We start from the raw sequence: 72,089 nt of genomic DNA, 5'->3' as shown, positions 1-72,089 counted from the left end.
GTTTACAAGGAGGTGTTTTCCAAATATTGGACAGTTGGTGAGAAACGAGTAGGTTGGAACTGTACTGAGTCGTATTATACTACAAGAAGGTAGTGCAGAGCCTGAAACACAGTAAATGAAGTATTTTTTTTTCATTTTTTGTACACTTTAATTACCCTCCACTATTTGTAGAGCACAAGAAAATTTATCTTTTTCTGCCGTAAACAGGCCGATTCAACATCTGCGTGGTTCCTGCACTCCGATGCCTGAGCGTCTCTTCCATCACTTGTGGAGAGAATCACTCTGCTGTCCGAACAAAGGTACCAGTCTCAGCTCTCTTTTTGGAACCAGTCATGAACCAGAACCAGTTGATTATATGACCGTGTGATGTTGACATTCACAGGAGGGAAAAGTTTATACATTCGGAGAGGGAGCTCACGGTCAGCTGGGTCACAGCTCTTCTGCTGATGAAGTGATGCCCAAACTTGTGACTGGGATTGATGGATGTGCCTCACAGGTGGCATGTGGCAGGTAAACACGTGGCTTCTATAACGCTGTCTTTGATATCAGTGACACAGGTTATAGCATCTTTATGGTGCATACATACAACTTCATGTATGTTATTTTCGCGGGAAGCACGAAATCCAAAGAAATACAGCTGGAATAGGTGCAGATTGTGGAAGATCTTGAAAGCTTTCTGTGCGGGAGCTGCTCCATAGGGGTCACAACTCAATAAAAAGGGACGAAAAATGAGCATAAATAGGTCCTTTTGAGAAATTGAAGTTTATTGGTTTTGATACAGTGTACTTGCATATATTGTTGATATATTAATAAAAAAGGGTGTCAAAATAATGTTGACAATGATATGAAAATTGGTTTGACTATTATTCTCCAGCAAAATGTGTTATCGTGACAAGCCTCCTTGCAGATTTTGAAACAGAAAAGCGGCGAGGTTGAAGTGGATGGTCGGTATAAAAAAAATATATAGAATTGTCTACAAAATTCTTAATTCTCTAGTTTTGGGATCTTCTGGCCAACTGTGGGCCTTTGGAAATGGGGTTAAAGGTCAAATTGGGAATGGAAAACCAGAAGGTTGTCAGACCCCCACACTGGTACAACTTCCATGGAACTCGGACACACACAAAGGTCTGTTTGTTAGAATATATACTCTAATATGGAAATGTAGTCTTTATAATATTTCATATCTCTGGATACTAATTATTTTGTTTTCGAAACAGACTTGAAAATAGCAGCTGGTTGGAACACAAGCTTTGCTTTCTCTTCACCGCAGGTAATGTGTGTTCTTCTTTGCCATACTGTATATCTGTATAATATTTTGTCTTTATTGTAACATGTACTAAATTACAGTTTTTTTTCTTTGAGGGCGGGAAGCAACGTCAAATAACCGGAAGGCTTGATGAGGCAAAACTACGAAAATGGCTGGCATTAAAAAAAAGCAGGCCTGAGCCCGAGAGGTCCCATTTTGTATACCAGTAATAAAAAAATACATCAGTATTATGACGACAATAACTGAAGTTTTGCATGTCTTTTCCTGTCTTTATACTACAGTGAAATCATTGAGATGTTTTTGACGAGTTCAAGCTTGGTTGCAAGTTTTACAAAAGCGACGTGAGTACTTTTTGTGGAGACTTTTCTTGAGCAAAAATGGAATTTAGTCACATCAATAACATGAGTCTTTTTAAATTTTGTTTGTCAGCGGGCTTTCACTGGCAGCAGATGCCTTAAATGTGGACCTTGATGCTGCAAGCCAAACTTTCTCTCAGATGTTGGCAGTACCGTGGATCCAAAAAAAGGTTCTGAAATACTGTTTTTTTATGTTATTTACAGTATGTTTTTTTTGTTTATGTTGTGGCATCACTGTTTTGACATGTTGGCTAAATAGTGTATAGTATATGGCTAAATGCGTATCAAAGTAAAAGCCTTTTTTCCCCCTTTTTGTTAAGAACTATGTTAGAATGTTCATTACTAAAGAACAAAAAAAAGTAGAAGCAAACGTATACAGCCCAAGAACACAATTTTCCATATGGCAAATATCAATATAAGACTGGATAATATGTTTGCTTCATGCAATTTTTGTCTCATTAAATAATCTTTTTTTAAAAAAACTCAACACAACATAGATGCATAAAAAAGTAATAAGCTAAACTTATTAACTTAGTAAACAGTCCATCACTCAAATTTAATTCTCTTTAAGCAAATAATGTGCTCAAGAACGGTCTTTTGTTTACAGAACTAGGGATGCGCCCATATGTATACTGTAGTGCAGTCACTGGTGGTATACTACGTCTGTAGCCACAGCTGCCGTGTAGTAGTCTAATGGAAATGTGACTACCAACCATTCATACACCAGTGTGGGCAAGCACTGGTGGCAAGGTGGTTGAAGTGTCTTGGATGGAGGAAGTAAGGATCGAACCACCAACCTTCCGATTTCTGGACGACCTGCTCTATTTTCTGCCCACCTCACTTCTAAATACTCATTCATAAAAACACACACACCTACAAACCCTCTTTTACACACACTTGATCACACTTTTCTTTGTATTTCAACACGCAACTTTTATTCTGTCATCATGACAAATAGCAATTCAAGTACAATTGCTAATAAATGCTAATAATAACACTAATGAATTCCCTTTCATAGCTAATTCCCAAATAGCTGTCTTCAGATTGTAACCCAAATTTTAGCTAATAAAATTGTAATAAGGCGGCACGGCAGTCGAGTGGTTAGCGCGCAGACCTCACAGCTAGGAGACCAGGGTTCAATTCCACCCTCGGCCATCTCTGTGTGGAGTTTGCATGTTCTCCCCGGTTTTTCTCCGGGTACTCCGGTTTCCTCCCACATTCCAAAAACATGCTAGGTTAATTGGCGACTCCAAATTGTCCATAGGTATGAATGTGAGTGTGAATGGTTGTTTGTCTATATGGCGACCAGTCCAGGGTGTACCCCGCCTCTCGCCCAAAGACAGCTGGGATAGGCTCCAGCACCCCCGCGACCCTCATGAGGAAAAGCGGTAGAAAATGAATGAATGATGTTTTCTAATAAAACAAATCAGGCGAGAGGAGGCTCACATCTAAAAAAAAAACACTGTATAAATGACAATAAAAAAAACACTCGCAGTGCTTCTCTGTTTTCTCTAGTATTTCAGACTCCGTTGAAAACTGAAGTCACAACAACAGTAGATACTTCTTATCAAGAGAGCCATCTGCCAGGGTTTTGAAGCTAAACTTCCATCCAAAAAAAACCTTTTCTTTCTCCCTTTCTGCTCAGTATTTGTTCCTGCTTACGGTTCCTCAGCAACTCTTTTCCAATCTCTCTTTTCCACGCAGGTGGATTTGAGCGCCTTGATGGAAATACTCCTTGTGTCGAGAGCTTCCCTCAAATCTCCAGAGATTGTTGTGGTTCTGCTTTCTTGCCCTCTTTTCCAAGATGTTTCACAGGTTCTGGCCCTGGTCTTACCTTTGGCTGTGGCCATCACCGACATGAGCGAGAAGTGTCAGACAACACTGAGTAAGCTTAAAATGTTTCATAGGACAAAAACACAGAAACTAAAACTACGGTGCAATTTTTTTTTTTTTTTTTTTACTCCAGAAAGTTGGTGGGCCTCCCTGTCTGCCACCATGCTGTTGAAGCACATCCTGGTATTCAAAAATGCTTTGGATTTTGTGACCAAAAATCTTCTCCTCGAAACACATGTGACAGGCGTCAAAGCCACGATGGAGGTCATCAAGCTCCTCTTCAAAGTCAGTGTTTTGTTTTCATTTCACTTCATTTTACCAGTATGACCAAAAAACAGGCTGCACGGCGGACGGGTGGTTAGCACGCAGGCCACACAGCTAGGAGACCCGAGTTTAAATTCCACCCTCGGCCATCTCTGTGTGGAGTTTGCATGTTCTCCCCGTGCATGCGTGGGTTTTCTCCGGGTACTCCGGTTTCCTCCCACATTCCAAAAACATGCTAGGTTAATTGACGACTCCAAATTGTCCATAGGTATGAATGTGAATGTGAATGGTTGTTTGTCTATATGTGCCCTGTGATTGGCTGGCCACCAGTCCAGGGTGTACCCCACCTCTCGACCCTCGTGAGGATAAGTGGTAGAAAATGAATGAATGAATGACCAAAATAAATATTCTACATATACGTCTTTACTGTTTTATTGTTATTTTGGCATGTATATCAGACATATATTCAATATCATTACTGAGTGAAAAATGAATACATTTTTTTATAGGCAAACAAAAGAGGGAAGTCCTACAAAGTCCCGCTGAGCACCTTTTATGTCAGTGATATCACATATCGGGAGCTTGTGGAACATGCCATTCTTTGGTTGGCATTTAATAACCAAGAGGTAATATTATACACCATATGTGTACAAGCCTGTTTACTGTTTAACTACTAATCTTTTCTTGAAGGATGATTCCAACACGCCTGCCATCTTCTGTCTGTACCCCTTCCTGCTCAGTTTGCATTGCAAGCGGATGGTCTTTAACGTCATCGCCATGCTGACGGTATCGTGTATGCATACACCACATATGATAGTTATTAATAGCCCATTACAGGATTTTTTTCCCCTCAACATATATCCCTCAGAAAATGCAACGTGTCCCAGTGGTTGGATTGAGGCCATTTGTGGCTGAGGAGCAAGACTCGTCATCAGTCTTCCTGCTTTTTCTGAGACCGAGTAACCTGCTTGAGGACACCTTCAGACAGCTCAATGCAGCAGACCACAGCGTCTTCAGAAGGCAGCTCCAGGTAATATGTGGGACTGTTCTCATAGTCTGTTAGTTTGCATCTGCTCACCGAAGTGACGAAAGTGATGGTCACATGGTTGACACCCACCAATAGACACTCCTCGGAGTTCCTTAACAAGTTCATTCATTCATTCATTCATTTTCTACCGCTTTTCCTCACGAGGGTCACGGGGGGATGCTGGAGCCTATCCCAGCTGTCTTTGGGCGGGGTACACCCTGGACTGGTGGCCAGCCAATCACAGGGCACATATAGACAAACAACCATTCACACTCACATTCATACCTATGGACAATTTGGAGTCGCCAATTAACCTAGCATGTTTTTGGAATGTGGGAGGAAACCGGAGTAACCGGAGAAAACATGCAAACCCCACACAGAGATGGCCGAGGGGGGAATTGAACCCTGGTCTCCGAGCTGTGCACGCTAACCACTCGTCCGCCGTGCAGCCCACTTAACAAGTTATGTACATTATGCTGAGAGTGCACTGGGCCGGCGCCAGTTGGTGCCAAAGATAATGTGATTGGCTGGTGGAGACGAATTATGTTCGCCCGGCATGTTACCATGTTGCCGTTATTTGGCGCCACAGCAAGCCACTACGCGCCAATCACTTAACCTTTGGCGCGAACTGGCTCCCACTGGCTCCGGCCAAGTAGACTCCTAGCATCATTGGCGCAACTTGGCTCGCGCCATTACATTCCAGTGGATTCCAATAGGCGGATTGTTTGCGCCATTTGGTTCCACTTGGTGGACACTTCACACTGATTGCTTGATGCAAGTGGCGCAAAATTTTCTTGCTGCCAAATAAAATTTTTGCCGCCGTTACGGGCCACCACGAGCCAGTTGGGAGGCAGTTTGAGCCACTTGGCACCTTATTGGCGACACTAGGAGCCACAGCAAATTGCATTGGTGCAAACTGGCACCAACTGGCACCGGCCTAGTGGACTCTTAGCATGAAGGAACATCACATGTTGGTTCAGTGCTTGGTCCTCTCCTCTTCATCCACCTCATACCACCTCCATCAACTCCAATATCCACTCCAAACCTAACACAACTCAACAGTGGCAAAAACCACAAAATCCACTGAAGACCAGCGTTGTCCGCAACCTCGACATCCTCCTCGACCCTGCTCTCGCATTTGAACCCCACGTGAAACATAACCCGTCATCTTAAGAACAAAGCTCATTTACCACATCCACACCATCCAAAATCCTCAACAGACTACAATATATTCAGGACTCTGCTGCCCGTGTCCTTCAAAACCTTCATTCATTTCAAAGCCCTTCTGACGACCTTCAAAGCTCTCCACAATGTGACCCCTCCATCCGTCACGGCCCCTTCTTTCTAGGTGCACTTTGTGGACGACAGAGAGGTGATGCACGTAAACACGATGGACCTCTTCTTCCACGTTTTTGATGAGCTGATGGCTCCACAATCCAACTTGTTCATATACAACGAGAGTCACACGCTGGCCTGGTTCCCCCCGAAGGTAAGAAACGCTCACCGGATTTCATATTAGACTCTTTCTAATCTGGCGGTGTCGCATTAACAGCCCAAGGTATCAGAGAGGACCTACTTCCTGTTTGGGGTTCTGTGTGGTCTGGCCTTGTATAACCACGTCATGGTCTACCTACCATTCCCACTCATTGTCTTCAAGAAGATGCTTGGTGTCAAGGCGTCGTTGGACGACTTGAAGGAGTTTGAACCCGCAGTTGGAGAGTAAGATTGTGTACAATCGCACACATCTCGAAAAACGAAAAATGACAATTTTTTGACTTGGGTCTTCAGGAGTTTGCGTTGCATCCTGGAGGACTACAGCGCTGATGTCCTCCATGACATGGCCACTACTTTCACTGTATGCTCAATCACATCAGAGCAGTCACAGCAGTCGCAACTTACTCTGTTGCTACACCGCAACGTCATTCTGATTGTAGTTTTTTTTGTGTACAGGTAACTTGGGCAGGTGATGAAGTTGAGCTTGATTCGAGTGACCCCGCAAAACTTGTTACAGGTTCCAACAAGTATGTAACAAAGTATTATGCTATGGACAAATTCTCTTTTGTTGCAGTTTTAGGGGTTCTGTATTGTGCCTTCACAGTTAAGCCCCAAATGAATCATGTTGAGTGAAAAGTGAATTTGTATTTAAAACAGGGATTAGTCAGACATGACACAAGAAAGTGGAAAAATATTTTTTTCATATTTGATTTTTGGTACTCATAGTCCTGATTTTACTTGGCATTTTTTGCACATTTTGTACCATTATTACATTATATAATAATTATTATATTGCATAATTATTCACATTTTTTTGTTGTTGTTTTTAAAAATATATATATTATTTTCAGTCCGGTATGGCATTTTTGTTTCCCAGGAAAGAGTTTGTGGCGGCCTTTGTCGACTACGTCTTCAACAAATCAGTGAAGGATGTGTTTGAGGTGTTCAAGAGAGGCTTCCTCAAGGTGTGTGATGCTGACGTGGTGGCGTTCTTCCAGCCGGAGGAACTGCAAGCGGTGATGGTGGGAAATGAAAACTACGACTGGGATGTCTTCAAGCAGGTGAAACAAAATTTAAAAAATTGCAAATGTAGATAAAATACAGTTATCGACATCTTAAGAGCGTTTTTCATCAATGGGAAGTTTGAAGCAAAAATGACTTGATATTTAAAATTATATATTTATATACTAAATTTTTTCTTTAATATTTAAACTTTACAAATGACATTTCCTATATTTTTCTTTATTGATGACTTTATTGCCATTATATATTGACTTTATTTTCTGAATATTGTAACTTTTGTCTGCAACCTAATGTTCTAAAAATAAAATAAAAAAATAAAAATTAAAAATTATAATAAAAAAAAAAAAAAAGAAACTTTGTTTTTTCCTTTGTTGGATTCATGTCGTATCACAACTTAAAACAAGTATTTTTCTATATTTCTATATTTTTATTATTTTAACTTTAAGATACTAAAATGTTATTTTTGTCATATTATTCTCGTATTTTATTCTCCTGGTATTATTTTTACTTCAATTGACTTAGTTTTCTGTTTTTGGTAATATTTGTTCTCATAATTATGACTTTATTGCCATTATATATGGGCTTTATTTTCTGAATATTGTAACTTTTGTCTGCAACCTAATGTTCTAAAAAAAAAAAAAAAAAATTTTAATTAAATAATTAAAAATAATAATTTTAAAAAATTAAATGTTATTTTTTCTTTTGTTGGATTCATGTCGTATCACAACTTTAAACAAGTATTTTTCTATAATATTTTAACTTTATGCTACTCATATGTTATTTTTGTCATATTATTCTCATAGTATTTTATTCTCCTGGTATTATTTTTACTTAAATTGACTTAGTTTTCTGTTTTTGCTATTGTTTTCTTTTTCCAAACAGAACACAGTCTACGAAGGAGAGTACCACGCAGAACATCTCAACATTGTCACCTTCTGGGAGGTGTTTGACAAACTAACAGTGGAAGAAAAGAAGAAATTCCTTTGTAAGTGTTTTGCTCAATTCTCAGCCTTCACAAGCGAGAGCTTTTCATTCTTTTGTCATCTTTTGTCATCAGTGTTCCTCACAGGCTCTGATCGTGTGCCTACTGATGGTATGGCCAGCATCAAAATGAGAGTTGCTATGTTGCCCAACTCCACCGACCGCCATTTCCCAGAAGCCACCACCTGCCACCACCTTCTGCTCCTTCCCATGTACCAGCGATACCCAGCTGAGAGGACAATGTATACCATGCTCCTTTATGCCATAAATTACAATCGTGGTTTCAGCAAGACTTTTAACACTGAAGGCTGAGTGATGGTTACTTTAGTTGGAGCCACTTTGTGTTCACACTAGTAGTTTTATCAACATGTTACATCACTAACTCATATAGTCCACATCAAAATACTCCGTCTGCCGGGTTGAATGAGCATTATATTCTGCAATGTATCTTAGATTTCCTAAAAAGCTTCTAAAAGATACCGCTAAAGAGCACACTGATTTTGTCTTACATAAATGACATTTAGGGTTGCTTTTTGCTATCATTTTAACATCGTTGCATGTCTTCACTAAATAACCGCTGCTTCTTCCTACTTCGTGACTTTGGTGTAGTACAATTTATGCTCAAAATAAACCAAAAGCATTACCACGTCGTCGCTCTGTGTAGTATTCATATTAATGTCGAGTGAACGGAACAGCAACAGAGTTTACACCTTGTTTTGGTGCACACCAGGGCTCAACCTGGAACCCACTCCCATTTTCCAATGGATATTCAGATGCTGATTCCAATGTTAGGGAATAATATATCTATAGGCCAATTAAATTTGTACATTTTTCAATAAAAAAAGGCATTAAATATAGTTCCTAACACAGACAACATTTTACTACTTTAAAATACTTTATTATCAGAAATTGTGTGAAACAAGCAGCATATGAAGAATTTGAACATAAATCAAATATATGACGTAAACAATGGGAGATCAAATGAAATAATTAGGACACTGACTTCGACATGCCCCGGCAGTACCAGTTGTTCTTATTAGTCCCAGTCCAAGTGTTGGGCTAGGCTGTTTTTTTTTTTTTTTTTTTTAATTAAACTTAATCTATTCTCTAATGGCTATAATCCGCTGATTAATCAGTCGAGCCCTATCATTAATATCTGAGAAAAACACAATTCATCTGCATTTTATTAGCACAAAACCAGCGTAAACAAGATGATCTGTTGGTACCTGCCGATATGCAATAAAGGATAATTCCACATTACATTTAAAACAGTTAACAGCCATCTCCCCTTATTCAAATCCAACCAAGCACACTTTTTAAATTAGACTACTTCATCATTTCCTTTATTCCATCTGACTTTCAATATGAAAAGAAACAAATACAGTTACAATGTTTTTTTTGTTCTTTTGTTAAAATGATATCAAAACGACATCGCCACTTGATGGTGAGGTCCAACTCGACTTTCATAACCGGGCAGCCAGGCATGAAAACATGATGCAAAGCACACAAATGTCACAATGTGAGCGCACGACCGCACTAACAACCATAAAACATTTTAGTCCGGATGAAACACTTTCAGAGCAGACTTTTCTTATCAGTACAGTCCATCGCTTCCCGTGAAAGTGTGCGTGCTCTCTTGTTGGCTCACAAGAATCACTTAGAAGACGTTAGACCGTAGCAGTTCCTAACAGACATACATATTTAAATATTGCTAAAAAAATAATTAAGTAATTACACAGTGTAGAAAAACAACTCTGCCAAATGTTTTAAGTATAAGAATGCTGTACATGTTGTACAAACAACATGGGGCTGTGCTGAGGGAGGAAAAGGCGTAACAAACACGTTATTGTGGCTGCTCCAAGCAAGGATGGAGCACGACCTTGTGCGCTGACCTTGATAGAGTGTGTTCATCCTAGGGCAGCTTCTGTGTGGGCCTCCGCCTCCCGCAGCTGTGTGTTTACCTGATGAGGTGGTAGGTCAGCCAGTACATGAAAACGGGCTGGGCCGCCGCTATCGACATCGTGAGGTACATCCTCAGCTGGTTCCTGGCTCCTCTCACCAGCCTCCCTTCTGCTGCTGCCTCTGAGAGCAGCTTCAGACGCAGAGTGCGGATCTGAACACGGTACAGACATCAAATACTTTTGTCTCTTTTTAAAAAAATTATTTATGTCCTGATTTTTTTAACACTCACCATAAATACAAAGATGGCAGCACAGCACCACAGTAAAGACAAGTAGTATGCAGGCCTCCCAAACATCAGTCCTGCAACTACGCCGACAATCATCCTGAGAAAATGACACACACGAAATACACAAGTACCTCGGTTAACACATTTTCTAAAATTTCAGCTAATTATTTTTATTATTATTATATTTTTATTTTTGGGTGTCTGTCAGAGATTAATTTGTTTTACATTATTTGGCACCACTGTACCATTTTACTATTATAACATTTTTAACAGTCAATTTTGCATGAAGTCTTTATGCTGGTCATTTTAATCATGCAGTTTTTTTGAAAATTTGCATCATTTCCAATGAAAAAAAACGGACTTGGAGGTCAACCAGTGCAATATTAAAGCTTCCACTGCATAACTAAAAATGCTTTCATAACTAAACTAAATTGATGATATACGCATGACCCAATGCTGTTGCTGCCAATACTCATATAAACCAGTGTGACCATTACCCGACGTATTTGTATCCAGAGAAGGCGAGCAGATCGATGGTTGTGAGGTCGGTGTTGATGGTTACGAGGTAGAGCGACAGGAGGACTGCCAGAACTTCCATGATGAGCCAGACCAGTGCTGAGCTCGCCTGTACTCCCAGCAACTCGGGAGAAAACCTGCAGGACCACGAAAGAATAAGTGATGTGTTTATGAATTAATATACAGTATGCTTGATGATTTATGATTTTTGTGAATTGTGGAATTCCATCAATCCTAACTGTGTGGGACAACTTCAAGTGATACAGATTTCACCAGCAGAGGGTGCAATTCATCAGAAATGTGACCCCTGAAAGGCCATCCATGCATTTTCTATGCCGCTTATCCTCATTAGGGTGGCGGCGGGGGTGTGCTGGAGCCTATCCCAGCTGACTTCAAGCAAGAGGCAGGGTCAAATGAAGGTACAGTACACACACGATAATTCATACAACAACACCTTTAACATAAAAAGCGGTAAAGATCCATAAGCTGTGTGAACTTCTACCTGTTCTGTGTGCCAAGGGCCAGTCCAGCCACCAGCACGTACGTGATGAAGCCCATGGTAGGAATGTAGAGATCGGGAGCATTGACGTCAAAGCGTGGCGCCACGGGTGTGTCCTGTTGGTAGCTCACCTCCCAGTTCTACCAAATATGGATTACACACACATGTCAGAAGGTAACCAAAATGTAAACATAGTGGCCGTAATTAATCGGAATCTGTCTATAGTGTACCATTCGCCACAAAGACTGTGTCACCAACATGTGGGCACTGAATGAGGTCATAAAAGCAACCAAAAGTATGTAAGGAGTTGATCTAATAATAGAATACTTTAAATTTAGCCCACCGACCTCATGCATGTAGGGGAAAACGAGAAGACCCAGCTTCTTTCCCACGTACACGGTGTCCACTGCAAAGTAGTATTTCAGCTTGGAAATGGGGATGAATCGGTCCAGCTAGAGCACACAAGCACACACTGGTTTCCCCACTGGTGTACTTTATTTTACACCAGTGAAACATCTGCGAGTGCATCTTACATTCTTGTCCATGATTTCCTTCCCCTGGGATGCCAGTGAGCTGCCGTAAGCCATGGCGAGGTTCGACATGGGGTCTGTCAAGATGGCCTGACCCGAAAAACCTGCGTCATGAGGTGCGCTTTGTTGGTTCCTGTCGACAAAAAAAACATATATTTAGCTTTGGGCTGACAGACGTCACGCATAAGCTGATACATGCGGGATGTGTAGAGTTGCAATAATTAATCAATTATGCGATTAATAAGCAACCGGAAAAGAGTGATCAACACTTTTGCCTCTTTTCTGATATGCTGCGAATCAAAACCCTAACTGTTTGTGTTTAGTTCATAATGACTTGGTTCATCTAGTGCAGGGGTCTCAAACTCGCGACCTGGCCCGCGAGACGCTAGTTTGAGGCCCCCACCTTGATACCAAAGTTTAATGTTGAAATTACAGCTTAAAGCTGTGTGCACACCGGACACAATTAACATGATTTTGCCCCGGCCCATACTGTTACCCTACCCTGTTACCCCGCCCTGTTTTGCTTTGGATTAGCAATCAAGCTAAAGGCTTATGACGCCAGGTACAAATAAATGCAGGAAATGATTTGGAATAAAACGGAAAATACACGTCAAGATAAAGCATCTCATCAAACATGTTGTTAAAGTTACGACGCTGCTCCCAGATGGAACTGAGTACGATGCTAACTTGCTAATTGGGTCAAATTATTACGTTTCATTAATGTTCATGTTAAAGGTTAAATAACTGTTAATACTGTACATTTGAATCTGAAAAAAATTATTTCTCTACCAACTGTATGTGGTTTCTTACGTTTTTCTTATTTGCTGTTTTATTATTATTTTACTTATTTATTACTGATTGATTGATTTATTGTATTTATTCTTAATTTGTTTATTTATTTTTTTTAATCTTTTTTTGTGTATAGAAAAATAAAAATTAAGATATTTGAGAACAGTGGAATGTTTGATCAGATATTTTGGTGTGGAAAACCGGAACTAAAGTACTGAAAAAGTGTAGGGTATAGCAGAAGCAAAAGCATTGAAGATAGTTTTTTTTATAGATTTTTTTCCAGTTTTTAATAAATTCGTTTTGGGTTTTTTTTGAAAACCTGATGCGTCCCGGCTTCACCCAGAACCCCAGGTCCCCAGGTAAATTGAGTTTGAGACCCCTGGTCAAGTGCAAGAATGGAAAGTCAAAACCTTACGACTTGATAGATTCAATACATTCAAGGTGAGGTGAGCCTCACCTGAAGGGTGTCGTCTGTGATCCAGATCGGCTCGTGTCCTCAAACAACTGACTGCCATCAAACCCATCAGTGGAGCTGTTTCGTAGACGCACATTAGGCTCTGGATGAAGACAAAGTGCAAGGTAAGTTCACACAGTTGTACCATTCAGATGAGTTCATCATCATATGATCACCCTCATCACAAGTACTGATTACGTCATTCTGAGAAACCACAGTTTCAAAATGGCCATAAACCACATTAAATAATTTGAGATTAATCAATTACCTAATTTCTGTGTCAGGGAACAAGCAAAACTACTTGGCACAGCCTCTGTCAACGTTGGATTTTAGTCTACAGCATTATTTCACTAAGAATGACGACAAAGTGAATGCTGTGAATAGAGAATATATTAGCAAGTTAGCCGCGCTATCTACCCCTTTTATTTGTAAAGCACACTCAAGCTGCCATTTCTCAAATGGTGTGTTATTTACTAGAATTCCACGACCATGTTTGCATGATTCTGGTGAATTGCTACTCATGCTAGCATCTCCATTCAATCTGGTGTTCACTGAAAAGCAAGCAGCTAGCAAAACATTAATTGAGTGCCACTGCGAGACCAATGCAACGTTTTGAGCAATAAAAGCACATAGGTTACTTACGTTGTCTGAAACCTTTTTGAGATGCTGTATAATCCATTTAGTTGGTTGCTACTATTAGCTCACTGTGCAGCAGCCGCAAGTTATTGGAAGAAACAGCGACTGTACTACTAGGAAGCAAGGACGCTAAATGAAGACTACTGCAGACCATTGGACAGAATGTAGAACGCCCGGAACAGAAAGTCCGCCATGATGGTGAGCAAGAGGTGTGGGGTGAGCCGAGGGTCATCTAAAGTTACGCTCTGTGCGAATGAATGTTATTTATTGAACAATTAACATACAAAATAGTACATATATTGTATGGATAATTGAGTATTTACACAATGCAACATTTATTTCAGTAATGGTATTGTCAATACATTTGATATAGCCTAAATTATCTTCATGTTTCATTCATTAATTCATTCATTAATTCAGCTAATAACCCGGAAATGTTGTGTGGATACACAATATACACACCATATTTACTACAGCCAGGATTATGAATAGGTCTTTGGGAAACATGACATATGACAAATCTGGTATTTTGGACCCTCTATTATGCAACAGTGTGCCGGTTACATGTTCACAGTGCCTTGTTTTTGGATTGTGCTCACCATCATGGCAGCCAAACCGGCGCAAGGCATACTACGGAAGTAGATAGTAAATATTCAATTTAGAGTCCTTGCTGGAATGTTCTTCGAGTCAAACTCTTGAAAGTTACATCTTAAATCCGTGTGATGCTGTCCTCTGGTGGATATGTTTAGTATTATTAGTATGATTTTAAGTGCGTATAATTCTGCCCTCTAGTGGATATCTTTGGTATTAATCGTACTAGATATGGCTACTTTTATCGCTTTAAAGGCAATACAGTTGTCAAAATACTGTTGACAAATGAATACACAATAAAAGTATTTTTTTAAAGGACAAAACAATTGTATATGTATCCCCTCAAGTGGCTACACATACAATTCCAAGTCAAGTCAAAGTCAGTCCTATAATTTTAGTTACATGTATGTGTTCAACTTGTTATAGCATATGTTGAAAAATATTAGGGGTTATGTCCAATTATTGTATTGACCCAAATATAAGACCATATTGTTTCCCTTTGACGTGGGTTTGTAAAACACATGTCACTTTATAATCAGGGTGTTGAGGTTTATATGAGCCAACCATCAGCAAAGCAGAGAGCATTTTAAACATATTTAATTTTATGTAATTTCAGCATGTTTTTTGTTCCAAGTTTTGCATTTCACAGAGGTGGTGCAATCGTGCGCTTGAAATCAATGGTAATTGTTTCATTATATATTTTTACTATATATTGTACTTTTTAATAATTCAAAAATGTGATAGTTTTGCAAGGCAAACTTTCAAAAATGTCAAGAAAATAATGCTTTGTCAATTGTTTTCCTGTGTTCTACACGCCATCCGGTAGGTGGTGCTAGTACAAGCAAATGCTGCCAAGTGGAAATACGTGAAGAAGAAAGTCGATGTAAACAAGGAAGTAGCCAAATGTCTTCCGCACTTGTTACAATGCAGGTTGAATCTGAACGCACTGTTCAAATGTTTCCAACATCGATGACCATGTCTGAAGACAAGAACGCTAGAAGCACTTCCAAACACAAACCGCCAAACTCCCTCCGAAGAACATATAGAGCAGATTATTGGCCTCATGAGTGAGCCCAAAGCCGAAGCCTTCGCCGATCACGACGTGCCACGCAGTGCCGAACTTCTTGTCCATGGCGTCTTTCACCAGCTGCGCTGCGCTCTCGTTGTTGTCGGGGAACTTTTCGAAGGCCGTCATGCACAGCGAAATGGCCTCTATCTTCATGTGCTTGGGCATGTCCGTGTGTCTGACGATAGGGAAGGTGTAAGCTAGCTTCTTTCTGCCCTCTGTGTTTGCTTCGCCTTCCTCTGCCATCCTTACTGTTGGGAAGACTCGATGTTAGTTAGCCAAATTAACATGGTGCCTCATCACACATAACGACGTGGGCCAGTTGCGTGTGTTTGTTTACATCCTCAGCTCAGATCTCCTTTGTAGCCATTATTTCGTCTTATTCAACAGATTGTTGTCTATAACGAATTGTTGACGTTTCTGTTTGAATCACATATGCCCAGTGAAACAAAATTAATGACTCATAATTGGTGGATATTCTTTATGACGTCATAATCAAACATGTACAGTCTGCTTTGAAACAATATTGTTTTCAATTTCAAGTTAATTAAAGGATGTTACATTTTTATTATTTCTGTGCTGCTCGATTGCATTGTTTCATTAATTAGCAATATTTTAAAATTACTTGGGTTACTTCCAATTGTTTTTCACACCTCAAGTCTCTGCTTTTCTTTAGATTGCCTACCAATATTAATGAAGGTGAGAAACACTAACTCATGGCAAAACACGAAGGTGGTGTCTGTGTTGAGCTTGCTGCAGTGAAAAGTAAAAACCTTAAATGTTTATGTCTTGTGTCTGTCACTGGGACATCATGTGGACTGGTGCATGTCTCCACTGTCATCATCCATCCAGTGGGTGTGCATGGATGATCTCATGCAACCCTTTTCAAAGAATATACTATTTCTCAATTATGTCAAGACAAAATACGACCAGCATAAACTTTGTAAAGAAGACAAATATAATAGTTCAAAACTGCTAAAGATAATCATGATCAGGATGGAGCTGCAGGACAGCCGGTACAGTATGGGGTACCACCACAATGGCCTTCAAAATGTCTCCTTTGGCTTTTTACTGTGTTTATTTTCCAAAAATATACCATTAAAATCAGATATATTTGTGGTTAAGCAAATGCCTCCATTGTTTCTGTGTATTGTTACATGGTGACTTTTTTTTCTCAGTGCAGACAGCTGGGCTCTGTTTTCCTCCGGGAAAAATGACCTCTTTGAAATTGAATGTAGTGTGCGTTTAAAAAAAAAAAAAAAATGTCACATTGCTTCCAAGCAAATCCTGCATCACGTGTGCATGTGGGCTCATTTTTCTGTTCTGACTTCAAACATTTACAAAAGGCCATAGCAGGGACTATTTGAAGAGAGTTTTGTCATGCGTTAGTAATTGTTCTAAAGGCCACGTTGTCAACTGGGGGTCTTCGGTTCACAGCTTGGTGTGATGCTGCAGACGTATGAGCGGTTATTTTTTTCTTTCAAATGCACTTTTAATTTAAAAACAGACAGGACCTGTGTGTGTGAGTGACAGGAGGAAAAGCTTGGTCGTTTGCATGCTGCAAAGTTGCAATCTCTCTTATTAAAATTAGGTAAAAAGGACATAAAATGCTTAATTTTTTTACATTTGTCAGTGCTTGTTCTTCTTGTCCTTGTAACAAAGTCCATCGTGACCAATTCCTCCAGTGGCGTTGCTCTATGACGTGTCTTTGAATAAGTCGCCAACAGTGGTTTTGCCCCTAGTGATGATGACTCGATTTTTTTTCTTTCAATCCCCAATTTGCCTTCTTTCTTGGGTGTTCTGTATGACCCCAATTAAGTTATTCATGTCATTATATCAAAGTGTGTGTATATGAGAGAAAAAGCTCAGATTACTGTCTACAGAATCCATCTTGACTTGAAGTAAACTCTTTTATACGTTTCATCTTTCAATGATTCAATTGACAGTCTTAACATGTGCTTTACTGTTGTGTAGTTGCAAAACATCTAAAGTTGAATTGAAAGGCAGTAAGGCATTTTCTACCACTTATGCTGGAGTCATAAATAATCATATATAGTGTTCTGGACACTAGGTGTTAGTAGTGTTACACTGATACGACATTACCTTTACTTGCACTACATAGTGGAAAAAAAAAGTTTTCCTCCCATTCAGTGTGGAAGTGGTATGTTTTTGGCTTTTTACTTTGCCGTTTTCCCCCGCTTGTATCACACCGTTCTTAAGTTTAGAATACATAAATCGGGCTCAGTATAGTGAGCCCCCGATTTATGTACCTTAGTAGTTTTTAGTTTTACCTCATTTAGTTACCTCAGGAGCTTTCTATGCCTTAAAGTGGCGGCTGTCTCTTGTGTCTGTTCAGAGATCCCATAGCCTGTGTGTAAGAGTTGCACAATGTGGTGTAAAGGTCACTATAGGGGTGTTATTTCATGTCTACAGGGCTCTAATAATTGTAAAATAAACAGTTTTTATGCTCTAACCACATTCATTCATTTTCTTCCACTTATCCTCACAAGGGTTGCGAGGGTGCTGGAGCCTATCCCACCTGTCTTCAGGCGAGAAGACATTCACACTCACATTCATACCTATGGACAATTTGGAGTCGCTAATTAACCTAGCATGTTTTTGGAACGTGGGACGAAAACCCACCCATGCACGGGTAGAACATGCAAACTCCACAAAGAGATGGCAGAGGGTGCAATTGAACTCCGGGTTCCTGGCTGTGAGGCCACTTGTCCGCTGTGCAGCCCTGGTTGCAAAACATCTAAAGTTGAATTGAAAGGCAGTAAGGCAGTGCTTCTCAAAAAGTGGGTTGGGCCACCGTTGGGGTGGGGGTTGGAAGTGGAATCATAGAATGGTATAGTCTTTATGTCTTAATTAGGAACACATGTATGACCATAAAGAACTTCAAACATTGCCTGTACAGTTAGAATAAAGTTTGTATGAGTATGACAGCATAACCTTGAAATAGATTGACATAACTATTTCCTGTGTGTTGACCGGTATCCTGACCACTGTATTGCAATTTCACATTATTATATAATATTGTATGTATTAAATTGTACTGTATAATTGTATAATTGTATTGTATTAAATATGACAGGAACAAAATCAGCCATGTCTGTCTGACCTGGACTACTACAATTACGTAACTCCCACATCTGGGTTTCTGATCTTTTTTGGTTATTATTTAAATCCAGCTGGCATTATTATTCTGATGACCTGACATTGTTTTGGTGTGTTTTTAGGAATGTTTCTGAAATCCCCCCCACCCCCCACTCCAACTCCCTGCTGAAGCAAATAGGCACTATAAACAAAGACAGATATAAAATTGCTGAATGACAGCAGTAGGTTCTCATAAGGAAAAAACAGTCACCATCTTTTTGAAAACCTAATTAATGTAATCAAGGCTGCTAAATCTAATAATCTGACTTGAGTTTTAATTCAGAAATTCCCAGCGCCTGTCACGATATCGGAATAGAGAGTTGAGGCAACCTCTAGTGATAACCTGAGGACACGTTGCTGTTGAACACATGAGGCACACAGGCCAATGACTCAGGACTCATGGCACGCATAATATAAGCCCCATAATGCTTTATTCATTCAGCGGTGTATGTGTGTGTGTTGGGTGGGGGTGGGGGGGTGCATGACAGATTAGACACATACAAAGTCATCACACGCATGTTGATGGAAACAATGGCAATGTTATGTAAGTATGCTGTCACATTGGGATTCATACATGAAAGTTTATTTTTTTTGGCTCTCAGGTCAGAATGTTGAAAATGTTAGTCATTTTTCCACAGTATTGTACTTTGCATTATTTTTTATCTTGTAACTCTACATTAAATTAATTTGAATTAATCAGACAGGTGAGCCTCTGGATGCCTGATGGGACACCTTTGCACGACAGGCTTGTTTTACAGTAATACAATGTTTTGGATTAAGATAATCTTTCTATCCCGACATGTATCATTTATGTTACATTGTATGGTAAGGTGCGTGTGGATGAATTCCTCACTCCACGGTGATAATCAAACACTTCTCCAGTCCGTCATTGTATTTTTTGGGTTTTGGGCAAGGTTCTGTTTGAGCCTTGAGCTGCTTTCTTTACTTCAGGTGCTAACAGGAAGTCTAATGACGCCACTTCTGTACATGCGACATTAACACAGGGTGCTTTGTCTGTTCAGCAGAGCACAGAGTTAATGAAATGGAGCTTAACAGAGCATGAAACATACACAAGGAGCATAAGAGGTTTGTGGGTGGGATGTGTGTCCTATCTGCACGCATATCTGTGCTCCTTTCACAAATAAGCTTTTGTTGGGGTGAAGCGATGACCACTAAAAACGTAAAAATAATAAGTAATTCCCTCTGCAACTTGTGTTAACTCGGAACCTTTACATTGCACTCCCATTCTATCAAATGCTGGCTGAACATCCATTATCAGAAATATGTAGTGCGCTTGAATGGCTCATCAGCATACAGGGTTGTACAGTGCGACTAATTCACTCGTAAGCGCCTAGAAATTAGACTAAAACTAAAAAGGGAACACTGGTGTGAGTGAATTTTTCAACCCTTTGTGCATTTTGCTTCTGAAATAAGTCCATACAAAGTGAGATGAGAGTGAGAATCTGTCTATAGTGTCCCAACTCTAAAAAAAAAAAAAAGCGATCCATTCAGAGTTTCTTCTGCGATAACCAAGACATATTTTTGGCAATAATGTAAAATAATAAAATTCATTCATTCATTCATTATCTACTGCTTTTCCTCACAAGGGTCGCGGGGGTGCTGGAACCTATCCCAGCTGTCTTCGGTGCAACAGATGGGGTCCACCCTGGGCTGGCTGCCAGCCAATCACAAGACACATATAGACAAACAACCATTCACACTCACAACCATTCACACTCACATTCATACCTATGGAGTCGCCAATTTAAAAATAAAAATAAAAATAAAAATAAAAATAAAAATAAAAATAAAAATAAAAATAAAAATAAAAATAAAAATAAAAATAAAAATAAAAATAAAAATAAAAATAAAAATAAAAATAAAAATAAAAATAAAAATAAAAATAAAAATAAAAATAAAAATAAAAATAAAAATAAAAATAAAAATAAAAATAAAAAATAATTAATAATAATAAAATAAATAAAATATTTTTAGTTTTTTTGTCATTGTACCAATATACAAACTGACATTTCGGGAAACCCAAGAGAAAATCCAAAATGTTTAGAATGCAAAGAATAATGTTAAATTCAATTGACAACGTATTGTGTTGTCAATTTTATTAGATAGCAGGATTACAAAACAACAATTTTGCACCCGGTGGGGTAATTATTCCTTTCGACATTGTCAATGAAAACAAGGCATTCCTAATTTTGTTAAGCAGAATTGTACTGAATGCCAATGATGATGAGGATTAGATGCAAATGTACTAAGTGTACTACTTTAGCATTATGTCCTGAATGTGACACAATGGAATTGTACTAGTGGTTGAATGATGTTAGGCGAGTATTTGTATAATAAAAGGAGGCAGATGGGGAACAGAAGGGAAGAGGACGCCATATGATTAAAGACCTCAAGCAGAAATAAACCTGACCACTTTGGGACCTACTTGTGTAGGTTGACCCAATAAAACGTGTTCTCGTACGCCTGTGAACGCGTGCATTCACACACCCACACCTTTCAAGATGTGGTGTGCTGTGTTTGGAGCATCCAAAGTGGTCTTGTGAAAGCAGGACGTCGCTCGCTGATGTCAGTGAACGTTGCTCATTGCTCGTCTGTCAGCTTGGGTGCCTCCAGCAAAGATAATTGAAGATTCAGCCACCCATGGAACACGTGCCCCCGTCCTCTCTCATCTCACCCTCTCTCTGTCTGTCACTTTTTCCCCTCCACTCGCTTTTCCTCACCCACCTGGCTCTACATACCTCGCACCTCGGACTTCTCTCACTCCTTTGTCTTTCTCTCCTCTCTGTTATTCCTGCTGCTTCTCCGTGTGTGTCGTGAATCCACTCAGCCTTATCTTGCCCCCCAGACATACTCAAGCTGGAGTATTTTCTTTTCATCACATGGCTCAATAAGTTGGAAGTTATGAAGATAAATTTCATCTCTTTGTAAATGTATTAAATGTATTAAAATGTGTTCCTATAAGATGAGACCTAATCTTTTTAAAAAATTATTTAATTAATGAATGATCGCTGCTTTGTGGTTAACTATGGCGTATATTTAGTCCAAAAATATTGAAAGATAAGTCATATATAGTGTTTTGGTCACTAGGTGTTAGTAGTGTTACACTAATAAGACATTACCTTTACTTGCACTAGATAGTGGAAAAAAAGTTTTCCTCCCATTCAGTGTGGAAGTGGTATGTTTTTCACTTTTTTTAAAAACTTTTTTAAACGTTTTTCCCCAACTTAGGTGTTTTCCCCCACTAGTTTCACACCATTGTTAAGTTTAGAATACATAAATTGCAGCTCACTTGTTACCGCAGTAGTTTTCTATGCCTTAAAGTGGCGGCTGTCTCTTGTGTCCATTCAGAGATCCCATAGCCTGTTTGTAAGAGTTGCACAATGTGGTGTAAAGGTCACTATAGGGGTGTTATTTCATGTTTACAGGGCTCTAATCATTCATTCATTCATTCATTCATTCATTTTCTACCGTTTATCCTCAACAGGGTCGCCGGGGGTGCTGGAGCCTATCCCAGCTGTCTTCACATTGTAAAATAAATAGTTTTTTATACTATTTTATTGCTTAATATTTAATCCTACTTTGGCGGCACGAGTGGTTAGCGCGCAGACCTCACAGCTAGGAGACCACGGTTCAATTCACCCTCGGCCATCTCTGTGTGGAGTTTGCATGTTCTCCCCGTGCATGCGTGGGTTTTCTCCGGGTACTCCGGTTTCCTCCCAAATTGTCACTCCAAATTGTCCATAGGTATGAATGTGAGTGTGAATGGTTGTTTGTCTATATGTGCCCTGTGATTGGCTGGCCACCAGTCCAGGGTGTACCCCGCCTCTTGCCCAAAGACAGCTGGGATAGGCTCCAGCACCCCCGTGACCCTTGTGAGGAAAAAGCGGTAGAAAATGAATGAATGAATGAATGAATAATCCTACTTCTCGGAAATTCGTTTATCTTGGGTTGAGTCTGGAACCAATTTACCGCGATAAATGACGGACGACTGTACTTTCATTTTTGAACTGGCCTATCCTCTACTCTTTGTTTCCTTTCATCTCCCTGCTTTGTGTCGTTTTCCTGCCCCGACAGATGTTTTAGTGGGAAGAGGAACAGCTGGCTGCGGATGGGCTGTTTATTCACCCCTCCTAGTTTTTTTTTATTTTTGTTCTCTTTTCTGTTCATCTTTCTTCTCGTTTGAACAGTCATACATTTAGAGCCCTAATGTGTTTTTTCTAATATTTAAATATAATCTCTGGCAAGCCAATAGGAGGAAACCTTGTTTTAAGAATAGGGGTAACTAGTAGTACAGTAAGTCATTTTAAATAAACTACATTCTCTAGTGTAGTTTAGCATTTTAGTACATTCAGTGATTAATGATGTGTGTTACTGCTGTAAATGTGTGTGTGTGTGTGTGTGTGTGCATCCATTTGTGTCCAAGTGTGTGTGTGTGTGGGATCACCGGAGGCGCTTTCTCAATCTCCTCTTAACTTCTCCTCTTAACTAGAACATTATGTAACTGTGTAAACCATCACAAGCACACACATGTAGTGCACGCGCAAGCAGCCTTCCCATCACATGCAGTGGGAGCTTTTCCACGATCACCTGTGTCGGAATCACAAGTCATTGATGTGTCATGCTGCAACGATTCCTTCATCACAGATTTTGAGGATGATGCAGTAAATATTTGCTTTTAATCTCAAATAAATCCAACAGCACTACACGCTATTCCGGGATGTGTCCAATTGGGATGAGAATTACGGCTTGAGAGATTGCAGGGGAAAAAAATGTGTGGCACCGGAACTCCTATTGGTAGTAGATTGTTTTCTGGTCAGCCATTACACTCTGAAAGACAGAGGGACACAAAGAAGCAATCAGCAAGTCTGTTACTTATAGTTACTGACCTTTTAACCTTATAAGCACTTGAATAAGATGAGTTTATCTACTTTATCTCATGCTTTGATGTTAAGTTGTCATGTTACATTGTAAGACAGAAGCAATGGATGTGATGGGCAGGTTTAAACTTTTATGTTCTAGTCATGAAACCTGCAATTATGAAAACTGAAAGAGGAAATAAATATCATATCTTGGATCACGTCACTCCATATGTCCTATCATCCTTTCATCCTTCTGCTTATTTATCTCATCTTCACCTCCATCTCATGTATACACAGCATATAATCTCATCCTAATCATCATCATCCTAATGGTATCATCACCCGCATCCAATCATCCCGTTTCCTCATCTCTGCTTCTCTTCCGGCATCCCATCATCTTCCCAACTTACATATCCTTTTATCCCATTGTGCTTCTCCCAGCTAACCCTGCCTGATCCCATAATCCTTTCATTCTAGTATTAAACATCCTATATCATCTCTACCTCATCTCTTGACCCTAAAACGTTCCAAGCAATCTCTTCATCCTCATATTTCATCTCACTCGCATCACGTGTTCATCCTCCGACTTCATTTGGTCATCCATTTCATCATTCTTTGATCCTACTCTCATCTGTTGATTCTACACACCTCATCACTCCACCTTTATCATTTTGTTCCTCATCTTCCTAACATTGTCTATTCAACCTCATGTCTCATCTTAGTTAAGGATCCTCACACCTCATCCCAATCACTATAATCCCTTCATTCTCATACTCGGTCCTAATCTCACCTGCAGCCCTATTTCATCATCAATCCATCCTCCTTCCTCATCTCCACCTCATCTATCATGTGTTTCTTAATTTCCCTTTGTTTCATCATTTCTTCAACCTCATCATCTGTTCATCCAACCTCCTCCCCACTTGATAATTTTCTATTCTGTTTTTACCTAAACCACATCATTTGTCCAATACCCTCCCAACATCTCATTGTCATCCTCATCTCTCACCTCTACTTCATTCCATGGTCTCCATGATCCTACCTCCATTTCATCATCAGCCACCATGATGCTAGCACAACCACCCTAAGCCCCCTGGTTCTATTCCCTACCTCCATCTCATTATCGATGGTTCCTCAGCTCTTCTGTACCTCTGCTTGGTCAGTTCTTCCTCATCTCATACGTCATTTCTACAACCCTCTCATCATCTGTCCTCATCCCCAACTCCAATTCCCTCATCCCTTTATTTTATCCCATCTTCACCACTTTCCCGTCATCTGTCTGTGGTGTCCACGCCTTCCTTCTCCCTTTCATCTCTTTGCTCAGTCTGGTGTGTTCTCTTTTAGCTACCACCTGGGGGGTGTATCATCTGTTGGGGTGGGCTCACACCTGAGACAAAGCCCCTCCCCTAACGCCAAATTTAAGTGTCTGCTGGTACGTCCTCTCATGTCCCCACGTGCACCCCCCCCCCCCCCCCCCCCACACACACAAACACATCAACACTTTGTCCTTAGAGAGTGGTCATCGACTGCTCTCTTTCTCTCTCATACATTCTCACACTCTCTCGCTCTCTCTCTCTAACAGCGAGCGAGGTCTCATTAAAGTGATCTTTCTCTCAGTGTGCAAGCTCTATGTCTCAGTCGGTGTAGAAGAGGAGGACAGGAGGACAGTGGAGACCTTATTTCTTACTTCACATTCAGATCTCAGTAGGTACCTCTCACTCTTCCTCTTATCCTCTTATTTTTATACTTGCATTTTTAATGCTTTTGTGGCACTTGTATATGATGGAAAATGTTAAAGTTTTGTTTGAATTAATATCCTGCAGGGAAAAATATGTTTTGTTACTGTTCATGCATTCATCTTGATAGTTTTAACAGTATCACTATAATCAACTGTGATGCATTGTAAGTTCATTAAATGTGTGTACTGTTGGTAAAGATAAAAGTGGAGTTTATACTGTAAATGTAAGTCTCTTTATGAAATAATAATGTAATGTGGTGCTGCTTAAAACTAGTATAGGAGTAAGATATACGTATTATGTCATTATCAGCATGAGCGGGCTTTTGTCACTTACATAAATTCCTTTGTGCAGTTCTTTTTATGCTGACTGCTAACATCTCAGTGAACATCCTCCCCTTGACTGTCCTCAACTGGCTGGCTGTTTTTTATGCTGACCTCTAAGGAGTGTCAAAATCATGGAATTTTACTTGGGAATATTTTTCCGATCCCTTATTCTTATTTTCTTATTATTATTTTATTTAAACATGAGATTTTGTATATTTTCATTACGCCCTAAGTTCAGCAAATATTAGTAATTACACATGAGAAATATTTGAAGCTCCTCAATTTAAAAGAGTTGTTAGATTCTGGAAAATGTTCCAAAAGAGGTTAGTTTTTATGTAACCGGAACATTACTGTGAATAAACACCTTGGCGCTCCACATCCAGCTCAGTGTTGATGCCGAATGTGTGTTTGTGTTTCCACGACTCCTTAGAGTACTTAATTATCAAATACAGTATATGCAAAAATGTGTGGGGAAAAAATTTAAGAGATTTTATTTTTATATTTAACATTTATTTTACAATTCTATCACTGTATTTAATTAATTTAATTATTAATTTATTATAGTATTTGTCTAAAATTTATATAATAATAATTTTAAATGAATAAATGTACATATATAGATAATATATAATAATATATAATATATAATAATATATATCAATATGTTTTATAAATGATCATTTATGGATATGTTTTATTAATTTCTTTATATGTTTTTTAACAGAAACAAGATTTAAAAAATACAAAAAATATAATTTTAAATCTGGACATAGGGGAACAATTTTTCCCAATTCAAATGTTTTTTCCAAGCATCATATTTTGGGATAAAAATGAGCTAACCAATCCAAGAAGGTCGGGTCAGTCCTTTAAAGCGATAGCGATGACAGACATAAGCAGCATAATCAAGCACAAGCAGCGCTTGAAAAGATTTATCAGAACTGATATCAGTTTTTCCTTGCCCCCGCCACCAACATTTTGCTCATGTGGGTTTCAGTTGGTTTTCTTCAAAGTTTGAGGATCATGGTTTTTGATAGCTAAATGTGTAGAATGAATGTTGGAAGTGTGTCAGGATGGTATAATTCTAGTTTAATGTGTTTTCTGTGATTGTTTAGTTGGAAGATTTAAAATACAACTATATCATAATCATTATAAGCACTTTCATCCACCAAAAGTCTGTGGCCAACAATAAAATAAAAAATCTTATTTTAAAGCAACAAGTGGTGCTACACTGGACTCATACTCGTATCTCATGTTTATAATGATGCTATGTCTGCGCTGCACAAACAGACATGACTCCAAGGCAGAGACGTTTTAATGAGTTGGGGAAAAAGTTGAGTGTTGTGGAGTCCAAATGATATCTGATCCTGCATTCATGTTGTGGTCTTTTTCTACTGAGTCTCTCTTAGCACATGATATATCCTCTGAGACAGTTTGAATATAAATAATAAGCAGCAAAGAGCTCTTGACATTTTCTTATAAATAATGCGGCCGTATCTTAACCACTGAAGGATCCCCCCCCCCCCCCCCGCCCCCCCACTCATCTGAGAATGAAAGAACAAGACACACGTTGATGGTTGCGTGTTTTCATTTAGGAGGGTGTGACTAATGATGCTTCTTTAATCCCTCGTATGATACAGAGGTTTTCACTTATTCCATACAATGCTTGCAATCCATATCTATGAATTGTGACAAACTGGGCATACAATGCAGGATTGAGTCGCCAATTAACCTAGCATGTTTTTGGAATGTGAGAGGAAACCGGAGTACCCGGAGAAAACCCACGCATGCACGGGGAGAACATGCAAACTCCACGCAGAGATGGCCGAGGGTGGAATTGAACCCTGGTGTCCTAGCTGTGAGCTCTAACAACTCGACCGCCGTGCCGCCCAGTGTATACATGGAAAGGAATATTCCAATCTCCTGTCTACATGCACCGCTACAATCAAACGGAATAGTCAATGGGAAAAAGCGGTAGAAAATGAATGAATGAATGAACATGCGCAGTAAAGCGTAAACACCAACATCACGTGATTCATCAAAGATGGCGGACGCGAGTGTGATTACCACAGTTGATGGAACAGTTGCTATGCTTTTTTTAAAGCAGCAACTGGAACGTGCAGTTCTTTTAAAGTTTGTATCAAAAACGAACTTTCCGCTGTAGTCCAGTGATGACTGCTGGCCGCCATTTTCAAAACCTGAGAAACGTCTGCGTGTTACGTCACAGTGTTGATGCTGAATGTGTATTTGTGTTCCCACGACTCATTAGAGTGCTTAATTATCAAATACAGAATATGCAGAAATGTTTGGGAAAAAATTCAAGAGATTTTATTTTTATGTTTAACATTTAGTTTACAATTTTAGCACTGTATTTAATTAATTGAATTATTAATTTATTATAGTATTTGTATAAAATTTATATAATAATAATAATAATAATAATAATAATAATAATAATAATAATAATAATAAATTTAAATGAATAAATATACATACATATAAATAATATATAATAATATATATAAATATTTTTTATAAAGAAATGATCATTTATGGATATGTTTTATTAATTTCTTTGTACATTTTTTAACATAATATTCCCATGCATGCGCTAAAAAGAACGCATCCTGATTGAGCGGGTACAAGATATCTCAATCAGATTGGGGAAAGGAATATTCCACCCCTATGAATCTGATTATATATTCATTTGGATTGGCACTTTTCTTTCGGAATGAGGTGTATGCAAAGGTTAGATTCTTTCCGTTTCAGCAAATAGAATTGGAATATTTGGGTCCATGTAAACGTAGCTAGTGTGAGCTTGGGGGTTCTCTACAGACCTACAGTACGTCTGAAAACCTAGCTCTAAGTCAGCATACAGAACATCACTGGCCTCTATAGCCTACATTGTATAAACTACACAATAAACACGTATAGTGACCAGTATAGAATACTACATATCACGTCTTTAAGTGCAGCTTCGGAATGCCTTGTATTTGTGTTTTTATGCTTGAAAAGGTCTCATTTAGGGTAAGACATAACAGGAATAGCACTGCTGTCACTTTTGTCACATCACTGTCAACCCAAAGAAGACGCATAGAAAGTCATACAATGAGATACAATCAAAGCAGGACTTGGACTTTGTGGTCACAAAGGGAAGAACTGGGTTGCATCACATAGAGCCAACACTTTACACATGTTTGTTGACAAACAAATCATCATTACACTCTTGTCACTGATTAATATTCATTCATTCATTCATTTTCTACCGCTTATCCTCACAAGGGTCGTGGGGGGTGCTGGAGCCTATCCCAGCTGTCTTCGGGCGAGAGGCGGGGTACACCCTGGACTGGTAACCAGCCAATCACAGGGCACATATAGACAAACAACCATTCACACTCACATTAATACCTATGAACAAATTGGAGTCGCCAATTAACCTAGCATGTTTTAGGAATGTGGGAGGAAACCGGAGAAAACCCATGCATGCAAACTCCACACAGAGATGGCCGAGGTTGGAATTGAACTCGGGTCTCCTAGCTGTGAAGCCTGCACATCAACCACTCCACCACCGCGCAGCCCACAAAATTATCTTTTCTTCAAGAAAATGGATGTATAGGATTAATTTCAAAATTCTAACAAAATGGACCTCGACCACATTGTGTTCACCTTGAAACGGTCGACTGTATTAATCCAAAGGGCAACATGCTCCAACAATTAAAGGGGGCTGTACGCACAGCAATGATCTACTGTAAAGTGAGCACCAATCTGCATCTCTGTCGATTTTATTCTCAAGAGATGAACAAAGTCTGGCTTTACATTCCTCATGCATCAACTTGAAAAAAAGGAAACCCTAGAGAGAACCAATGAGGCAGGAAATGAATCCCAGTTTTTTTTTTGTCTCAGCTGGATATGTGTGTGTCCCTTGAGGGCATGGGAGTCCACAGCAGTCATAGTGAAGAAACAAGAAGACATTGCTGCATGATGATTAATAACCAAAATCCTCCGCACACATAAACCACCTCCAGCTTTACTTTCTCGTGTTACTCCCAGCTCTTAACTGTGGAATGAGGCCTGTAAAAGAAAAGTGTTGAGTGACTCTCTCATCTTTATTTGAACAGCGCCTCTGCAAAAAGACAACAAGACAAGTGCAAGCTGTTTCGCGACACTCACGGGATCGTCAGTGACACAAACGGGCTGCTCAGCCACCATGAATAAGTCCAGCTGACTGCTTCAACTGAGTTTGACCCTTTAACTTGGGGGGTGTTTGTACAAGTTAAAGCTCGATTCCATTGTTTTTATGAAAGTCAAATCTACTTGTAATGATTTGGGTACAATGGAACAACTGAAGATGTCAATGATCAGCACTATCATTATGAATAATAAAAGCTATTACTCAACACGGCGGTCGAGTGGTTAGCGCGCAGACCTCACAGCTAGGAGACCAGGGTTCAATTACACCCTCTGCTATCTCTGTGTGGAGTTTGCATGTTCTCCCCGTGCATGCGTGGGTTTTCTCCGGGTACTCCGGTTTCCTCCCACATTCCAAAAACATGCTAGGTTAATTGGCGACTCCAAATTGTCCATAGGTATGAATGTGAGTGTGAATGGTTGTTTGTCTATATGTGCCCTGTGATTGGCTGGCCACCAGTCCAGGGTGTACCCCGCCTCTCGCCTGAAGACAGCTGGGATAGGCTCCAGCACCCCTGCGACCCTCGTGAGGATACGCGGTAGAAAATGAATTAATGAATGACCAAAAAATAAATATTCTACATATACGTCTTTACTGTTTCATTGTTATTTTGGCTGATATCAGACATATATTTGATATCACATGTTTTTATAGGCAAACAAAAGAGGGAAGTCCTACAACAGGGGTCTCAAACACGCGGCCTGCGGGCCACACTTGGACACTAGTTTGAGGCCCCCGCCTTGATATGAAAGTTTAATGTTAGTTTGATATGGATGCTGTATGGTATCATGTACCCAGAAAAAATTATTACGTTTGATTAATGTTCATGTTAAAGGTTAAATAACTGTTGATAGTTATCCTCCCTATCAGTGTGGAAGTGGTACGTTTTTGGCTATTTAAGTTTAAAGGAAATAACTTGAAGGCTACCGTTTAGGTCGCTAGCTCTCTAGTTTGCGAGTTAGCATGTGTCTCAAGACCCTGCAGTTGCGCAATATGTTGTAAATAAAAAGAGTATAAATGTGACTATAGTCGTGTTTTGTCATGTCTACAGGGTTCTAATAATGCTTTGTTCATTTTAATCTGAAAAAAATAATTTGTCTACCCACCAACTATATGTGGTTTCTAAGTTTTTATTATTTGCCGTTTTATTGTTATTATTATATTTATTTATTTATTACTGATTTGATTGATTTTCTTTATTCTTGATTTGTTTATTTATTTTTCATCTTATTTTGTGTAGAAAAATAAAAATTAAGATATTTGAGAACAGTGGAATGTTTTATCAGAGCTTTTCTTGTAGAAAATCGAAACCAAAGCAAAGTTTATTCATTTTTCTGTTTTTAATAAATGCGTATTTTTTTTTTTTTTTGGAAAACCTGATGCGGCCCAGTAACTGTAACTGATATCACACATACCCCGCCTCTCGTCTGAAGACATTTGGGATAGGCTCCAGCACCCCCGCGACCGTCGTGAGGATAAGCGGTAGAAAATGAATAATAAAAAGATGATTGTGTTTTGTCTACAGTCAAACATGGTGGTGGTATTGTCATGAACTGGGGCTGCACGAGTGCTGCCCACACTGGGGAATTTCTGTTCATTGAGAGGAAACATGAATTCTGACATGTATTGTGATATTCTGAAACTAACTATTCTTACACTAACATGCTGCTTCTTCCAATTTTTGATCCCACTTCCTCTTTGTCCCAACAGCATTTTCCAGCTGTGTGTGAGGCCTTCATGGATTCTCCATACAATGGCAATACGTCCTTGCAGACATCCACCTCCAATCTCAACGCCGGTTATTCCCGTCCCTCCGAGACGGAGGATGACGGAAAAGTGTCAAGTGACACAATTTGGCTGTGGATTGCTGTCCTGGCAACCATCGGCAACATAGTGGTGGTGGCTGTGGTTTGTGCCTGTGCCTTCTGACAAGACGGGAGGACGGAGAGAGGCTGTGACAGAAAGTTATATCATCAATATAGATATATTTTTTCTAGAATGATAACAGATAGCCTTACTTTAAAATATAGTATTTTTTTTCACAGTGAGACAAGAATGCACCGTATAATGTTTGGATGTGTAAATAAAACATTTCCATTGTGTAAATAGAAAACAGGACAACAAAAAACTGACCTGCATCTAAGCCCATATTTTAAAGATAATCTGGTAAATATTAAATTAATGTAATATTTTCCAGGCTGTTTGTTTGTTATGCAAGTCAAGCTGTTGTTGCACAAGGCCTTCCAGTAACACTGAGGTCAAACAAAGAGGTCCTGTCACTCAAACCACTCAGCACAATCATCTCCATCAGTTTATGTTGGGCCTTTAAACTCAAGTAGTGACCCCCTCTAGTGGTCAACATTGGTATTAACTGCTGACTGCTATGTAGCAAATATGAATGAGGTGTGCCAGTCAGTGATAAATGAGAAAAATGAAATGAAAAGGAAGGAAACATAATGCAAAGGTCACTGTTGATGACAATACAGTAGACAATTGGATAATAGTGTCCAAATATGACACTCCAATGCAATGCTTTTGTACATACAGTGCGTCTAGATTTGCACAGGGACTATTTGTTTTACGTGATCTTTGGTGCAGATCTCGGAGAAACCACACACTTTCATTCATAGCCCTGCTCTCGAACCCATTGATGATACCCACCACATTTATGCTGTTTATACAGTGAGCCTCCCAACATGCGTCCATTGTCCATCGCCCTTTGTCCACCCAAGCAGAAGCCGCTGTGTTCTGTACAAGCACTAATCATTAAGGACTCCACAAAGAAGAATGCATGGGCCACAGTGAACAAGACTACATCAAATCAACCAGGAAGCAAGAGGGTTCTTTAAATCCTTCTCCAAAATCCTCAACTATCAGTGCAGACTGACAACTCCAAGGACATGCCAGCAACACCACACATCCACCCAACACAGAATGTGAGTTCTCTTCTTCATAATAAACACAATTTTTATAATGCAGGTTTTAAATGATGCCTTCACTATAAATATACGCAAAGTTGTGGTATGAATTTACACACGTTTTAGTGTTTTCTTCAAAATGAAAAAAATGCTGATAATTGACTATGAATCATTTGGTTGTTTTCTGCTTATAATTTGTTTTGGTTTAAAATTATTATCAAAATTATTAAATTATTATCAACATTTTAAAAACAGTTAAAAATTGCAATAAATGTCTTGAGATGGTTCTCAGTAGAGCTTCACAATTAAAAAAATAAGAAATTGGAGTGAGACATAGTACCAATTTATTTTAAACAATCCTTTTTCTATGCCGCTTATCCTCACTAGGATATGCTGGAGTCTATCCCAGCTGACTTTGGCCGATAGTCAGGGTACAAACTGGACTGGTCGCCAGCCAAACAACCATTCACACTCACATTCATGCCTATAGACAATTTAGAATTAGCAATTAACCTAACATGTTTTTGGAATGTGGGAATTTGGGAATTTGAATCATTGACCAGTACAAACAGTATACAGGCAATACAGTACAATACAGTATAGATCATTCTCCATATGTTACACAATCTAATGTGATGGCTACTATGCAGTTCTGTACTACTACAAACTACTACCACAATAATAAAAATGGCTACATTTTGACCTTTTACTTATTTTTTTATCAGCAGATAAAATCCAGATCCAGCTTCATTCTTCTTGATGTTCTGAACAAAAGATTTGGGGTAAAGAGTGACTATAAGCATGATGTCGGTCTCAAAGTGGATTCAAGTCCTCTGAATGATTTGGGACCACGGACTTGTTGTTCTTTCAAATGACATGGATCTACGAACACTTGCTGCTTGGCAGTACTACGGGAAATAGAAATAAATAGTTTGGTTGGACTTTGTGTTTGTGAATCTCTGATTCCAGCTCTAATTTATTCATGCTGTTCACTGTGACATCCACAGTCACAAATACAGTATTTTGTGTATTTTACTTCATATGCATGCCTATCATAAGATCTGTGGCTTTTAATGGAGTCAATCATTTGTTTTAAATTCAGAGATGATTTGCCAATGTTTGTGTTTAGAGATTGTTTTTTTTTTGGATAAGATGATTCTGAATCATGTTGACTTGTTTTTCAAAGGACTTTTGTAAGAACAGACCTTTCTTATGCAACTTTCCGAATCATCTGTGAAATAGCTTCATTAAAATAATAACATTAGAAGAGATGATTGTTTGTCCCATCAGGTTTATGAACTTTCTTTTAACTAAGCACGTTTTTGCAGCCCTGTATAGCCAATGAGTGAGTCAAACACAAATCCAGGCAAGTGAGTACACTTCATGCCTGGGGCAAACCCAAACCGCTCCACAAGCTACAGGAACAAAAGCCACTCGAAAAAAAAAAAAAAAAAAACGGCAAAGAAGATGAACACTGTAGAAAGGCCATTACTTATTTCTCTGTTGAGTAACTGTAATAAATATTGTTATCATAAGCTACTTATTTAATATGAGTTTAAAGGTCTAAGTAATTGGAAAAGAAAAAGTTTTTGAACAAATAATGTTTCATAATAAGCAAGACAGAATGTGCTTCCCGATATATTTTTTTTATTCACTGCGTTCTGCATAGTGACATGAAAATCAATCATAAGTGAAACAGAAGTGAGCCCATTGTGTTAACATGTTCTGATACCGTTGATTGGGTAACATGATGACCAACACGATGACCAAATATTCTAACTAAAGGCCATACAGTAATTTCTCGCAACTTTGCGTTTCAAATTTTGCAGCTTCACTTCACCATTTTTTGACAATATATAAATTAATATCATGCTGCTTCATGGTTGAATCGGTGCACATTTAACATACTATAAGGCATTCGGAAGATGCATTCAAATATGCTGTGAATGATATGTACTGGATATGTTTACACTGGTCACTAGGTGTCAGTAATGTTACTGTAATGTCGGAATTGAATTTTACTGCAGGTAAAGGGAATCATCACACAAACATGTGTCTTATTCTTGTTTAAAATGGCTTATTTTCTATTTTTATGTATATTTCGGGTAATATGAGAAGGTAAACGTGAATATAGGGGTGTTATTTCATGTCTAATCATCTCAAAGCCTGAGCTGTCAACAGGCTCCAGGGAGTTGGGGTTTATCAATGTACTTCCGCATAACTACACTTGCTGGCATCCTGTTCAGGGTTTTTGGAGGCTTGATTACTTTGGGCTGAATGCCGAGACCCCGGACTCGTCACCAGTCAATCACAGGGCTCATGTAGAGACCACTCCACCTCGTGTGCCGCTGGGAAGAATGTCTATCAAGGTAAAATACTAGTCTAGTTTCAAGGTCAGCTGATTCAAAGTGGTGACAAACATGAAGAACATGTCTCCCCAAACACTCATTGATGACCCTGAGCAGAAATATAGACATTACAAAGATTACTCACAGATAATATGTCTGCAGTATTACTAAAAACAATGTCATAGCCTTCATTCAAGGTTGAATGGGAAAAAAAAAAGTTGGGAAAAAAAAAACAACTTTTTGCGTTTCGTGAATTGGGCTTTAGACATCATCTGTGAAATAATTTCATTAAAATAATAAGATTAGAAGAGATGATTGTTTGTCCCATCAGGTTTATGAACTTTCTTTTAACCATGCACGTTTTTGCAGCCCTGTATGAGCAATGAGTGAGTCAAACACAAATCCAGGCAAGTGAGTACACATCATCTCAGCTCAAGCTACAAAGAGCATTCTGCTGGCTTATTATACTCTATTCCTCCAGGATTCCATGAACATGAACTTAGTTGGCCTCTCAGTGCATTTCATGCATGGTCAACAGTCATTGGTCAGCTTCAAATGGCAATAATTATAGCGACACTACTGATCAATGGGCTGTACTGTAGTTGTTTCTTAAACAAATAAGACTTGGAAAGTAAACATGATTTATTGTTTTGGCTGGCCAAAAATGTAATAGTACTACTTTGTTAATGCCTGTCTGAACACTCCAGTTTCTGGGATACAATGAAATTGTGGTCATCAGTGGCGGGCGGTGGATTTGTGACCTTGGCGTTGAACACCCGAAATTTTGCAGGCTGACACTGTGAGGGCCAATATTATTTAAAAAAAAGAATAAAGAATAATACAGTATACTATATACAGTATATCTGTATGTTTCTATTCTACTTTCTTAAAATTCTGCCCCACGGCCATGTACCATATGCAGCCATTGTTACCAAAAACATGACAGTCACGGAAAACGTTTAAATAAAAAACAGATGAGACATTCATTTCTCTTCCTCAGTCAGCCATTGTGGGCGTAACCTTTCATTTGTTGAACAGTTTGGCTCTGATCAGCTAAACAGAGGACAGAAAAATGCAGATGAGGCAAATTAGTTAAAAAAAAAATCCCCTCCATTTGCCAGTAGTGTATATGTAACATGGGCTTTTGCGCATGGGACACTGGGACTACTACATTGCCATGGCAACACATAGAATCTGATGATTCCATGATTTAAAATAATCCTGCAAATTGTTTAAATGTAATTTTAATTGAAGACTGAATTAAATTACAATGAAGTAGACACTTGTGTGTGTTGCTTAATCAAACCTGCAAACATTATTTTGTCCACTTGGGGCAGCATCATTTGAATATGACATACTGTATCTCCAAGTCAATGTAAAAAATATGACATATTTCCACTCAGAACAAAAAATGCTGCAAGGTTGTAAAAAGAATAAATGCTAGTGGGTGAAATTGGATAAAAACAGAAGACTAATGCATGGAGAATCTGTTGGCCTCTACTCCTAAAACACATCAGTCCAACACACACACACACACACACACATGCATGTGAACGCGTCTGTTTGGAGAGTACAGACACAAGAGAGGAGGTCTGGGAATGCTGAGGAGGGTAGAAGCGGGGAGGGGATATGGAAAGTTGCAACTTCAGTGCAATGTAGACCACATGCTATGAGAAGGAATGCATGCGTGTTTGTAGGCGAGCAAAGGAAAAGAAGAGAGAAGGGGACAGGAGGTGGAGGAAGGACGCAAAGAGGGAGGGATTTCAAGTAGCTGCAGCGTGGCTTGCTGCATGTCTGAATGAAAGAACCTCTCTCTCTCTCTCTCCTGCTGTCTGGATGCATATGGCGTCCGTTGGCTGCAGCTAGCGAGCACATGTCCCGAGAAAACAAACCAGGACCAGTCTTTTTATTTTTAAAGATGGAAGACAACATTTGTCTGAAGTAATATTTCCTTTTTTTGCAATGGTTTGAACCTATTTTGAAAAAAGGTTGGATACCATGTGGCTGCTTATGTAAGGATTGCAAGTGTTTTGTTTTTCATTATTTGTCATTTTGTGGCATGGGAAACTCTTGTCAAGATTGAAGATCAAGGGCTGAACTTGAAAAAAAAATTGGGACCAACATCTATACATAAACTTATTGGGCAGATGCACAGCAGATATTCATAAGAAAGCTTTTTTTTAATCATTAGAACAATTTATCATGTAGAGACTCCTGGGTGTACCATTGATGCACACAATCAACTGTCAATGTATTTCACTGTAACGTTAGTGAAACATTTATATTCTCACATGAATCCAACTCACGTTACAGTTGTGTTTTTATTTGCATCTAACTTCACATACTGTAGCATTCACAAGCTATACTGACACATACATAAGTCCAGCACTAGACATTTTAACCAAGCTCAGTGCTAAAAAAAATGACCCCACCGATATGCACCCGAATCCAACTTCACAACTTCCTCGCTCGCCTTCTCCTCACCACGCTGCTGCTGCTCATCCAGGTGAGGCGGGGGTGTTGTCATCCCCAGTGTTTGGACTACAAGCCACCGTTCGAGCCCCGGCAGCCACTGCTCTTCTGCAAGAACTACTCCAAATTTGGATGCTGTGATGAAGACAAGGATTATGAGCTGTCGGTCAGGTTTTACACCATCATGGAGAACTTTGATCATTCGGGTTATGTCACCTGTGGAAATTACATCCGCAGCATTCTCTGTCAGGTAAGAAGAGTGTTTTGATTCAAGGTTCAAAATTCAGTTTAGGGAAGTGGGCTATATATTAAAGGTGCTATCACTCCTTGGCTCCAAATTACGCATTTTTTACCCCTAAAAATATAAGACAACCACCACTAACAAACACATGTTACCAATAGTGGTTTACATACACATAGACACAGTCCCAGAGAAATATCGACAGTTAGCAGTCACAGTACTTTTAACGCCTACGGTATTATTGTAACAGTCAACCTGGAATTATTTGTGTTATTTTAGTTGTAAAAGTGGTATGCAATCTTTTTTAGGTGCTTGGGTACCTTTTTTCATGAGCACTTTAAGCATCTGGAGCTCGAGTTGCATTACTGCATGCTAAAAAATGAATAAAATCTCTATATGAGACACTTAAAATGTACCTGAATAAAAGATGCGGGCTTTACAACATGAACTATGAACTATAAAATATTGAATATCAAGTGTACCGTATGTAAACATCCCTCCTTGTTGACTTGCCAGACATGTTTCGCAATCATGATCACCATACAGTGGTCATATGGTTAAAAAAACACCCCTAAGATATCACTTTTCTTCAGAACTTTTGTCGTAGAACGCTTACTTCTCTGACCCTCTCCGTCACACGGGCTACACAGAGCCCCAATCATTCTGTTTTGTGATTAAATATAATCTAATATTACTGAAAAAAATACCATCAATTCTGGACTTTAAGCAGCTATTTTCTTTCAACTTGTTTAAAAGAAGATGCAGCTAATTTGTGGCAAAAAGAACTACAGTTCCCATGATGCTAACAGTGTAGAATTTGTGAATTAGAATTGTAAAGTGGACACTAATATTACGTTTTCAAGTCTTATCCAGTGATTGTATTTTAAGTATTAAATTACTAAATCGTCTGCTTGGACTGCGGCAACTGTTAAATTCTGACCTTGAGTCCTATCCGTGATAAAGATGCTGGGAACACAGAGTGTAGGTAGGATTGCAAGGTTTATAATGTGTCTTTTTGCGTAAATATCGTGGATACATGTGGGGTACCTACAAGCGTGGCCTACATATGTATGTATGTACAACATCTTATGGTCCTGTGCCCTCAATCGTATTTTCAAGTAATTTTCTGTAGTGTCAGATCAATCATAATCCTAATCATAATGGTCATAATAATAACACGGGCTACTGTTGTGGCCACAACATGCCAAGCAAAAATACCTAAAGTCACGTCCTGAACAGATATATTGCAACATAGAGATTATTTATGCCTTAAATGGCTTATTTTTTCTGATAATATATTGGTTAATACAAGTGTAAAGGTGACTGTAGGGATGCTATTTCATATCTGGGGGGCTCTAATAATGTTAAAAATCATCGTGAGGATAAGCGGTAGAAAATGAATGAATAAACGAATAATTTCTTGATTTTTTTTCTCTAATTAGTGCATCTTTAGGCTACACAAGTGGTTAGGGCCCAAGCCACACAGCTAGGAAACCCAAGTTCGATTCCACCCTCGGCCATCTCTGTGTGGAGTTTGCATGTTCTCCCCGTGCATGTTTGGGTTTTCTCCAGGGACTCCGGTTTCTTCCCACATTCCAAAAACATGCTAGGTTAATTGGCGACTCCAAATTGTCCATAGGTATGAATGTGAGTGTGAATGGTTGTTTGTCTATATGTGCAATCTGTGATTGGCTGGCAACCAGTTCAGGGTGTACGCTGCCTCTCACCTGAAGACAGCTGGGATAAGCTCCAGCACCCCCGATAAGCGGTAGAAAATGAATGAATGAATGAATTCTGAATGAATTCTACTTTGGGGAAATCTGGAACCAATTACCGGCGATAATCCAGAAGGACTGTACTGCAAATGTGCTGATGAATAATTGATGAAAAAGCACAGTCACTTATAACATCTACCAATGTGATATTATAGAAACAAAATTTACAATATCTAAATTTGGGTTTTATGACAATGAGCTTCATGAAAAATGTCACTTGCACGCTTTATCATCACATGAAACCACTTAAGATACAGTTTGCATGTGTGACCACATCAAATCATGCTTTGAAAAACAACAAATGCAGGATGTTACCTTTCAAGTGTGTTCATTCTCACGAAGGGAGGGAATGACTACTTTAACGTCCACTTCACTGCAACCTCAATGACAGCAGACGTGGTCTGAACCAGCAGTTATTTTTCACAACAATGACTCATACTGCACCAGTCTGCTGTAATTTCCTTGCAGTGGACGAGCAAACCTATTAAACGTCTGTCCATTTATACCTCGCTACATTTAGATCTCTTTTCTGGGCTTAGTATTCCTTGTCCTTGAGGCTAGCACTCAAGCTCCCATGTCTCAGTGAAGCTTAAAACTCGCCCCACCTACCAATTGCATAATTGAGTGCAACTGATTAAGTGCAACTCAAAGTGTAACAAATGTAGTATTAATTAGAAGGTGTGTATGATAAGATCACATAGATAAACCACCCAAAATATTTTCTCACTGCTAAAGTATAGGTTTCTATCGCTGCCGTAATTACAGTCTACTCTCAAGGCAGGGTGTTTCTTGAGTGTAATGACAGCACTGCTACGCTTTTATGACTTTCAAAGCTTCAAAAAAGTCATTTCAGACTTAAATCTGACTTGCGCTTAATCTGCGTTTTTTTACTTCTCTTCAACTTTTAGCCTCATTTATTAGATCTGTGTTTGTCATTGTCATCTCCCAGGCTGATGGTTACATTTAAGACGGACGAGTGAGGTCAAGTTGGACTACTGCCTGCATACTTTCTTTTGATAAAGCCGCCTTACTGAGACTGTCTGTTCCGGCTGCACTGTGGGAGCCTCCAAGCATTGATATCAATGACAGAGTGTGAGAGAGAAATAGACCCCCCCCCCCCCCCCCTTCAAACTTAATGGACCAAACAAACATCCTCTTCCTCTGCTGGCTGCATGGGACAGGATAAATCAATTTCCTCTATGAGCAGAAAAGCAATAAAGAGATTAAATAAGATAACAAATATACAGTATTGCCAGAAAGGTAAATTGATATGAAGAAACAAGTAAAATCCTCTACTGTACTATAAATATGTTCAAAAGGTTGTTGTGAGGCAGGACCAGACTGAGGTCCTGGATAATGAGAGTTGGTTATCATAACAAGTAAAGTAAAATAAAGAAATAATACTTAATAATAAAAGACACTAGTTTTGTTATTTCCATACAGTAAGTACACTGGCTAGTCTACACATTATTTACTACTACATCTGCTGCTTTAGTAGCTTTTGGTCCTTCAAGGTCACAGTAGTATCCAGTCAAAGTGTTAACAGACAGCTTTGGTTAACAAACAGCTTTGGTTAACAGACAGCTTTGATTAACAGACAGTGTAAACAGTACTTTTTTTTGATGAAGTATGGAGATGTAAATCTGATATGTATTTACTGCAATCTGAACGGTGAGGTTACATACTGTATATCCGACCTATATGTTATCAAAAGGTATGCTTTGAGAAACTTGTAGGCAACTTACGATGTAGGCAAACGTTATTCTTGTCATCTGAAAAGTATTTTTTAAAATGTCAGTGATACGGTTGCCGTCAATGTCCCACCCATCACTCCTGGCTGAAATCATAGCAAACACGCTAAAGGGAGCACACAAGACGTGGCAAAGATTGTGACGTCGTGCTTTTGCGTTCACATTGAAAGGTCGTATTATTTTGGTGCAGTGAAAACCACATAAAAACGTATTTTAATAACAAAAATCAGAACTGGGAAGAAGAATTGGAGTGTGAACGTAACCTAAATAATACAGATGAACATTCATTCATTTTGTACGGCTTATCCTCCCTCACGAGGGTCGCGGGCGTGCCAGAGCCTATCCCAGCTGTCTTCGGGTGAGAGGCGGGGTACACCCTGGACTGGTGGCCAGCCAATCACAGGGCACATATAGACAAACAACCATTCCAAAATGGACAATTTGGAGTCGCCAATTAACCTAGCTTTTTTTTTTTTTGGAAAGTGGGAGGAAACCGGAATACCCGGAGAAAACCCACGCATGCATGGGGAGAACATGCAAACTTCACACAGAGATGGCCGAGGGTGGAATTGAACCCAGGTCTCCTAGCTGTGAGGTCTGCGCGCTAACCATACAGATGAACATGTAAGAATTAATCAAGAACAAACAATTACAGCAAACAAAGCCATATTCCAAACCAAGGAGTCGGGGAACACAAAACGAAAGTCAGACAGATCAAACAGAAACCGACCCATAAGAAAGGACAAAAAAAGGAAGCAGGAAATAAAAACAATGACTACGAAAAAAACAAAGAAAACAATGAAACTCCCAAAACTCTTCTGAGTGCGGCCTTACACTTTGAAAACCCCTGCTCTAAATAAAGGACCTATTTGTATTTTGTTATCATAATACAATCTGGCTTTTTATATGCACTGTTAAACATGACAGTGCACCAAGCCAAAAGCAGTACTTAGTCATTCCCTTTGGAGTAATGAGTCGTGGAATATGGGCTTTTGTTCTGAGAATAGATTCTGAGCTAAAAACCACATAATGGTTTGGATTTTGCGTCTTCTTGTGCCTTAAGTTCAACCTTCTGGGTGTGGCCGAGGGAGCGGTTGTGACTTAATAACCGGCTGGACCTTGTCTTGTATCCATTTATACCAGGTTGCATTTACACAAGTACACGTGCACACGCACACAAACGCATACAGGCTGTTTAACCAAAAATCTGGCTGGACTTTAGTGAGGCAGCTGCAGGGGAATAAACACACACATGGTTTATTTATTGTATATGGATTCCTAACTCAACTCCTCAGATTAGCATTAGCTTTAACAACTTTACAAGCTTTCTGCTTTTGATGAAGCACAAGACACTTTCATCACTTTATGACGCAAACAAGTTTGAAGTTTGAAAGTGAGCGATTTTTGGGACATGCTCTCTTTCGCAGTCTAGTGGAATAAAAACATCTAAAATACACATTTAGATATTTTTCTACCACAGCTGTTTGCGGTGTTCTGTTTGCATAATTTAAAATAAATAGCATAATAAAGTCATTCATTCAGTCATTGTTTTTGCAGCATGAAGCCAAGTTTTCTGTTGCAAACTGATGACATCAGTGAGTTAGGTGAAAACAGTTAAAGAGTGAGTTGCTGTAAATATACCACATGTGTGCATTTGGTGTACTTCTCACCGGGAAGTTGTCAGCTCGCTGAAGCACTGAAAATGACTACTGCTGTCAAAAGTCTGGACATGCTGCAATACATTTGTTGGGGGTTGGGCGAGTTTTCATCTTTGTTCTTCATCTTACAAAAAACAACTCTATGCGGGGAAACAAGCCTGCACAAAACAAGCCTCATGTGGATCGGTGTAGAAAACACTGATCGGCCTGATTAGTCCTTGTCTGCATGTGTGCTGGTGCTGATGTCATTGTCATCATGTCTCTTACATTAAAAACATCATTTTTTCGCGGGGGTGCTGGAGCCTATCCCAGTTGTCTTCGGGCAAGAGACGGGGTACACCCTGGACTGGTCGACAGCCAATCACAGGGCACATATAGACAAACAACCATTCACACTCACATTCATACCTATGGACAATTTGGAGTCGCCAATTAACCTAGCATAATTTTGGAATGTGGGAGGAAACCGGAGTACCCGGAGAAAACCCACCATGCATGGGGATAACATGCAAACTCCACACAGAGATGGCTGACGGGGGAATTGAACTCGGGTGTCCTAGCTGTGAGGTCTGCGCGCTAACCACTAGACCACCGTGCAGCCTCAATTTGAATTTGAATGACCTTAATCGCAACTGTCTATTCTTCTCATCTTGTAGTGTGTCTTTTCAGATTTCAGCTTCTAAGTCAGTGTAATCCGCCCAAAAGGCCTTCAGAATCAGTGGTGCTGGCGGATGTCACTTAAACTCTATTCGGAAAAGGGGGCTGTTTCTTTAACCAATCAGATTTCAGATTCGCCTCAAAGGGCCAGCTAGGTGACCAGTAATGACGTCAGCATTTTTCAAGGAGGAATTGACTTGGTGTCAGACATTCATAAAAATTCATTTTCAAAGGGGGACATTTCTGGAAAAGCTAAACATCGTAAGGCGAAGTGGGCCAACTCCAAAGCTCCCAAGCTAGTCTCAGTCTCAGACCAGTGCTTACAAGTGGTGCTGTATAATTCCCTTATGCTAGGAGTCCACTGGGCCACTGGAATGTCGGAGGAAACCGGAGCACCTGCAGAAATTTTGCAAACTCCCCACAGAGATACCTGAGGGTGGTTTGAACTCAGGTCTCCTAGCTGTGAGGCCTGTGCACTAAACACTCGTCCGCCATGCAGCCCTACAGTCAACATACATTTCATAAAATAATTAAAGTGTGTAATTAATAAAGATTTTCTAATCCTGTGCAGGTGTGTTCTCCATATGCCGCCCACCTGTATGATGCAGAAGATGCAAACACACCCATGCGAGTTTTACCCGGACTGTGTGACGACTTTTGTCATGACTACTGGCACCAGTGTAGATACACACTGAGCCTCCTCCTGGAGGACCTAGGGAACCCGGGGCAGTTTGCAAATCTGACCGCCACAATAGAAGACGATCGAAGAAGATTCTGTGAATTTCTGGAGCTAAAAGATAAACAATACTGCTACCCTAACGTCTTGACAAACACAGGTGAGTTTGTATTATATGGCTCAGGTTCAGTTGAAATCAAACATGCAATGTGGAGCCATAACGCATAATTAATGAGGATGAGCCGGTACAAGCACGCTTTCACATACCTGTAATTTAATCCCAGAAAGAACGTGGCAAAATATATGCCTGCCTGAACATCTGCTCACCAAAATGTCAAATTATGTTAACATGCAACAACGTGTGTTCCCGTGATGCCAGCAATCAGCATAATTTAGTTCTCCCTCTCCTCTTGTCATCTCCAGAACTAAATGTTAACCTGGGTTTAGTGCAAGAGGATTCTGAAGGCTGTCTGGAGTTATGTTTACAGGAGGTTGCAAATGGACTCCGCAACCCGGTGGCTATGATCCACGCAGATGACGGAACACATCGTTTCTTTGTGGCTGAGCAACTAGGCTACGTATGGGTGTATCTGGCCAACGGCTCCAGGATCGACCGTCCTTTCCTCAATCTCACACGCGCTGTATTGACATCACCTTGGGCTGGAGATGAGAGGGGATTCCTCTGCATGGCCCTGCACCCCAGGTTGGCACTGTCAGATCACACAAAGTACACTATATATATAAAACACTATATATATGTATATATGTATATATATATATATATATATATATATATATATATATATATACAGTACAAAATAATTTGGACACCCTGTCATATCCAAAGCACTGAAAACTAAAAGATCGAGCAATAACAGTCTTTTGGAAGACACGTGTAGGATTCTTTATATTAATATTCCTTATTCCCAATAGTCAGATGGAGGGGTAGGATTTAATAAGCTTTGCTTCTTCCTACTCCTTTTGGACATGTGGAACTGTGAACTGATTATGGGATGCACTCAATTGTAATCTGATGCATGTTCAAATGAAATAAAACCATTACCATTAGCAATATTTTAGTACTTAAGAGCATAGTCTACGACCTTCTAAATATATATTTTTAATATAGTAATATATATAATATATATATGTTAGAGCCCTCCAATACTACTACTACTACTAATACTACTAATAATAATAATAATAATAACAATAATAACCTTCTTATTATTATTTATCTTTCATCTTTTCCCTTCAGGGGGAAAATAATAATAATAATAATCTAATTTGTCTATATGTGCCCTGTGATTGGCTGGCGACTAGTCCAGGGTGTACCCCGCCTCTTGCCCGAAGACAGCTGGGATAGGCTCCAGCACCCCCGCGACCCCCGTGAGGATAAGCGGTAAAAAATGAATGAAAGAATGAATGAATGAATAACAACCTATTACCTTACAATGTTATACAATAATTTTCTACAAGAGAGAAATATGATCTTAAGGGGAAACTAAATTAAACAATTTAAACAATTATTTGCTAGAACAATGCTAAAAACCCACAGCATTTCAGTATATGGAAAAATTTGAACCGCAAACTGTTTAAAAGTGCATCATTTTGTCAATTGCAAAATTGTGTGTATTTAGGTTCACCGCAGTCAGAAAGGCCTACGTTTACTACTCGGTGTCTGTCAAGAAGGAGGAGAAAATACGCATCAGTGAGTTCACACTGTCAGCATATGATGACAACCAACTTGACCACTCCTCAGAGAGGTGAGAAGGGAAAAACACTCTACTGTAAGTACTGTATACAGTATATGTAATGTAAAGTATATATGGAAATCCTAAATATTCTCTTTCACTATGGTCTTCTGCAAATGTATTCTCTTTTTCTTTACTACAGAACCATCCTTGAAGTGGTACAACCCGCGTCCAATCATAATGGAGGGCAGCTTTTGTTTGGCCATGACGGATATCTGTACATCTTTATTGGAGATGGTGGTCGAGCCGGGGACCCTTTTGGAAAATTTGGTAACTCGCAGAACAAGTGAGTAGTATCCTTCCATTATTATAAATACACCATATTTTTCAGGGGCACTTGAGGGAGATACAGTATGTTATTATTTTAGTTTGAAACTGTTTATTGTGACAAATTACTAAATGCCTGTGCTTCATTCAACCAAAAAAAACATAATTATTAAAATTACCATTACTACGCTTCCTTTAAAATGTAATCCTCCTATATAAATATAATTTTAAACAACATTTAAATAAGAATTTGAGCGTTTAGATTGCGGTATTGAAAAAATGCTCAACACTTACATATAACAACAGTTCAACCCTTGGATGTTATTTAGAAGACAGGATAAGTGCTCCATACTGTGTTTTCTGTAAAAGCTGTACATATACTTTACTCAGCAAAGTAGTTTAATAAGCAGTGTTGAAGGTTCCAGAATGTCATTTAAGTTGACAAAGCCAAACCCTTTTAACTTAGCTTTGTGATCAGGATTGACTGCAGCTGATTGTTAGTCATTGGCAGCATGAAATAGTTTTTTTTTGCAGTGTTTGAGCCGAGTCATTTATCTGTAAATTACAAGAACACACATTCTTTTAAGTATCACTGAAAACATATATTCTATAATTTTAACCCGAGAAAAAAATGTTTAAAAGCAAATCAGTGTAAACAACATGTGATAAACAGCATTAAAGCCACAGCATATATGAATATGAATGTCATCATCCACTCTGAATGAGTCACTGTATCTTTTGGGTCAGTGAACAAAGTAGAGAGAATGTGTCATATACAGTTCCAAATATGTTCCATCCTTACTAATCAAATGCTACTTTGAAGTCCGGTACAATGATTTGATGTTGAGTCATAATCATAATTGATAATCATAATTTTGTATTTTTTTTTTTGTGGTGATTCCACCCAGAAAGTGCGTGTCCAGACAGCCAGAGTATAGCTGTCTCTGAGCGGTAGTGTTGACACGCAGTTTAACTGTGCTGGGAATGAGAGAGGATAAACTTTGCCAAGTCTAATATTGACACTACACATTGCGGCCTGCCACACTTTGGTATTTGTGGGAGGAGGGGCATTTTTAGAGAGGAAAGAGGTGGGTGCAGTCTACTTAATGAGCTGGTTAATTAAAGCTATGGAAAAGCGAGATGGGGGAGATGTTGAATGGAAAGAATAAAATGTTGACTGGGTGAAGTTGATGGCAAAGATGGACAAGGCAAATTGTTTTAAATCAGAGAAATGCGATGCAGAGGCAAGATGGCCGCCATCAAGCCTCATTGTATATTTCCACATTCACTCTTACACTAACGCTCTACTTTCCGTAGGTCGACTCTCCTTGGCAAAGTGCTGCGAGTGGATGTCAATAATAATGATGATGGCGCCCCTTACAGCATCCCTTCAGATAACCCATTTCTGGGAGAGAAGGAGAGCCTTCCAGGTACAGTCTTATATTTTTTGCACATATTTTCCTGTCTTTATGTAACCTTGTCGCAAATTTTCAGAATATTTTACATTTGTATTTGTAGAGATTTATGCTTACGGTGTGCGCAACATGTGGCGTTGCTCTATTGACCGTGGTGACCCGGAAACAGGCTTCGGTCGAGGCAGGATGTTTTGTGGTGATGTAGGCCAGAACAAATATGAGGAAGTCGACCTCATCTATAAAGGTGGGTTGAATTACTTTCTTTCAAAGTCTATGTGCCACCCCACTATGAATTATGGTAGATTATTGGTTCAAATGTTTTTCTGTAATACTGTTATGTAATTGTGTCAGTTTAACTATGTAAAAATTCAGTGAAATTAGTAAATAGTGGTATGTATAATAAAACTGTGTCACAGTGTCTGGTTTATTTTTAAACTCAGTTGTAAACACAAATTAAGTGTTGCATTATGAGGAAACCAAAAGTCTAGACTGTTCCATTAACACACCCAATGGCTTTATAGGAGGCAACTATGGATGGAGGGCAAAAGAAGGCTTCAACTGCTATGATCGCAAACTGTGTCGCAACTCATCTCTAGGTAGGTATCATTTTTTCAATTTATTCCTACAGTAATCATTTGACCTAAAATAAAAAGTGATGGGAATTTTGCGGCTTCACTCTATCACTGTTTTTCAAAAATATATTAATTAATACATTCTGCTGGTTTATATTGTCAATTTTTTTTATTTTTAATAGTAAAAATGGCTAATTGAACTAAAATACAAATATAAGGCATTCAGAAGACAGACACGATAATATGTAGTACTCTTACCGGCACTAGGTGTCAGTAATGTTACTGTAACATTTGGTGAGACACGCAAACACCAGACTTGATTGCCAGAACAATAACGTTTAATGAAAATCCTTCATAAAAACATGAGCCACTGTTGTGGCCGTAACCCATGACAAGCTAAAACTCAACTCTGAACCCCCGACGTTGCTTCTTGCCCGCCACTATGGAACATGTTTATAGTAACACACACAAGCAGAAGTCGTATTTACATCTTAAGTGGCTTAATTTCTGTTATTATAGCTACTATGTTGGGTAATACGAGTGTACAAGTGATTATAGGGGTGTTGTCTTATATCTAGAGAGCTTTAATGAGAGCCGGATTGTTCATCACTACCGTAGAATTCACAATCTAGAGCTTTGTAAATAGGATTTTTACCATTGTTAGAGCCCTGTTGTCATGAAAGATCACCCCAATAGTCACCTGTACACCCCTAATTTGTTTACACACATTGCTCAACTGTAATGCAGGGTATGGAATCACTGCAGGGACACAGGACAACATTTATTTTATTTATTCTAAACTTGAGAAAGTATTTCAAATAGCGTGGGGAAGAAGGACAAAGAAGCCAAAAACTTACCACATCCACACGGAACGGGAGGAGAATTATTTTTCACTCAATCATGTTGGACATACCGTGGTTGACTACATGGCAGTGTGGAGGTAATCTAAACTAATGTCAGATCTAATCAATATAACTTTATTGACACTTGTGTTATTTAGATGACATCTTGCCTATCTTTGCCTACCCACACAAGTTGGGCAAGTCAGTGACGGGTGGATACATCTACAGAGGTTGCCAGATGCCCAACCTCAATGGACTCTACATCTTCGGGGATTTCATGAGTGGGTGTGTGCTTCTGCCTTAATCCACAGTGAAATATAAAAATATATCTGCATTCTGACAAGCCACATGACAAATCTGTGTTGTTGCATGACTGAATGACTTTCTAGGCGTTTGATGTCTTTGAAGGAGAATGTGGCCACAGGTGAATGGCTGTATAATGAGATCTGTATGGGAAGAGACCAAACCTGCAGATTCCCCAAACTCATCAACAGCTACTATAAATATATCATCTCTTTTGCAGAAGATGAAGCAGGTAAGGGCATTTTTTTCTGACATAATGAGGGTGTGCACATATTAATTTCTGGTTATTTGATGACTTTGGCATGTACACGTCAGAAAAAGTTATTTTTCTGCCCTTTAATACAAAAGCAGGCTGCACAACGGCCTCATTCCAAAAACATGCTAGGTTAATTGGCGACTCCAAATTGTCCATAGGTATGAATGTGAGTGTGAATGGTTGTGTTTCTATATGTGCCCTGTGATTGGCTGGCGACCGGACCAGTACCCTGCCTCTCGCCCAGAGACAGCTGGGATAAGCTCCAGCACCCCCTGCATTATTGAATAAAGTATCAAACAACATAAAGCCACCAACACGTATATAAATATGTTTTCTATAAGAGGCTCTCTAGTGAGGATAGGTGGATGTTTTTTTTTCTCCTCATCTTTTAATGTCCGTCTTTTAATGTGTCCTATCCTCAAAGGTGAATTGTATTTTCTTGCCACGGGTGCCCCAAGTGCAACAGCCAGAGCGGGAGTCATATATAAGATAGTGGATCCCTCCAGGTAACCACTCTAACACACATTCAGTGATGTCAATGTATTTGTTATGGAAATACTGTAGCTGATTTTAACATATCAACACAGCATATCTACCTGTTTTTGACACATACACCATGTATGTTTATTACAAAATTCATTTGAACATGCATCAGATTACAATTGAGTGCATCCCATAATCAGTTCACAGTTCCACATGTCCAAAAGGAGTAGGAAGAAGCAAAGCTTATTAAATCCTACCCCTCCATCTGGTACTTTTACAATCAGTAACTGTTACATTTGTTCACTTCTTGCTTTCCTAATATAGTTTAAGTTTTTTTTTTTTTTTTTTGTCCCGTACCGAAGTACAAGGTGATATGACCATCCAATGACATAATGGGTACCATAGTAAGTGTCAATATAGTGATATATATAGCACATCATGACTGGTTCAAGACTCTTCATCCTTGTATTTAGCAAACATGAACTGCTTGTATTGTTTCTTGAATTTGCTCATCGTTGTGCATTGTTTAATGTGGTATATAAAACACGAGTGTCTCCATCTCTCTGAAAGGCGAGCTGCACCAGGTAAATGTGGCATCAAACCCTCACCAGTGAAGATAAAGGGAAAACTTATACACTTCCACCCAAAAGAAGGTAAGCTAAGTGTACACTCAAAAATTCTCATACACTCTTTCCTTTTTGTTTCATACGGTTTGCTTAATTGTGCCGCAGTATGCATTTGATTGTGTTTGTCATTGTAAAGGGTCAGAAAATATCCAACACAATCTACAGTATCCCTTTTTGTTGGGATGCTAGTCCATATTTGCTCTTTTTTTTATTTCGGCAGAATTTGTAATCAACAAGAAACCGACCACCACGCCTGTTCCAACCACAACCACAAGGAAACCCCCTCCAACCAGAAAAACAGCCCGAAAAACTACAGCATCCACTCCAACAAGAAAAGCATTGCCCCCGCCACCAACATCTACAAAGATTAGAAAACCGCCAACACAGACACCGACACCAGCAATAAAAACCCCATCAACAACCGCCCGGACAACCTTGGCTGCCACCATGGTCAAAGCCACACCCACTGGTAGGCTTTCTGGTACACCCGACTCCCAAAACAAGTCTGCTGTTAGGACTAACATCCAGCCCACCAGTCCAGGCGTGCACCTCTGTGTCACACCAGCCGTTTCCGTCTGTTCCACTCTAACTTTACTCTACATGTCATTAACACGTTACTAGCTATTTAACATTGTCTCAAAAGATCTCCTTGCTTATGGCTGACGGCATCTTTTCAGTTGGTTTTCCTGATGATAAGATGTGATTATTATGGTTGGGCTCTAATATGCTTTTTGTTGCTTTTGAAAGTCCGTTGTTGTCTGTCTGGCTAACAAATAACTGGAAGGTTATAAAACTGATGCTATGCCATTACGTCTGTCTACAGGCTTGGTCTAGTCTAAGTATGTAGATCTACTTCAGTCATTCAAAATCATAGATAATTGATGGATATATATGAAAATACAGATTTTTTTCATTTTAAACAGTTTGACTTGCACACAACTCAATAAGTCAATACTTTATTAGTATGCAACATGAATATGCAATTTTGATTGTGTTCCTATTATGTTCTCATGATAAAGTCAGGTTTGTCTTTAAAGATGTTGCTGTAATTCAATTCAGTTGCAGTGTAATTGATGAATTAATTAATTTATTGATTATTAACAGTGTGCTATTCTTCTGCTGGTACAAGAGATTGAAGCATGCTAGAACATTTTGTCCTTTTTGTGTTGAGATTTTCATTAGTTTAATTTAAACCGGTCATATTGGTATTATTTATCTGGAATGAATTGAATAAATTAAGTTTGATCAGCCCCAGTTTGGACATTGATCTGTGTGTGTTTACAAATTCTACATGTCGTTCGACGCTATTGTAACTTGGAAGTGATGTCATCATTTTTTTTTAAAAACTATGTGTATTCAAGTAAAGAGGGTGATTCTGTCTCTCCCTCAGGTTATCGCTCAGCTGTCCACACTGCAGCCTTCTCTGGGATTCAAACCCCAACCACAACTTCAACAAGGAAACACGTGAGACCCCACCCTACCCCCACTCCCCGACCTTTAATATTACCACAGCCGCATGCTAATTATCCTGAGCATCAAAGATTTACAACACCACGGCCGCCGTATTGGCCAACAACCTTGAAGCCCCAGAGGCCCCCAATAAGCACCACTCAAAAAAGCCAACAGGAAAAGCTTATACTTGTAGATAAGACACACAACACAGAGGAAGGGGAGGGCAACCAAGTGAATAAGAGGCCCAGAGTAGGAGGCAGAGGTTATGGGTACAAGAGAGTAAGGATAGGAGGTAGAAGAGCACGTGCTGGCTCGGTCCGACTGGTAAGCACAGACGGTTTATCAGACAGAGGCAGAGTGGAGATCTTCATCCGTGGGGAGTGGGGGACTGTCTGCGATGACCTTTTCACCACCAAGGCCGGTACCGTAGTGTGTCGGCAGCTCGGCTTCAGAACAGCACTGGCGGTGATGAAGAGGGCCGGGCTGGGACAGGCAGATCGCAGTGTCAGGATCTTCTTGGATGACGTGGAATGCGAGGGTGGGGAAAGTTCCCTGCTGGAGTGCAAGAGATCCAGAGTTGGAAAGCACAACTGCTCACACTCAGAGGATGTGGGGGTGATCTGTGGATAGAAATGTTGGAAGATGTGAGACAACATCAGAATTAAGAAGGAATTTCACTTATCATGGTCGGGTATAGTAGATCAAATTAACTGTGATAAACGAGGGATTACGGTCCATAATACCATAAAAGTAGTGTACTTTAGTGTAAGTATAGCAGTATAAATGTACTCCTAACTGAAGATTAGTCAACACACAGCTATTATTGTCAAATAGCTGGCAACACAAGTGAGAATGAAGATTTGTGTCTTGTCTATCATCAAGTAATTTCGACATGACTTGTGTACTTATAATAATAATACTTATTATAATAATAATAGCGGTGTGTTGACTTATTTTCAGAAGGCAGGAAACATATATCTCAGTATTGATCCAAATACTATAAAAAAACATATTTTCAGAAGGCAGGAAACATATATCTCAGTATTGATCAAAATACTATAAAAAATTTTAGACTCTTCCCCAAAAAGTTCTTATATTCAGGTGAGTACAGGATATTTGTACAGGAATATCTACCCAATGTTGATGTTAGTTTACAGTATTATGATATTAGATGATATCACAGTGGCTATTTCTATTTTTATACTATCAAATTTCAGCAGGAGTATCTTCTGAACCTTTTTTGATAATGTTCATATTGTACTGAATGTAAAATACAACGTAAGAAAAACGAAAATGCTGGACATTGTGTATCTTGAATGTAATTTGCACACTGATTTAGGACACAGAGTGTTTGTGCGATTAATAAAGATATCAACTAATCTGGTTTTGTTCCCTCTTTAATTTGTTGTACCAAATACATTCTCAGTAATTTCCTAGAATTAAATAAATTCCATTAAGTATACATTGCTCAGGGGCATTTATGACTTGGAAAAACATTGCAGTTCCAGACAGCAACACATGGGAGAGCCAAAGCACTGTGTACTACTGAATACTGAATGTAGCTGCATTAGCATGTACTGACCCAGATTCCTGCTTGGTAAAAACATCTGCTTTTGTGATTCAAAGATGCAAATAATTATTTTATATTTGTTTTAGTGATTAAACCCTAATTATCACAGAAGAGACACTGAGGCTGCCAAAGAAAGAGTAAGAGCTAGAAGGAAAAAAGAAACAATAGGAGAACAAATGTCTAATTGCTTGTATAGTATTTTGTTTACACGGACTAAATAAATAAAGTGAAAGACCTCAGATGTTAAATGCAGGGAGAGATAGAACACCACAAAAGGACATCTTTGACCTTTAAAAGGGACCCATTATATTAATTTTTCAACCCTTTGTATTGAGTTGTGGACTCCTATAGAGCAGCTACACACAACATCCCGCACAGAAAACTTTTTAGATTTTTCAGAATCTGCACCAATGGCTGTATTTCCTTTTGATTTGTGCTTCCTGCCAAAAGGGTCTGTTTTAATTTATTCCACCATGGCACGCCCACTCAAAGTGCTCCCTAACTATGAACCATATAAAGAAGTCCGCCCCACTGTGACATCACAAAGGAACAGTTTTACCACGCCTTTTCAATCCGATCATTTTGAGCCATCCCAGACTTCTTTTAGAACTCACTTCCAAATGCGCAAACATCATTATATGAAACTTTGGCATTGTTTAAAATGAGAGCAGCAAGAATCTATATACACAGAGGTGGCGTAACATTCATGGCATGCAACAGATGTGCTGATGATATAGTCTCCATTCTTTAGACTCGCTAGCTCTAAACAAGACTGATATTATAAGTTTTTTCTTTCACATGCGTTAAATTCATTTTGGGGTAATATTAACAATGGACGGCATTTTATATAACACTTTTCAAGGCGCCCAAAGCCCTGTACAATGAAGTGAACCCATTATTCATTCACTCCTCAGTCACACACTGGTGGCAGTAAGTTACATCTGTATCCACAGCTGCCCTGAGGTCATGTGATGGAAACGTGGCTGCCAATTCGCTCCCACCACCACCACCAAACATTCATTCAAATTCATACACCAGTGTGGACTCAACATGAACCTCCTGACTTCCGGTTTCTGGATTACCTGCTCTACCTCCTGAGCCGCTGAGCCCATTAAATGAAAACATTAAAATTAATAATGTAGACAACATAAGGCATCCTTTACACACACACACACATTGGTTGGCTGGGTGCACAGATGGTTCTATTGGGTGATGCTTGAGGGTAGTGGTAGCTCTAACCAGCCAAATACACAACGCAAACACAACACATGTGCGCGCACACGCATAGACACTCTGGTTATAGTCACACAACCCTGTTGGCGCTGATGTTTCATTTATGTATTCAGTCACTCTTTATCAAAGAGTATTTCCATTTAAAATGAGTCGATTATTCTCAGCTGCACTATGTTTGTGTGTGTGTGTCATAGATCACACACTACATGTGGGCTATGTGTCATTCTTTCAATGATTTACAGATGCAGGAAAAGCTCTTTCATTATCGATGCCTCCAGAGTGTTTTGTGGGTTACAAATGTTACTCACATATGCATGGATAACACTTTGCATACTGCCTGCCTATGTTTTCTGCAATGCTTTTCTTTTTGTCATCCATTGGGAGCCGACGGCTGTAAAGTGTGTGTTTACTTTGCGTGAACGTGCATAAATGCAATGTATTGTGAGTTTATAATTCATGTGGCGGGATTATGAATGGTGTTCACGTGTTGGGAGAGCTTTCCACTTTCTGCACATGACCCACCTCTAGAAGCTTCCAGGTTTGTTAGAACGGGCAGGTGGAATAATCAAACTAAAAGGTATGACAATGAAAGATGGACACAAAAGGTGATAAAGAGAAAAAACAGAAAAGAGCAAGTGTGGAATGTGGAGTGTTGACAGTGAGGGAGGGGGAGACGCCGAGAGGAGGCGGGTGGGATGGCGGCAGGGAGAGGGATGCTGCAGTTTAGAGATAGCTCAGACTGGGGCTGCAAGAGCAGACAGAAGGATGGAGAGAAGCAATGAGAGAGCAAGCGATGAAAAAAGAAAGAGCGTGACAGGTTTCCGATTGAGGTAAAATATTCAATAAATTTTAATCAAATATTAATATGGATTAATAATTTTTTGGGGAAAAAAAGCCGTTTTCATTCACGACAGATGCACCAAATATTTCATAGGAGCAGTCAACTTGTTTAAGCCATTCAGCCATCCGTCCATAAATCTTTTCGTATGTCCATATCTCTCTCTCCACCATCCATCCCTAATAGATCCATCCATCCCTCTCCCTTATATTGGAATGCAAGCTCCTCCTCTGTCTTTTCTCCATATCCATATCCTCTACATTCCACCCACACAGCAACCCTCCTCCCTTCCATATCTTCTTGCTTGTCACTTCCACAGATCCTGAGGGCATCACTCACTACATCCTTCGACTCTAATTTATCTCGGGTGTCTCTACTGTACTGTTTAGCAGAGCGCTGACCACTGCTTTATCTTCTTTCCCCTCTCCTCAAGAGTATGACGAAGATGTATGGAAGGAATGAAGCAGCATTGAGGGACTGAACACGGCCTGGACTGTGAAACAGAAACAAGGAGACCACCTGTAATCTATCTGAACGCCAGCAAGGAAACAAAGAGATACAGACTTTTTTTTTTTCCTAAGAGACAATCCACAAGCTTCGGTCTCAGAAGGATTCAAAGTCATGATTGTGGTTTGTAGGCTTAAGAAAAATACAGAGCATGCGATGGCGAGTTGTTAGGAAGCGGCAAAAAAAAAACGGAAACAGTTGCAATATTATGGAAGCTAAAAGGGAGGAGAGAGCAGCATGACTCACAGCAGCTTGAAGGCTGTGTTTTGTATGCCGGAGGAGGGCTAGAGGGAGATAGAGGAGAAATGAGAGAGACACGGGACGATAAGTAGAAGGAACCTGAGTAGAAGTGAGCAGTTGTCAGATGAATAAAGAAGCCGCAAACGGGAGGCGATGAGTGACAGGCGGCAGGCAGAGTGAATCGGTTAGCTGGAGGGTTACGAAGGTGAAAGTTGGAGTAGAGTTGAGGAAGTGGTTGGTTTAGTATGAGGGAAGGATCACTGACAAGACCAATAATGACAGAAGAACATGCTAAAACATAGCTCCTCGGTTTGCATATGGGAAGTGTTGCAGCGGAAATGTGACATAGGGATATGAGAAGAAATCAGGCCACAGAGCAAAAATCCAAGCAGAAAGCTGTAGTTTTTAAAAAAAAGGACCAAAATAGAAATGCAGTAGACCAGAAAACATGTCAGCGTATGCACAATGCCAGAGACAGCATGGAAACTTTAACTGTGACAACGACACAGCAAGAGATTCCCGTTAAATATTTATGCTGACAGTCCACTCTGGAAAGAACTTCTTCCGTCACAGAGAGAAAACAGATTGCTTTTAATCCTGTGAGATTTTTTTTTATTTTTATTTTTTTACACTAGACAAGCTGCTAAGTGTGTCAGGATACGTTAATATCTTGCTGCAAACTTGCTGGGATGTGACCACTTGGATGCGATTGGACAGGTGTGAAGAGAGAGCATGGACTCCTGGAAGAAGATGTGGAGTTGTGGAAGTCAAGATGGAGGACATGCACATTTAATTAGTTTTTTTTCCTGGCATATGTGCAGAGAATTAAGCTTGATCTTGACACTTACCACTGCCATATCAACCTTTTAGATTTGGTCTAAAAATTGCCCTTAATTAATCATGTGGATTAATCCAGGTAAGCCATAGCTTGAGGAAGTACTATTTTGTGCATCATCCTGAAGGATCGGGAATATATCATTTTTTTCTCCATGACTCTTAATGGCATCAAGGTATTAAGACAGTGACTCACTCGGCTCCGACCTGAATATCTGATTCCTCAAAACAATAAAATAGGACAGCACACAGTCTCTCACCCCGCAGCTCTACAAAGACCAGCTTGGTGTTTATGTGCGGGCGCAAGGACTGTCGAGGAGCTCCGCTGTGTCCGTGAACATGCTTGTGAGGGATGTAGACTTGCTTGTGCCTGCCAAGCTTCCAAGCCAGCTGTGTCTGTGCAATTTTTACCCCAAACGTCACCCAGAGCTGTGTGTGTGTGCGTGTGCTGCCTGGATTCCCACTGGCGATAGAGCTGGACCTGGGCAGCGGTGTTGAGTGAGTGGAGGGGGGGGGGAGTACCAGGAGAGGGACGAGGAGGAGAATAGTGAGGTGAAAGAAACCAACAGGCAAGAAGACAGGAAAAAAACGGACATCATGCTTGGATAAACAAAAGAAAGAAAGGAGTTTCTGGCTGTCTCCCTGGTGCAATGTGTGGTGAGTATAAATATATGTCCGGTGTGTGTGTGTGTGTGTGTGTGTGTGTCATGCATGTGACACATGAATGACAATCACATTTCCTAAGGATGCCGGTCAAAGTCAAAGGTGAAAGGTCAATTACAGGACTATAAGACCATAGTAATGCTAGTAATGTTCATGATATTGTTGTCGTTTGCAGTTGTGTAGAACACTGAGAGATCTTTGTAGTTGGTAACAAAAGTGCAAAGTTCAGTGCAAGATGATTATATTTCATAGATAGAGAGATAGTAGTTCATTTAAAATCGATTTATTACACCATAGTAGGGCTTAAGCTAACGATTATTTTCATCGTTGATTAATTTGAAGCTTGTTGTTTCAATTAATCGAGTAATAAGTTAGACTAAAGATGGGGCAAACCAAAATTAATAAAATGCAAAGAGTTGAAAGTTTGGTCATGACATAACAGAAATGAGGAAAAACTTTTCCAAAGTCAAAGCTAATACCAAAATAGATGTTGATTATTTTGATAAACGATTAATCATTGATTAATTGTTGCATCTCTAAACTACGGTATTTATAATATCAAGCTAGACCAAGCCAAAATTACAAAAAAATTATTTTAAATTGAATTATATCACGACCAGTCCAGGGTGTACCCCGCCTATCGCCCGAAGACAGCTGGGATAGGCTCCAGCATACTCGCGACCTTAGTGAGCATAGCAGTATAGAAAATGGATAGATGGATGAATTATATCATGTGGTGAACACAAGATTCAATCATTCATTTTCTACCGCTTTTCCTCACGAGGGTCGTGGGGGTGCTGGAGCCTATCCCAGCAGCAGCAATAACCAGAGCAGCAATATTTACAAAGTAAGGTAAGGGATAGTAAGGGAAGCACAAGTATGGGCTACTGTCACAAAAGTCAGATTTCATTATTTTTATTCCATGTATATGGACACAAAAATATGTTATTCCTGAAAGAGGATCTCAATGTTTATTGTTTGTTTGCGATTATTATTATAAAGAATTTGTTCAATTTCACCTTCCCTCCAGTGATCCCATGCTTCAGGAGAGTGATTTATATTGCTTTTGTCAACCATGTTTCTTAAAAAGGCACCAAGTACTCGTCAACAAACTAGCTTTTTAGCTGGAAAGGTATATGACTGGTAGTAGTATGGTTACAAACAAACTCAACCAAACACCTTACCCCCCATACAGGCACATTATCTCTTCTTCCCTGCTGTAACACATACAGTGCATACATGTGCAACCACTCTGTCACCCTCGGTCATCCTCTCGTGCACTCTTGCATACTCACACTGTAAAAACACACATACACAAACATGGGCGAAGGGGGCTGTGGCTGAGGAGAAGTGACAGTCCCTTCATGGCCGCGGGCTTCGTATTCTAGAAGCACTGGCTAGTCAAGCTCATAATGAGGCTGTGGAACGTTCTAAGTGTCATACAGATCTGGTTCCTACACTATCACTCTGTGCATCATTGTAGGTGCCCGATGTGAAGATAAGAACGTACACAAGAGGTTATTTGTTATTTAAAGCTACTTTATAGGCATTACACACCTTTTCCGAAGAATATTATGCCTTTAAGCTAAGACTAAGCAATGTTTAAGTGCTTGTGTGTCTGTTTATCATTGATTTCTCCACAGACAACATGTAGTGTAGCAAAACCCAAGGTGTAAAAGCATTGATTTGATGACTTTCTGCATCAATAACACTGTCAATCAACTACTCCAAGTGTGCCAGCAGCTGTTTTTTCCTTGACTGCTACTGAATGTTTAGCTTCCAGACAAATCTCTCAGTGCGCCACAGTGAAGTGGGTGTTCATAATACATTTGACATGATTGTTCATTTATTTCTTGCTTACCAATTATCACAATTATTGCATTAGTAGGGTGGGGTAGTGGCTCCAGAAACCGGAAGGGTGGTGGTTTGATCCTTGCTCCCTCCAACCAGTCACTGTCTTTGTGTCCGTGGGCAAGACACTTTACCCAGCTTGTCTCCAGTTTGTCAGCAATCCGGCTGCATACTAGTCCATGTTCACAAAACAGTCCAGGATGAAATGCCATTGACAGATTAAAATATACACTTTTTGCTAATAAGGAATCAGGAACTCCAACCACTTCTATCTGATGTTTTCCCCATGAAGAATTGTAAACAAATGTAGCTTCCCTTACACCCAAAGAAACATTGCTAATATTGCTAAGCTTGGGGGAGCGGTTATAGTGTATCTGGCCTACGGTGCATGCCCATATAAGGAAGCCTGCCAATCTGTGACATCACAAATCGCCAGTGTTAGAGCGCCCTCTGAAACCGAGTGTTCATAGCCATCCCAAACTTTTTTCAAGACTCACTTCCAAATGCGCAAAAGTCGTTATCTGAAACATTGGAATCAGAGGTCAGAAAAGTGGAAAAAGCACAATAGGTCCCCTTTAAGGATGAATACAATACTAATGTTGGATGCAATTAAGATATGCCTTTATTCGTCCCTCAGTGGGGAAATTTGCATTTTTATTTAAGATTAAGAATTGATTAAGATTGATTGATTAAGAATTGCATACGTAACAATGGACTGAGGCTCAGCTCAATTGTGGTACCGATCAGCAATCCATTGACTATGAACCAGGCCACTAAAAAACGAATTACTGCGATAAATAAACTAACAATGAACAGGACTAGGATGATAATCATTCCAGAGCAACATTAAGTCTCCATATTTGATTTGAAAATGAAATTGATGCAATGTGCAAATGTATGTGTGGAAAAATTAATTGTGCCAGCATTTCAGTTTGCTGATTTGTCAGGCAAAGATCAAGACAAAGCCATGAGAGCATCCAATTGGTTTTACACTCGGAAGAAGTATAAAATATAATCGAATATACAAAAACTTACATGGTCCATCCTCTGCTCGTGCCTCTGACTTAATCACTCATGTTCATCATTTCCAGGATATAAAATACTTTGATCACTATGTGTAACATTTTGAAGCACCACAGCTGCATTATATATGCAGGATGCTATTTTCTGAAAGCCTTTAGAAGACCTTCTCCATGACGTATTAAAGTCTAATATGGGTGATATGGGTGTATAGGTTAAGGGGCTGCTGCAACTATTTTGTCCTTCCTTAATCAAGAGGACAGTGTTTGTATTCTCAGCACTTCCATGGTGTTTCCAGTGGGAGTTAGTGGGACTATCAGTATTCACAGGTATTGTCACGCATTGCTTTGGGGAGTTTAGGCTCACAGAAGCATATTGTGATCGCTTTCACTAAGAATGGAGGCCATTTTTTTGTAATTCATGGTCAGAAGAATAAGTTTAAAAAAAAGCAGCAGATTGAATGCGTTTTCTTTGAGAATAGGAAAGCATACCGAGTGTGACCTCAGAGGTCTCTTCCATACAATGTATGTCCCTTTGGCACTCTCTGCTCATGAAGGCAGGCTTCTAGGGCTCTGTTGACAGTATTAGGATGTGTAAGGAAATATAGTACAATATTCTTTAGCCTAAAATTCTTTCAAATTCAGCAGGAGTGTTGTAAGTGCAGGCTCCTGCTGTTTTTAATTGGTCTACAGCACTCTAAAAATATAAATTGACAAGAAAAAAAACAGCAAGAAGGGAAACATCTGCAGTAATTCTACAATTACAAAGAAAAGGGTTATAATCTAACAAGAAAAAGGGCTAATTTTACAATAATAATATAATAATATAATAATATTATGACGAAAAATACTGTAATTTTAGTAGCATGAAGTTGAAATATTAAATACAAATATTTTTGTCATAACACTATGAACATTATGGATATTTGTCATAACATAACATTATGAAACAAAACCAAGAATTGACTGAAGTTGTTCATTCATTCATTCATTTTCTACCGCTTTTTCCTCACGAGGGTCGCGGGGGTGCTGGAGCCTATCCCAGCTGTCTTCGGGCGAGAGGCGGGGTACACCCTGGACTGGTCGCCAGCCAATCACAGGGCACATATAGACAAACAACCATTCACACTCGCATTCATACCTATGGACAATTTGGAGTGGCCAATTAACCTAGCATGTTTTTGGAATGTGGGAGGAAACCGGAGTACCCGGAGAAAACCCACGCATGCACGGGGAGAACATGCAAACTCCACACAGAGATGGCCGAGGGCGGGGACCGAACCCTGGTCTCCTAGCTGTGAGGTCTGCACACTAACCACCAGACCGCCGTGCCGCCCCTGACTGAAGTTGTGTTTTTTTTTCAGAAAAAGTCAAATTATAATGGGAATAAAGTCATAATTACAAGAATAAAATTTCCCAGAAAATGGTTGAAATAGCATAAATGACAAACGTTTAGTAGCATTGAGTTGGAAAGAGAGAAATTTTGTTTTTAAAAAAAGTTATAATCTTATGAGAAACAGACAAAACAAATTGTCATTTTTGGAAAATTAGGTTGGGAAAAATAATGTTGAAATTATTGGGGGGGAGCAAAGACCAATGTTCCTCATGATACCCTTTCCACCTCAATCACAAATATCTTGATATCTCTAATATATCTCCAAATCTTGAAATATCTTTAACCTTATCATTTTTCTGGTTGTGGCCCCCGGTGGAAAAAGTTTGGACACCCCGTCTTACAGCTACCAGAGATGTTCATTCCTTTCCCCTTGTGGTAAATCATGCATGCTTTTCACAGGATCCTATTTCTGTTTTGCTATTACCATGAGATCATAGTGATTGGATAAAAATGATTCAGACTTGGCTAATGTATGCTTCGCCGCAGACGCACCATCTGTAGGGAATTCATATCATACCATATATGAATTACTTTGAGAGTGAACTACGCTGAGCTGCATTCTACACTAATTATGATCAATATTATGCATGGGTTTCATGGGAAAGCTTTACATTGCTCATTCACTGGGAACGCCACTGGTGAATCCCTTATGATGCATAGCTTTTACTTTGCATTTTGCACTTATTTATAGGGTTGCAACGATACAGAAAGGTTTGATTTCATGCGATACTACAAGAGTTCAGTATTTTTTCAATACATAAACAAAATTTTTATGTCATTTTAAACTTGTGTTTTATTTTATTACCAACATTTGTTTCTACTCAAAAGTAACAGTATTAAATTAAATTAAATTAAATTAAATTAAATTAAATTAAATTAAATTAAATTAAATTAAATTAAATTAAATTAAATTAAAACAAGGTTCAAATCTCTGTTGGGCATCTCCATGTGGAATTTGCATGTTAAATGTAAAAAAAAACAGCTTTCTCTCTTTGAATGTGGTTGGATTGTCGACTTTGATGGAATTTACTGTTCACTTTACAGTAAATTCAAAATCCTTGAATTTTTGAACTGGTCTTAAAATATTGATCAGGAGTGTAATATAATGTATTACAGAAAAACATCAATCACATGGTGTAGAATATGATCACTCCAAAACATGTCACAGTTTATCAAACAAACCAATTTGATTTGTCTTCCTTCGTACTGTGCTTTAATGGCAGACGCTTGAATTGCTGAAATGGAAGGTTTGCATTCAAATAATTATTTGAATTGACTTTATGCTTGAGCTGCTTCAACTCATTAAGATGTATGACCTTGAAGAAGGATGTTGGAGTAGAGTGGATGAGGGAGTGTCCGGGGAGACGGTTTGTTCTTGGAAAATAATCTGATTTATTTAGAGTAGCAAGCTTGACGTCTTTACGATAAATCATTCTGAAGCCAGTCAACTTGCTTCTCTTCCTTTCACAAACAAGTCAAACTATAATGTAAAGATTATCACACGGAAATGAATCTTCAATCAATGCCCTCCTACAGCCGATGACTTTTGAGGTGTGCCCTGCATTTCCTCTAATTGGGTTGGAAATAATCATGTTACACTGTTGAATGACTAAGCTGCATCAAAAACAATACTACAGTATGCCCTTGTCTTTACTCTCTTTACTCTGCATTCCCATTCATACACACACACACACACACACACACTCACCCACACAAACCCCTGGGCTACCAGAACAGCTGCTGGATGCTAGAATGTTCAACCAGCATATCAAGAAAATAAAACAATAGACAACAACTAGGGAGGAGTAAGGCTGCTGTGGTCCATGCACATTTGTTTTATAATTGAGCACAGCATGTGTAAAAGTCTGTATTTGTCAATGAGCGTATTGGTAATGGCGGAATTATTGACTGGACCGAGCAAGGCAATTGACCAGTGGACCTTATTATGGACAGCTCAATACTGTCTCCCCGTCTGTGGCAGGAAGTCATTCTAACCCCAGCTGACACCCACACATATATTACTTGTGCACACTGTCGCTATCCCGGCTCTTCACAATCTCTTGAGGACTACACTTCCTCTCCTTATTAGCATCCAGCATTTTTAACAGGCATCACTAATATCACATCACCCCTAATGTTTAGTGACAGAGGATGTTTTCATTGAACTTCAGCCATCCATTCATCCCACCATCTACCATTTATACTGTTTATCCTATGCAGGGGTCTAGTGGTTAGCGCGCAAACCTCACAGCTAGGAGACCCGAGTTCAATTCCACCCTCGGCCATCTCTGTGTCGAGTTTGCATGTTCTTCCTGTGCATGCGTGGGTTTTCCTCCTGGTTTCCTCCCACATTCTAAAAACATGCTAGGTTAATTGGCGACTCAAAATTGTCCATAGGTATGAATGTGAGTCTAAATGTGCCCTGTGATTGGCTGGCGACCAGTCCAGGGTGTACCCCGCCTCTCGCCCGAAGACAGCTGGGATAGGCTCCAGCACCCCCGCGACCCTCATGAGGATAAGCGGTAGAAAATGAATGAATGAATCCTGTGTAACAAGATTACCATTCAATCACTTCGGCTGGTACATTGTATTTATAGCTATGGGCAATTTAGAGAGAAAAACACAATAAAAAATTAAAATGACCTGCCCATCAGCAGGGATAGGCTCCAGCTCACCTTAAAAAGTGAATGAATGAATAATTAATCTTGTAAATAATTAATAATAAACAAGAGGTACGTACAAGCACATTTCACTGGAGAAGGCACAAGCATGGAGGAACAGTTTGTGTCTCGGTAAATGCACTCTGGTATTCATGAATGAATGTGATGCAATCCAAAGTAATGATGTGATTACATCATCTATTTTGGAAAAAAAGATACACCTTTCAGTGTTTAGAGAAGAACAGTAATGACGCCATCAGTGTCAAGTTCAACATTATTATCGCGATCACGAGAGCAGGATTTCATTGAAATGATATGAGTATGACACTATTAGTTGTCAGTCAACATTTAAATATGTGGAAATGTTTGTGATTTAACCAAATATCATTCATCCATCTATTTTCTATGCCGCCTTTGCTCACTATGGTTGCAAGGGTATGCTGGAGCCTATCCCAGCTGAGTAGAGTAAACCTAGAATGGTCGCCAGCCAGTCAGAGGGCACATAAAGACAAACAACCATTGGACAAACTCCAATTCACTTACTTTTGGAATGTGGGAGGATACTGGAAGAACTGGAAAAAAAACCTTCAGGGGAGACACAGACATGCCCAGACAGACATTAGAACCCAGATCAACAGTGCAAAACACTAGGGCCACCGTACGGCCCACCAAATGTTATTTATAGTAAATTAACTCCTCTATTCACCGGGTATGTGGTCTACAAAAGCAAATAATCGCTGGTGCCTCCAAACATTTGCATTAACAGATGTAAGTGTAGGTAACCTCCTGATGTAGATGCCCTTAAGTAAGTAAGTACCACTTTATCTATTGCTGCATGCACTTTAAAACAATGTTGTTTAGACGTAAGTCATCAGAGTTTGCGGTTTGCTCCTTTTCACAGTGATTCTCAAATAGTGGGGTGGGGTTGAAAAAATTGAAAACCACTACCATACTGGTATCACAACATTGGTTCTGTTGCTGCTGTGCTGTGTAATATATTAGTTAATAAAAGACCACGTGTTCAAAGAGCGATGTTGTCAATTCTTGTCACTTCAAATCTTACCAAATTTGAAAAAGTTGTTATGCTTATTGTAAAGTAAACTAGGTAAATAAAGTAGAGCACCTACTGTATCTTAAAAGTGTAAACAGATATGATCATATTTACAAATGATATATTCCACAAATGTGCTGCACGGCGTTCGAGTGGTTAGCACACAGGCCCCGCAGCTAGGAGACCTGAGTTCAATTCCACCTTTGGCCATCCCTGTGTGGAGGTTGCATGTTCTCCCCGTGCATGCGTGGGTTTTCTCCGGGTACTCCGGTTTCCTCCCACATTCCAAAAACATGCTAGGTTAATTGGCGACTCCAAATTGTCCATAGGTATGAATGTGAGTGTGAATGGTTGTTTGTCTATATGTACCCTGTGATTGGCTGGCCACCAGTCCAGGGTGTACCAGGGTGAATATTCCACAAATGACACAAAATTAGCACATTAGGTACTAGTATTGAGTATTGTGCAACATTCAGACTTGTGTTCACCAATGTCTTCACATCTAAATGCATATCTCACCCTCCTCTCTGCTGTTTTCATATCCAGGCATCGTGCCCTGTGGCGCTGGGGTTCTGTGATGGTAACCATGGTCCCCGGCAGCCGCTATGTATGCAGCACTCATGCACGACAGGAGGACTCCACGAATGATCGAGAAGAACGAATTTTAGCCGTCTTGGGCATCATCGGAACCATTCTCAATCTTTTAGTCGTCATATTTGTCTACATATACACCTCGGTCACTTAAGCGCTTTGGACAGTTGGCGCCATTCCCAACATTCCTACTGCCATACATGTCGGATGGGAGGATCCTTGGCTGGATAGTCACCATCCAGGACAGTTCTACTCCATTTCCTGAAGACTGCTGCCAATGTCAAGTCTTCGTTCCCTTCCTGCTCATATCCAGCTTGTCATCTTAAGACAGCCTCCTGCCAAATGACTGCTGACACTGCCTGTAGTCATTACATTGCATTTCTATGAAAATGGGGCTTGATGGTGGATTAACTGTGCTGTGTCATATCACACTGTAATATATATTAAGATTATTGTTTTTATTTGTGGGATAGGGTTTATTTCACTGCCAGATAAATAATTACAGACCAATGAATAAAGAGGACACTGCATATAGTTTTAATAGAAACAATGAAAGCTCAAATGTCACTTGACCAATCAACTGAAGGACTTTTGTGCCTCACTTTTAAAAGTTTATCTTAATGTGCATATCAGCAGATAAATACACAATGTTGTACATTTCTATTTACTGTAGCAAGCAGTTTTAAAAAAAAGAATTCCATGGAACTAACTTGTCCATACCCGAGCACACCAGAAGAGAGATTCCTGGCACTGCTGGGGGTCATCGGCATCATACTTAATCTTTTGCTGCTCGGCTTTGTCTACGTATACACATCTATTTGATACCGGGAAAATATTCAGCGTACAATATATTCAGCTATATTTAGAAACAGCGTACATGGGCATATGTGTCGTCTAGATACACATACTCAGTTATTCACATTTTGCACACGTCAGTTTATATTTCATTCATTTCCTGCGGCCCAGATTAACATCATGACATGTTTACTTAAGCTTCCATTACCATGGACGTTGCTATGCTCTAACTAAAATGACAGATGTAATTGAATTAACACAGTTTTGTGCGATTTGCCTTTTCATGTTCACACTATAAAACACAAAAATGGATCGAGAGGGTGTTGCCAAATCAACCGTGGGTATCAGCTCTCACAACAGCAACGATCCCTCCATGGATGCTTGGTGTCAAAGAGTAATGGTTTATTTCCTGGTGCCCTGCCTCTTTGATTGAATCTGTCAAGCCGGAATGGAGTACCGTCAAAGATGTGAAAGTGTGAAACTGAGACAATGTCACACAAATCGAGACAGGAATGAGCAATGGGAATGAGCAGAACCCGTTGATACTGTCTTACATTACTGGTACTAATGGGAGGCTTTTACTGCCTGTTTGCAGTCATGGAAAAACACCAAAAATGACCTGCCATTGGCTTGCAACATTTCCCCTAAAGTTGCATGTCATTCTGGATATAATCTGGGACTCTGAAGGTGAACAAGGACTGGTCTGAATCCTCACCTCAACACTAGACCGACATGGATCTCTGCAGTAAAGCACACCGCTTTTGTACTGACACACACAGCCCGGTGCATCTAAGCACCAAGGACGAGCTGATCATCAATCAGTCAGGAGCTTGGAAGTAGACTTATGAACCATATCACAACCACAGCGTTTTTTGCCATGTAAAAATAACTTTTGACTTTTTATAATCATTTTATTTTGAAGTATTATTGTGAATTTTGGCAGTGTTTTCATTTGAAATCTGTTCTGAAAAGAACATGGGGAAATACGATAACACAACATACAACATATGCATTACTGGATTGTTTTTTTGTTTGTTTTTTTTGTTTCACCAAGTACAAACAGACGCAGACAGTTATGTACGGTGGCTGAAAAAGGGGCAAACACTCTGCAAAGTCCAAATGCTACAAACACAAACATCTGCAGGATCAACAATAATCTTTTGACTTTACAGTTTACTTAACAATACAGATGGAGACAAGCTGTCCTATAAGCAGTTGGATACATTGTTGAAAAGATGAAAAAAATTCCAATATTTTCTCTAGCTTTGATTTCAAGCATCTCCAATGTCACAACTTTTGTTTCTGTCCAGAGTTGCATCCATTTTTTGCCAAGATCTTAATGATGGCGGGAGACAGAGACCACTACTCAAAGTTTCATTACTGTGTTTTGACTTTTATAAATGCATTGGAAAGTTGTTGTTTTTTCTGGAAAGTTACAATTTTAGTAGTTTCAGTAGTCAGCTGTGCTTGATGCATGCCGATAATTTGACCCTTCCGAAACAGATGAACATCACGCAAATTGTTCAAGATAGTTGTGTAAGAAATGAGAAGCTACACACTGCCACTGAAACAATCACTCATGCAGTAAATACCCAATGGGAGGCTCTTGATTTTTTTTTTGTCCAGACGGTGTATGTTGCTAGTAAACAATATTTTAAATGTGCATCACGGTGAATGGAAACACCCTTGTTTTGGTTTGGACACACAACCCCTTCCTGCATTATCATGGAAATTGTTGCTAAAAAAAGGAACTGCAGTGCAATTCTTCTTTAAACTGCTCCCATTACAGATGAAATACCTTGACAACAAATTAATAATTGATGTGAAAATGTATCTTTAAAAAATTGGTCCCTAAAAGCACAATGGCTGAGTGCACAGAACAGACATGTGCCATCACTCTCCTTTAATTGAATTGATGCATCATATACTCCATTTCAAAAGTCAACCGTAAGCAAAGCCAGTGAAATGTATCATAGCTCACAAAGTTTAAAATGTTTGTACACAAGCAAATATATAAAAATCATTTAACCGGCTCAGGTTTACTTTGATGGAAGTAGAGGCTTTACCAGTGTGGCTTTTTAAAGGTTGACCAAAATATATACATACATATATATGTATGTATAGTCTTTAAATTACATATTTTTTCGGGTATAACTTTAAACCTGAAAATTTTTACAGTCAAAGGTTTTAATATTGATCCCAAAATAATACTGCTGTTTGATATTGTGAAAAACTTCAACAGACCTAGAAGTAGAAAAGTCATTGTTTTAATAACAATTCTAAGTGCTGTCATGCTCTTGTCAGGGATAGTGTCAGGGATATGAATAAATATATTAATTCCCAAAAAATTCTTAAATAAAATATTTTATTACTGTGGTTTTCTGCATGAATTTAATGTTAAATTTGGTTGAGACAAATTTTAACTTGACTTGATGCCAAACAAGCAAAAAGCCCAGAGGTCATTTTGTTGCCATCTGCTTTGCCCACAGACACCCAGCCACCCCCTCAGTGTACACGCACACACACACACACACACACACACACACACCTTCTCTTTTCGCAATGTAACATCATGTTTTTGTGTGTTCATTTTGGTACCTATTTTTAATCACTCTACAAATAAATTTGCGTTCACACCACTAATGGGAAGCGCCTTCCAAGCCACAGGAAAAACAGCTGCACGCACCTGGGACTTGACGCACAAGAGTGAAATAAAACCGATGTTCAATCCACATCTGTATTCACAAATGTTCATTCTGAGTCTCAGCCTGTCAACGACTGTATAATGAAATACTCATGCTTTTTTCATGATGCATTAGTTGAACTGATTTTTAGCCTGCCAAGGCATCTCGGATGCCTCAGATTGGAGGGAAAAAAATGTTGAGAATAAGTGGATGCTGGAAATATTCTAATTGCTGATGAATATTTAGGAGACATAAGTCCCAGAGGAATAAAAGAAATGGCAAAATGCATGGTAAGGCAATGGTATAATGAGGTTCAACGAAGCAAAAAAAAAAAAGGAAAATAATTATAGTTTTGAAAAGAAACATTTATTCAAAAACCTAATGATTAACTCATCAATTTGAATATTTGTTTATTATTTCTCACATTGTCAGCTAAATAACTGTCAGCTGTGTTCAAACATACAAACAATCTGATATTCCAAAGGTCATGCATTACTAGTTCATCCAATTATCCGCTGTATATTTATATTTCCTGTTATACTGTGTATAAGGATACTACAGTATAGTTATAGTAATGCCAATGAAACGTTGCTTTCATTCTGAGACATTTTCACTTCAACACTGGAATATGACAACTGTAATGTTATTTGTGTAAGCTGTTTTGTGGGATGGATGAATGACATTTGTATTAAAAAACAACTTTCACATTACTTTTCTTTGTGTCTCTACTGCCTGTTGACTTTAATAGCAATGTCCACCAGAGCTTCGAATTTCGTGGCTTCCCTCGATCAGGGTTTTTTTTTCCCAAAATATGTTAAGAAATCTTGACCGACTTCTTCAATGTGGACTGCAATGGCCCTTTCCCAAAAGCAACTCAGTAACTAGTCAATACACTAAAAATGAAAATTAATTTAATTAATGAAAATTGAATTAAGGTCTGTTTATGCAAATGTTTTCACATCAAAGGTCCAAACTTTATTTTGCCTTAACTTGCATCAAGCAGATTCGCTCATATGTATGTATATCACATACAATGAAACCCTCAACATCTCTCTATTGAACTGGGCACCTACATTGCGTTTAAAAGGACAACATTTCATAATTTTCATAATTTTCATATTTTTTAAAAATTCATAAATGTCATTATTTCACATAAATAACATAGGTTTGACTGTACAAAAAATAGAATAAATTAAATTATAGCAACAAATAACCGAGTGTCACTTTAAACATGCAGAGGTTTCAGATTTTCTTGTTATTTTTGTAGCTGACTTTGGGATTTGAGGACTGCACGGTGGACGAGTGGTTAGCCACCCTCGGCCATCTCTGTGTGGAGTTTGAATGTTCTCCCTGTGCATGCATGGGTTTCCCCCGGGTACTTCGGTTTCCTCCCACATTCCAAAAACATGCTAGGTTAATTGATTGGCTGGCAACCAGTCCAGGGTGTCCCTCGCCTCTCGCCCAGCTGGGATAGGCTCCAGCACCTCCCGCGACCCTCGTAAGGATAAGCGGTAGAAAATGAATTAACTTTGGGATTTGCTTGATTGTCACACAATTCCTCTTTTTGTTTACCTTTAAGTAAGGTCTCTCCAGCAGCAGCATCACTCCTTCACAACTGTCCCGTCGTTTTTCTGTTTTCTCCCAACACCCATACAGTCCTCAGTGAACACTCATTTGTATGTTGCAGTGCTGTAACAGAATGTGTTATGACTTTTATAGATTTTTCACACTGGACTATGAGCGACTTTATTATCTGCGCTCTCACATCAGATTTGGGCGCATACTTCCCCTTGAATGATCTGTTTTCTCTCATAATGGTGCATCACATTGCCGCTGCAGCGCTACAGATCACAGCATCTAAGTCTGTCAATTAACATTTCTTACTTTGAATGG

General features: G+C 39.3%; 4 protein-coding genes and 1 long non-coding RNA gene across 5 annotated transcripts in view; 3 read left to right on the top strand and 2 right to left on the bottom strand.

The window, feature by feature from the left end:
* The window catches only part of LOC131134136 (probable E3 ubiquitin-protein ligase HERC4), an 11,951-nt gene extending 2,823 nt beyond the window's left edge, over positions 1 to 9,128 (top strand). Inside the window, exons 5-23 of the mRNA XM_058079038.1 lie at positions 208 to 299; positions 383 to 510; positions 968 to 1,125; positions 1,218 to 1,270; positions 1,363 to 1,454; positions 1,549 to 1,608; positions 1,697 to 1,793; positions 3,328 to 3,508; positions 3,590 to 3,741; positions 4,230 to 4,346; positions 4,411 to 4,506; positions 4,589 to 4,750; positions 6,096 to 6,236; positions 6,300 to 6,466; positions 6,536 to 6,602; positions 6,698 to 6,768; positions 7,119 to 7,302; positions 8,147 to 8,249; positions 8,322 to 9,128. Of these exons, the coding sequence (XP_057935021.1) occupies positions 208 to 299; positions 383 to 510; positions 968 to 1,125; positions 1,218 to 1,270; positions 1,363 to 1,454; positions 1,549 to 1,608; positions 1,697 to 1,793; positions 3,328 to 3,508; positions 3,590 to 3,741; positions 4,230 to 4,346; positions 4,411 to 4,506; positions 4,589 to 4,750; positions 6,096 to 6,236; positions 6,300 to 6,466; positions 6,536 to 6,602; positions 6,698 to 6,768; positions 7,119 to 7,302; positions 8,147 to 8,249; positions 8,322 to 8,557 (2,357 nt within the window). The 3' untranslated portion in view covers positions 8,558 to 9,128. The remainder of the gene's footprint in view (positions 1 to 207; positions 300 to 382; positions 511 to 967; positions 1,126 to 1,217; positions 1,271 to 1,362; positions 1,455 to 1,548; positions 1,609 to 1,696; positions 1,794 to 3,327; positions 3,509 to 3,589; positions 3,742 to 4,229; positions 4,347 to 4,410; positions 4,507 to 4,588; positions 4,751 to 6,095; positions 6,237 to 6,299; positions 6,467 to 6,535; positions 6,603 to 6,697; positions 6,769 to 7,118; positions 7,303 to 8,146; positions 8,250 to 8,321) is intronic.
* On the bottom strand, positions 9,065 to 14,051 carry yif1b (Yip1 interacting factor homolog B (S. cerevisiae)). The gene is made up of 8 exons (XM_058079037.1): positions 13,864 to 14,051; positions 13,225 to 13,324; positions 11,982 to 12,111; positions 11,796 to 11,900; positions 11,452 to 11,588; positions 10,931 to 11,086; positions 10,437 to 10,530; positions 9,065 to 10,358 (listed from the first exon to the last, which is right to left on the bottom strand). Exons 1-8 carry the CDS (start codon positions 13,898 to 13,900, stop codon positions 10,203 to 10,205), a joined length of 915 nt encoding a protein of 304 aa, XP_057935020.1. The 5' UTR covers positions 13,901 to 14,051; the 3' UTR covers positions 9,065 to 10,202.
* A 639-nt stretch (positions 14,052 to 14,690) lies between these two features.
* On the bottom strand, positions 14,691 to 15,961 carry LOC131134658 (dynein axonemal light chain 4-like). The gene has a single exon (XM_058080161.1). It carries the CDS (start codon positions 15,758 to 15,760, stop codon positions 15,443 to 15,445), a length of 318 nt encoding a protein of 105 aa, XP_057936144.1. The 5' UTR covers positions 15,761 to 15,961; the 3' UTR covers positions 14,691 to 15,442.
* A 20,750-nt stretch (positions 15,962 to 36,711) lies between these two features.
* si:ch211-136a13.1 (HHIP-like protein 1) lies at positions 36,712 to 53,589 on the top strand. The gene is made up of 14 exons (XM_058080780.1): positions 36,712 to 37,786; positions 44,190 to 44,454; positions 44,718 to 44,997; positions 45,935 to 46,060; positions 46,191 to 46,334; positions 47,633 to 47,745; positions 47,834 to 47,974; positions 48,252 to 48,326; positions 49,303 to 49,429; positions 49,534 to 49,679; positions 50,128 to 50,209; positions 50,757 to 50,839; positions 51,033 to 51,281; positions 52,203 to 53,589. Exons 1-14 carry the CDS (start codon positions 37,487 to 37,489, stop codon positions 52,892 to 52,894), a joined length of 2,823 nt encoding a protein of 940 aa, XP_057936763.1. The 5' UTR covers positions 36,712 to 37,486; the 3' UTR covers positions 52,895 to 53,589.
* Positions 53,590 to 55,782: 2,193 nt separating this feature from the next.
* On the top strand, positions 55,783 to 70,887 carry LOC131135029 (uncharacterized). The gene is made up of 3 exons (XR_009131520.1): positions 55,783 to 55,897; positions 56,339 to 58,143; positions 66,673 to 70,887. It is a non-coding gene; the product is annotated as an uncharacterized LOC131135029 (long non-coding RNA).
* Positions 70,888 to 72,089: the final 1,202 nt, after the last annotated feature.

The sequence above is a fragment of the Doryrhamphus excisus genome, chromosome 8 (assembly GCF_030265055.1).
Source record: "Doryrhamphus excisus isolate RoL2022-K1 chromosome 8, RoL_Dexc_1.0, whole genome shotgun sequence".
Classification (NCBI taxonomy): Eukaryota; Metazoa; Chordata; class Actinopteri; order Syngnathiformes; family Syngnathidae; genus Doryrhamphus; species Doryrhamphus excisus.
The sequence above is the reverse complement of the archived record's forward strand: the minus strand, read 5'-3'. Positions and strand labels throughout refer to the sequence as shown.

What these genes read in the sequence shown, in the direction of transcription:
- yif1b (XM_058079037.1), bottom strand. Translation starts at nt 13,900, where the DNA reads ATGGATTATACAGCATCTCAAAAAGGTTTCAGACAAC. An exon ending in TCACAGACGACACCCTTCAG is followed by an intron (nt 12,112 to 13,224) that starts GTGAGGCTCACC and finishes TTTTGTCGACAG; the next exon opens with GAACCAACAAAGCGCACCTC. An exon ending in AGGAAATCATGGACAAGAAT is followed by an intron (nt 11,901 to 11,981) that starts GTAAGATGCACT and finishes TGTGTGCTCTAG; the next exon opens with CTGGACCGATTCATCCCCAT.
- LOC131134658 (XM_058080161.1), bottom strand. Translation starts at nt 15,760, where the DNA reads ATGGCAGAGGAAGGCGAAGCAAACACAGAGGGCAGAAAGAAGCTAGCT.
- si:ch211-136a13.1 (XM_058080780.1), top strand. Translation starts at nt 37,487, where the DNA reads ATGACCCCACCGATATGCACCCGAATCCAACTTCACAACTTCCTCGCT. An exon ending in TTTTGCAGAAGATGAAGCAG is followed by an intron (nt 49,680 to 50,127) that starts GTAAGGGCATTT and finishes CTATCCTCAAAG; the next exon opens with GTGAATTGTATTTTCTTGCC. An exon ending in ACACTTCCACCCAAAAGAAG is followed by an intron (nt 50,840 to 51,032) that starts GTAAGCTAAGTG and finishes TTATTTCGGCAG; the next exon opens with AATTTGTAATCAACAAGAAA.